A 72,089-nucleotide genomic window follows, 5' to 3' on the forward strand; every position below is an offset into this window, starting at 1 on the left:
GGAGATGGCCCAGGTGAACTGAAGGTTGGGGTGGAAGGTGTTGGTGAAGTGGATGAACTGTTCGAGCTCCTCTGGGGAGCAAGAGGCGGCGCCGATACAGTCATCAATGTAACGGAGGAAGAGGGGGGTTTGGGGCCTTTGTAGGTGCGGAAGAGGGACTGTTCCACGTAACCTACAAAGAGGCAGGCATAGCTGGGGCCCATGCGGGTGCCCATGGCCACCCCCTTAGTCTGTAGGAAGTGGGAGGAGTCAAAAGAGAAGTTGTTGAGTGTGAGGACGAGTTCAGCTAGGCGGATGAGAGTGTCGGTGGAGGGGGCCTGGTCGGGCCTGCGGGACAGGAAGAAGCGGAGGGCCTTGAGGCCATCTCCATGCGGAATGCAGGTGTACAGGGACTGGACGTCCATGGTGAATATGAGGTGTTGGGGGCCAGGGAATTGGAAGTCCTGGAGGAGGTGGAGGGCGTGGGTGGTGTCACGGACATAGGTGGGGAGCTGTTGGCTTTAATAAAAGCAGAGTGTGCTTGAGAAATTCAGTCAGCCTGGCAGCATCTTTGAAGAGAAACTACATTGTCCGGTGATTCTTCTTCACAACTCTTCTTTGAGACGTGTTTTTCCCTGTGATGTTCTTTAGATTATTCAGGTCCAAGTAAAAAAAGAGTAATTGAAACAAAAGAGAGCCAAAACTTCCTATAAAGAGAGTGGAGATGAAGTAAGATTTACTTAAACAAGAAGAGATACAAGGGGAACACCAGCATTGAGCATTTGGGCCAAATGGCCTGCTTCTGTGTAATTCGTTTCTGTATCCTGAGGGACAAAACCTCATACTTGCCCATCCCACTAAACACCAGGGAACACAATTAATCTGGCTCCTGGTCTACAGTCATAGAGTCATAGACATGTAGAGTATAGAATCAGACCCTTCGGTCCAACTCGTCCATGCCGACCAGATATCCAAAATTAATCTATGAACCTGCACACCAAGGTCTCCATGTTCAGCAGCACTCCCCAGGTCCTTCTCATTAAGTGTATGAGTCCTGCCCTGATTTGCCAAAACGCAGCACCTCACATTTATTTAAATTAAATCCCATCTGCCACTGCTCGGCCGATTGGTCCATCTAATCAAAATACCTTTGTGCTCTGAGGTAAACTTCTTCACTGTCTAATGCCCTTCAATTTAGGAGGCATTTGCAAACTTACTAACCAAATCTCCTATGTTCACATCCAAATCATTTATATAAATGACAAAAAGCAGTGGACCCAGCACCGAACTTTGCGGCACACTGCTGGTCACAGGCCTCCAGTCTGAAAAGCAACCATGCACCACCATTCTCTATCTTCTACCTTTGAGCCAGTTCTGTATCTAAATGGCTAGTTCTCCCTCTATCTTATGTGATTAAACTTTGCTAACCAGCCTACCATGAGCAACCTTGTCAAATGCCTTCCTGAAGTCCATATAGATCACATCCACCGCTCTGACCTCACCAATCCTCTTCATAACTTCTTCAAAAAGACTCTGTCAGGTTAGTGAGACACGATTTCCCATGCACAGTCATTTTGACTATCCGTAATCAATCCTTGCCTTTCTAAATACATGTAAATCCTGTTCTTCATGATTCCCTCCACAAACTTGCCTGCACCGATGTCAGGCTCACTGATCCATAGTTCCCTGGCTTTTCCTGACCACCTTTCTTAACTAGTGGCACCATGTTAGCAACCTCCAGTCTTCCAGCGCCTCACCTGTGGCCATCAATGATACCAATATCTCAGCAAGGGGCCCAGCATTCACTTCCCTGGCTTCCCACAGTATCTCCCCGATCTCCTGCGTTTCCACACGTAGGTGGCCTTGCTGATCTTTAAGGGGCCCTATTCTCTCCTTAGTTACCTTTTTTGTCCTGAATGTATTGGTAAAATCATTTTGGATTCTTCTTAATCCTATTTGCCAAAGCTGTCTAATGTCCCCTTTATGCCCTCCTGATATCCCCCTTATGTATGCTCCTACTGCCTTTATACTCCTCTAGGGATTCACCTGATCTCTGCTGTCTATACTTAACAAATGCTTCCTTCTTTTTCTTGACCAAAAGCTCAATTTCCCTAGCCATCGAGCATTCCCTACACCTACCAGCCTGGCCCTTCACCCGAACAGGGACACACTGTCTCTGGACCCTCATTATCTCAGTTTTAAAGGCTTCCCATTTTCCAGTCAGCCCTTTACCTGCAAACATCCGCCCCCCAATCAACTTTTGAAAACTTGTGCCTAATACCAACAAAATTGGCCTTCCTCCAATTTAGAACTGTCACTTTTAGATCTAGTCTATCCTTTTCCAATGCTATTTTAAGACAAATAGAATTATAGTCACTGGCCCCAAAGTGCTCCCTCACTGACACCACAGTCACCTGCCCTGCCTGTTTCCTAAGAATGGGTTAAGAATTGCTCCTTCTCTCACAGGTGCATCCAAATACTGAATCAGAAAACATTCTTGTACACACTTAAGAATTCCTCTCCATTGAAGCCCTTAACACTTTGATATCCAGCCCTAATCATTCCTATGCTCCTTTGACTGGTTACTCCTCAGCACCTTTCAAAGATCTGACCTCTACTATCTAGAGCCACCCAGCATAATCTTACCAGGCCGTTGGATAGTTCTTTCATTAGAGAGAAACAGAGAGAAAGAGAGGGAGAGAGAAAGAGAGAGAGAGAGACAGAGGACTGGTGGTGGTTGAACCTGAGCATCACCATGCTTCAGGTGAGGGGACAGATTGAGAAGGACAGTCATTCATGGTAACCTCAGACAATATGGGAACTGAACCCACACCGTCAGTATCACAATTGGGCTGACAGCTGGCTGATCTAACCAAGCCCCACTGCCATCTAGAAGGACAGCAGGTACATTGGCTCTGTAATGCTCAACTCTAGCAATGGCTCGACCGTTTTGTCAAAACGAAACTTGGCTTTTTGCCACTACACCTGGATTTTGTCACTTTCACAACTTATTGCTTGACTTCAGTTGCTTTTGTGCTATTGGAGGAATGGTTTGGGAGTGACAGGGTATTAGTCTTTGTGCTGAGCTATTTTCAAGCCTCTGTTTGTCTGCTTAGTGTTTGCCTTGCATCCACCTGGGGATAAGGACGTAAGAGCTAGGAGCAGAATTAGGCCATTCAACCCCTCAAGCCTGTTCCACTCTTCAATACAATCATTGCCAATCTCATCGCAGCCTCAACTCCACTTTCCTGCCCATTCCCCACAACCCTTTAATCCATTACTAATTAAAAATCTGCCTATCTTCTCAAATCTACTCAGTGTCCCAGCATCACTGCACTCTGGGGGAGTGAATCCCACAGATTCACAACCCTTTGAGAGATGTAATTCCTCCTCATCTGTTTTAAATCTGCCTCTCTCCCCCACTTAAAACTATAACACCTCTTTCTACATTGCCCAACATGCGAATATTTTAAAAACTAGGTATCTCACTTAAATCTCATCCTATCCTTCTAACCTTGAGTGAGTGTAGATCTAAATTGCTCAATGTCTCCTAATAACCTAAACCATTCTAAACTCATTTAAATGAAATAAACTCACAAACCCCTCAGAACTGTCTCCAATGCAATTACATCCTGGAGACAGGGCGAGTGATATGAAACATCCCTATGGTTTATGAAACAACTGACTTTTCTTGAATCAAGACATTGTCACTCATCACAATGTTAGGAATAACACAATGGTGGAAGTGAGCTGCATTTAAAATTCATTTAGGGTGCCCAGAGGGCAGTTTAAGAGTCAACCACATTGCTGTGGGTTTGGAGTCACATGTAGACCAAACCAGGTAAGGATGGCAGTTTCCTTCCCTAAAGGGCATTAGTGAACCAGATGGCTTTTTCCAACAATTGGCAATGGATTCATGGTCATCATTAATTCCAGATTTTTAGTGAATTCAAATGCCATCATTTGCTGTGGCAGGATCTGTGCCCAGGTCCCCAGAACATTACCCGAGCCTGTGGATTAACTGAGCAGTGATAATACTATAAGACCATTGTCTTCCCATGCCAATATCAATTGTAGTCATTGAAGTCAGCAGATCTAACTGTCAATAGTCAGGATAGTATCCACGGTGACAAGATAATCATTCGCTGTGGGAGTGAAGCTGACTACTCCCAGCTTCATCCATGGTCTGTCTGGGGTGTATTATGTAATCAGGAGCTCTCCAACTGGCTTAGATTCATGGTAATAAAATGTGAGGCTGGATGAACACAGCAGGCCAAGCAGCATCTCAGGAGCACAAAAGCTGACGTTTCGGGCCTAGACCCTTCATCAGAGAGGGGGATGGGGGGAGGGAACTGGAATAAATAGGGAGAGAGGGGGAGGCGGACCGAAGATGGAGAGTAAAGAAGATAGGTGGAGAGGATGGTATAGGTGGGGAGGTAGGGAGGGGATAGGTCAGTCCAGGGAAGACGGACAGGTCAAGGAGGTGGGATGAGGTTAGTAGGTAGGAAATATATGTGCGGCTTGGGGTGGGAGGAAGGGATGGGTGAGAGGAAGAACAGGTTAGGGAGGCAGAGACAGGTTGGACTGGTTTTGGGATGCAGTGGGTGGGGGGGAAGAGCTGGGCTGGTTGTGTGGTGCAGTGGGGGGAGGGGATGAACTGGGCTGGTTTAGGGATGCACCATCCCCACCACCCAAGACATTTTTCCATCCCCACCCCTGTCTGCTTTCCGGAGAGACCACTCTCTCTGTGACTCCCTTGTTCGCTCCACACTCCCCTCCAACCCCACCACACCCGGCACCTTCCCCTGCAACCGCAGGAAATGCTACACTTGCCCCCACACCTCCTCCCTCACCCTCATCCCAGGCCCCAAGATGACTTTCCATATTAAGCAGAGGTTCACCTGCACATCTGCCAATTTGGTATACTGCATCCACTGTACCCGGTGCGGTTTCCTCTACATTGGGGAAACCAAGCGGAGGCTTGGGGACCGCTTTGCAGAACACCTCCGCTCAGTTCGCAATAAACAACTGCACCTCCCAGTCGCAAACCATTTCCACTCCCCCTCCCATTCTCTTGATGATATGTCCATCATGGGCCTCCTGCACTGCCACAATGATGCCACCCGAAGGTTGCAGGAACAGCAACTCATATTCCGCCTGGGAACCCTGCAGCCATATGGTATCAATGTGGACTTCACCAGTTTCAAAATCTCCCCTTCCCCGACTGCATCCCTAAACCAGCCCAGTTCATCCCCTCCCCCCACTGCACCACACAACCAGCCCAGCTCTTCCCCCCCATCCACTGCATCCCAAAACCAGTCCAACCTGTCTCTGCCTCCCTAACCGGTTCTTCCTCTCACCCATCCCTTCCTCCCACCCCAAGCCGCACCCCCAGCTACCTACTAACCTCATCCCACCTCCTTGACCTGTCCGTCTTCCCTGGACTGACCTATCCCCTCCCTACCTCCCCACCCACACCCTCTCCACCTATCTTCTTTACTCTCCATCTTCGGTCCGCCTCCCCCTCTCTCCCTATTTATTCCAGAACCCTCACCCCATCCCCCTCTCTGATGAAGGGTCTAGGCCCGAAACGTCAGCTTTTGTGCTCCTGAGATGCTGCTTGGCCTGCTGTGTTCATCCAGCCTCACATTTTATTATCTTGGAATCTCCAGCATCTGCAGTTCCCATTATCTCTGGCTTAGATTCATGTCCATTACAAGCACAGCACTGCCTAATGTGGTCCTTGATTTCACTGCACATGCTTGGCCAGTACAACAGATTTCTTTCCTTCCTCAGATTTGACTCAGTTCCTTGGTGGCTGGAACGGATGCAGTATACTTACAGTGTTAGTCTAGTTCCACGCCTTGTCTCAACAGCAGTACACTGCATGGATCCTGCATCATCTACACTGCGGCATTTCAGCTCTGGTGTTGCTGTCAACAGTTGCTTGATTTTAGTGGCTGTTGTTTCTTTTTCTGTTACCTAATACCACTGTGCATCTTTGGCAGAAAGGTGGCGTTAATGAATATAGGACATAGAACATTACAGGGCAGTACAGGCCCTTCGGCCCTCAATGTTGCGCTGACCTGTGAAGCCAATCTGAAGCCTATCTAACCTACACTGTTCCATTATCATCCATATGTTTATTCAATGACCATTTAAATGCCCTTAAAGTTGGCGAGTCTACTACTGTTGGAGGCAGGGCATTCCACGTCCTTACTACTCTCCGAGTAAAGAACCTACTTCTGACTTCTGTCCTATATCTATCACCCCTCAATTTAAAGTTCGCACTGTGATGACAAATTGAGCAAGAATTCACCAAATCATTGACAAATCCAACAATCCATTGTACTTGGTCTTGTCATCCCTGCTGCATGCTCTCAGTAATCTGTCTCTTCTGTTCTTCAACATGATGTTTACAACAGTGTTAAGCGTGTGGAAATGAGTAACTGCTCAGGCTTGTTGGACAAATGCATTGCGATTTTACAATACTGCCACTGCACATGGGCAAACTGTCAGTTTTGCTTCATATCTGTTTCTATCTCAACCGAATTTGGGAGTGGAAAACCTGCAGGCATTTCCTCTTACCCAGTGTTTCAGCTGTCCTTATTTCCTTGTTTGATTTTGAGTCTGTTTTAGTTGCTAACAACAGATCTCACAGCTCGGAATATTCCTGCGTCAGTCCCTGTGCTTTCGTCACATCTGTCCCACACTCAATCTCAGCTTCTCTTCCAACACCATGTTTGAGCTCAGCGGTCTGGTCAGAATGGAAACTTTATTGATGTGCCTCTGAGCCAGCTGCCTTACATTTCAATTCAAGCATTGTTGGACCAATCTTTGGCACTGTTTATACTTCCTTCTTATTTATTGTAGAGATGTACAGCACAGAAACAGACCCTTCAGTCCAATTCATCCACACTGACCAGATATCATAAATTAATCTCGTCCCATTTGCCAGCATTTGGCTCATATCCCTTTAGACCCTTCCTAGTCATGTCCCCATCCAGATGTTTTGTTTAAATGTTGTCATTGTACCAGCCTCCACCACTTCGTCTGGCAGCTCATTCCATTCACGCACCACCCCCTGTGTGAAAAAGTTGCCGCTCAGGTCCCTTTTAAAGCTTTCCCCTCTCACCTTAAACCTGTGTCCTCTCGTTTTGGATTTCCCTGCTCTGAAAAAAAGATATTCACCGTCATGATCTTATAAACCTCTATAAGGTCACCCCTCAGCCTCTGATGCTTCAGGGAAAATAGCCCCAGCCTATTCAGCCTCTCCCTGTAGCTCAAACTCTCCAACCCTGGCAACATCCTTGTGGATATTTTCTGAAACCTTTCAAGTTTCACAACATCTTTACGATAGCAGGGAGACCAGAATTGCATACAACATTCCAAAAGTGGCCTAACCAATGTCCTGCCCAGCCACAATATGATCTCCCAACTCTATACTCAATGCCTTGACCAATAAAGGCAAGTGTACTGAACATTTTCTTCATTGCCCTGTCGACCTGTGACTCTGCTTGCAAGGAACTATTATAGAGACAGCAATGTATTGATGGTTAGGAGGAGCAGTCCCTAGACTTACATACTATGAAACCAGGTAAATAATGTTCTCAGAAGATTTCTTCATTCATTATGTTCACATTTCAAAGAATATCCCAAGTATTAGCTGAGTCAGATCAAAGGGGAGGAGATAGTTTAGCATATTATCATAGAGCATAGAACATAGAATATAAAACTTAGGACATAGAACATAGAACAGTACAGCTCAGTACAGGCCCTTCAGCCCACAATGTTTTGCCAAGCTGCTACCCTAATCCTAAGGTCTATCTAACCTCCACCCCTAGCTTACACTATCATCCTTATGCCTATCTCTTGGCCACTTAAATGCCCCTAATGAGGCCAACCCCACTACCCTCTCCGGCAATGTATTCCACACTCCAACGACTCTCTGAGTAAAGAACTACCTCTGACATCTCCCCTATATCTACCTCCTTTCACTTTAAAACAATGACCCTTCGTAATAGCTACCTCCCACCCTCGGAAAAAGTCTCTGGCTGTCCACTCTATCCAATACCTCTGATCATTTTGTACACCTCTATTAAGTCACCTCTCATCCTTCGTCATTCTAAAGAGAAAAGCCTTAGCTCTTTCAACCTTTCCTCGTAAGACCTTCCCTCCATTCCAAGAAGCATCCTGGTAAATCTCCTCTGCACTTTTTCCAACATTTCCACATCATTCCTATAATGAGGTGACCAGAACTGGACACAATACTCCAGGTGTGGCCGAACCAGGCTTTTGTACTGCTGGAGCATAACTTCACGGCTGTTGAACTCAGTCCCTCTACTAATGAAAGCTAACACACCATACGCCTTCTTAACAATTCTATCCACCTGGGTGGCAGCTTTCAAGGAACTGTGGACATGAACCCCCAAGATCCTCTGCTCCTCCACCCTGCCAAGAATCACTCTGTTAACCCCATATTCTGTTTTCAAATTTGTCCTTCCAAAATGAATCACCTCACACTTTTCAGGGTTAAACTCCATCTGCCACTTCTCAGCCCAGCTCTGCATTCTATCAATGTCACTTTGTAACCTAGAACAGCCCTCCGCACTGTCCACAACGCGACCCACCTTCGTATCGTCCACAAATTTACTAATCCACCCTTCCACTCCTACATACAAGTCATTTACAAAAATCACAAATGGAAGAGGACACAGAACAGATCCTTGTGGTACATCACTCGTAACTGAGCACCATGTTGAATATTTTCCATCCACTACCACCCTTTGTCTTCTAAGGGCCACCCAATTCTGAATCCAATCTACCACATTTCCCCCTATCCCATGCCTCCTTACCTTCTGCATAAGCCTACCATGGGGAACCTTCTCAAACGCCTTACTTAAATCCATGTATACCATGTCCACTGCTCTATCCATGTGTTTGATCACCTCTTCAAAGAATTCAATAAGGCTTGTGAGGCATGATCTACCCCATATCACTTGACCATTCATTCGGAGACTCAGTAATGTTATGAGGAAACTGAAAGAGCTGCGGAAGCTGCAAATCATAAACAAAAACAGAAATTGCTGGAAACACTCAGCAGATCTGGCAGCATCTGTGGAGAGAATTCTGTTCTGAAGAAACGTCCCTGGAGCCGAAATATTATCTCTGATTTCTCTCCACGGATGCTGGCATATCTGCTAAGTTTTTCCAGCAATTTCTGTTTCTGTTGTTGACATCTGTGGGGACCAATTTCAAATCTTGCCATGGCAGATGGTAGAATTTGAATTTAGTGAAAATCTTGAATTAAGAACCTAATGGTCTTCATGTGTTGTAAAAGCTCCTCTGGTTCACATAGGTCCTTTAAATCTATCATCCTTACCCGACCTGGCCTGTATGTGACTCCAGAACCTCAGCAATGTTGTTGTCTCTTAACTACCCTTTGGGAAATAAATGTTGGTCTAACAAGTGTTGCCCATGCAGAGCCTGCACAGTGTGGGAGCAGGAAGTTCAGACCATCAACCATCTGAAGAGCACCCCACCCAGACCCACACCCCTACCCTAACCCTGCATTTCCTATGGCTAACCCACCTAGCCTACAGATCCCTGGACACAATGGGGAATTTAACATGGCCACTCCTCCCTAAGCTGCACATTGTTGGAATGTGGGAGGAAGCTAGAGCACCCAACAGAAACCTAAACAGGCACAAGGAGAACATTCAAACTACATACAGAGAGTTGCCCGAGGGTGGGATTGAACCCTGGCACTGTGAGGCAGCAGTGCTAACCACTGAGCCACCAAGCTGCCCCAATGTGTGAATGCATCTTAAAAAGTGGATTACGTGCCCTGTGTTCATCAATGAAGCAGGTGGTTATGTGAAATGACAGGTTGCAATTGGCGAGATGGTTATCGATCACCAGATTTCAACCAGCAGAACAGATAAACATAGTAATGTCTCCTGCATTTCCGGCAACACATCCCTCACACCCAGTCCCTGCAATAACTGCCAAAAGAGAATCCCCCTCGTTCTCACACACCATCTCACCAACCTCCGGATCCAACGCATCACCCTCCGACACTTCCGCCATCTACAATCTGACCCCACCACCCAAGACATTTTTCCGTCCCCACCCTTGTCTGCTTTCCGGAGAGACCACTCTCTCCGTGACTCCCTTGTTCGCTCCACACTCCCCTCCAGCCCCACCACACCCGGCAGCTTCCCCTGCAACCGCAGGAAGTGCTACACTTGCCCCCACACCTCCTCCCTCACCCCATCCCAGGCCTCAAGAAGATTTTCCACATCAAGCAGATGTTCACCTGCACATCCGCCAATGTGGTATATTGTATCCATTGTACCCGGTGTGGCTTCCTCTACATTGGGGAAACCAAGCACTTTGCAGAATACCTCCGCTCGGTTCGCAATAAACAACTGCACCTCCCAGTCGCAAACCATTTCCACTCCCCCTCCCATTCTTTAGATGACATGTCCATCATGGGCCTCCTGCAGTGCCATAATGATGCCACCCGAAGGTTGCAGGAACAGCAACTCATATTCCGCTTGGGAACCCTGCAGCCCAATGGTATCCATGTGGATTTTACAAGCTTCAAAATCTCCCCTCACTCCACTGCATCCCAAAACCAGCCCAGTTCATGTCTGCCTTCCTAACCTGTTCTTCCTCTCACCTATCCCCTCCTCCCACCTCAAGCCGCACCTCTATTTCCGACCTACTAACCTCATCCTGCCCCCTTGACCTGTCCGTCCTCCCCGGACTGATGTTTCCCCTCCCTACCTTCTCACCTACACTCACCTCTACAGGCTCCATTCCCGCCCCTTTAACTTGTTTGTCTCCCCCCCACCTATCTTCTCCTCTATCCATCTTCAATCTGCCTCCCGCTCTCTCCCTATTTATTTCAGAACCCTCTCCCCATTCCCCTTTTCTGAAGAAGGGTCTAGGCCCGAAACGTCAGCTTTTGTGCTCCTAAGATCCTGCTTGGCCTGCTGCGTTCATCCAACCTCTCACTTTGTTATCTTAACATAGTAAGGGACTTTAATTTTCATAGAGTTCATACTTCGAGGTATTGCTATTCCTAATATGCCTTCCCCATTCCCCCAAGCCCTCCACCAAACACAAGCCACCCCTCACCCTAGAGTAATTCCAGGCAGACTCTACGATAACTGCAGTGTTCCTGTGAATTATAGTTGAATGGAAAACAAACTTTGTGCTCAAAGCCCTGGTCATACCGCACTTTGGGAGACTGTGAACTGTTCTGGGCATCACACCTCGGTTTGGTATAATGGCAAGAGCAACGTAGGTTATGGCAGAATGTTACCTACGCTTTGAAGATTAAGCTTAAAAGAAAATAATTCTGTGTTTCCTGGTTGTAGAAGATTAAGGGACAATTTGATAAAAGTTTTCAAGATATTAAGAGGAACAGATGACATGGATGAAAGGTTATCAGAAGTGTGTAGGAATGTAGAGTTGAGGTTTGAAATAACTGAACCGTGGCTGGTATCCCATCATCAAATCCCCACTTATCTACATGTGCATGGTAAATGGGCTCTGACCAAGTTAACAAACCCAATCAGGGATCTCCTGAGATGCTGCTTGGCCTGCTGTGTTCATCCAGCCTCACATTTTATTATCAGGGATCTCATAGTCAATGGGATCCACCAGACCCAGGTTCCAGTCACCACAAGGTTAAAATCAGATCATCTACAGTCTTATTGAATGGCAGAATAGACTTGACGGACCAATTGGCTTACTCTTGAAGCGAGAGAGAGAAGTATTTCTGCTGCCTGGGAGTGTAGGAAATAAGAACACAACTTACAAATTAATACAGATCTTCCAGGAGTGGAATTGGAAAGCACTTCTTCAGGCAAAGTATTGTTACATTGGGGAGCACTCTTCAGTTGGAACTGAATCAATTGTTAATTTAAAACCTGGAGTTGTCAATAGACAGGAAAAAAGACAGTCAGAGATCTGTTGTGATCTGAGTGAATAACAGGCTGGTCTGGAGGGGCTGAATGATCTCCTGCTATTTTGTTTCCATGTTTACGTCTTACTGGTTTCAGTCAAGACTGTTTTAACACTTGATTCCCAGAATGTTTCCTGATTGTTCAACTTCAGAGCTGTCTGTGACTTGACCTGATTGTGAAGCCGTAACGTTTATGAAGCTTGTCAAGGAACCCTCTACCAGTATTATTGCAAACAATGAAAAATGCTCACTTCAACCAAACAACAACCAGTTTTCATCCTTACCGGATAATATTGAGACATTTTGGGAGTTTTCTCTTTTTCTCAAGATATTACTTTGGTAAAAACATGTTACATTTTAATGTTGCTTCAGCTTTTCTGTCACCTTTCTCATAGCTTTAGCTTTAATAACTCTTTTCAAACAGTCCTTCATTGTTAGAGGGATGGAGTTTCTAAACAAGGAGGTTATACTGCAGCTATAGAGGGTGCTGTTGAGGCCATTCCAGGAGTAACATGCACAGTTTTGATCTCCTTACTTGAGAAAGGATGCACTGGTGCTGGAGGGGGAGCAGAGGAGGTTCACTAGGTTGATTCCCGAGTTTGAGAGAGTTGCTGTATGAGGAGAGATTGACTAGACCGGGACCATACTCATTGGAATTTCGAAGAATGAAGGAGGATCTTATAGAAACATATAACATGAGGAAGGGAATAGTTAAGATAGAGCAGGGAGGTTGTTTCCACTGATGGGAGCAGAGCCTCAAAATAAGGGGGAGCCGATTTAGGACTGCATTAAGGAGAAACGTCTTCACTCAAAGGGCTACGAGTGTGTGGAATTCCCTGCCCAGTGAAACAGTCCTCGTTGAATGCTTTTAAGGTAAACATGGATAGGCGTTGTAACAGCAAAGGAATTAAGGGTTATAGTGAGTGAGTGGGTAAGTGAAGCCGAGTTCATGGAAAGATCAGCTATAATCTAATTAAATGGTGGGGCAGGCTCGAGGGGCCAAATGGCCTACTCTTGCTCCTAGTTCTTCTGTTCTTTACATCTCCCCAAAGCCTGCCCACCATCACCTACAAGGCACAAGCCAGGAGTGTGATGGAATACTCCCCACTTGCCTGGATGGGTGCAGCCCCAACAACACTCAAGAAGCTCAACACCATCCAGGACAAAGCAGCCGATGACTGGAACAATGTTACTCTCGTGGCAGCATTCTGTGCCATTTATCACAGAAACCCATCAAGGTATCTTTGACGGCGCCTTCCAAACTTCTGTCCTCTCCCACCTCTGTCTGTTGCCCTTGCCCTTCTTAGATGGACGTGGTTGTGGGTTTTGGAGGGTGCTGTCTAAGGATCCTTGCTGAATTGTTGCAGCAGAAAGCCTGTCATCTTTGGAGTTTAGGAGATTGAGAAGGAACACCATTGAAGCATAGAAAATGCTGATGGAGTTGGACAGAATGGACACAGGGATGACATTTCCACTCACCCAGGGTCCAGAACTAAGGGGTCAGAAACGCAGTTTAGACGGTAGGCCATTTAGGACTGAGATGAGCAGAAATATCTTCACTCAAGAGTGGGTTTGGGGCTTGGGAACGCTCAGCTATTGAGGCCAAAACATTGAATATATTTAAGAAAGAAATGGATCAACATCCAGAGGCTAAAGGCATCAGGGATATAGGGAAATCTTAGGAATATGGTGTTGACATAGAACATAGAACATTACAGCACAGTACAGGCCCTTCGGCCCTTGATGTTGTGCCGACCTGTCATACCGATCTCAAGCCCATCTAACCTACACTATTCCATGTACGTCCATATGCTTATCCATATTCCATGTACGTCCATATGCTTGTCCATATTCCATGTACGTCCATATGCTTATCCATATTCCATGTACGTCCATATGCTTGTCCACCGGTCAACATATTAAACAGCAGAGCAGGCCCGATGGGCCGAATGGGCTACTCCTATTTTCTACATTCTCAAGGGCAATTAGGGATGGTTTATAAATGCCAACAATACTTACATCCAGTGAAAGGATAAAACAAAACCTGCCCAAAAAATATCCAAACAGCTGGGTACACAATTTGATTTGGTGTTGACTGTACCTCCTACATACTGAGAACATGCATTAACCCTAAATAGCACTTCAGGGCTGAAGCACCATTACAGCTGCTCAGCTGCATTGACAAGAGCAAACATCACCCCAACAAATGGCAGTGATTACAGCCTCAAGCTCAGTAAACATCTCATTGTTTTGGAGCATTGCATATTCCCCCTGAGCTTCCATCCTCCATGAACTTTTTTCCCAAGCTTCCACCTCCCGCATTCTAACTCACACCACACCTTTCTTCAGCCTTCACCCCCACTCCAACCCTTGCTCACGAGCCCACACCCACTTCAGGTCAAGCGAAGCTTTACATTCCTCCAATTCTGCTTACTTCAGTATCTCCCATGTATCCCCCCGTTACTGGTATTGTGGAACCCCTTGTAACAGGAGAGGCTCTCTCGATTATCGACCCTGACGGAATTGAGTCAGATCTCACCAAGTTATAGCCTGACTGGTTTATTTGAAATCACAAGCTTTCATAGCACTGCTCCTTCGTTAGGTGAAGTCCCTGATGGAATTGATATCTTATACTTGTTTTGATTTAGTTGGTCAATGTCCTCATTAATATTAGGCCAATATGTGTTCATACATAATCTCTTAGTTTTTATTCTGTGCCAATGTGACCTGTAAGTAAAACAAAGAGCAGCAGATGCACAAGGCCCGAAGCAAATAAAAACAGAAACTGCTGGAGAAACTTAGCAGGTCTGGCAGCATCTGCAGAGACAGAACGTAGAGTTAACAGTTCAAGCTCCAGTGAACCTGATTCAGAGCTCTGTTTGGCCAATAAGTATATGGTCTTTCATGTCAAGTACTGGGGCCACGCATTGTTTGACTGAAGATTTCATTCTTATAATTATTGAAATGACCAGAGTGACCAACGCTTACTCAGGCCATAGACCATAAGACCCTGAGAAACAGGAACAGGACTAGGCCATTCAGCCTCTCAAAACTGCTTCCCCATTCAATAGCCGTGATGTGGAGATGCTCGTTTTGGACGAGGTGGACATAATCAGAAGTCACTGACTTCACCTGATGAATAGACAGAGCTCCAAAAGGTTGCAATTTTAAATAAACCTGTCAGACTATAACCTGGCATCATGTGATTTCTGGTTATCCACATTCAATCAGATCATGGCTGATCCGACATTCCTCATGCCCGCTTTCCTGAACTTTCCCCATAGCCTTTGAACCCCTGACCAATCAAGAATCTATCTCTCAGCCTTAAGTATACCCAGGGACTCTGCCCCCGCAGCCCTCTGTGGTATGAGGTTCCCTAGACCCACAACCCTTTGAGAGAAGAAATTCCTCCTCACATCAGTCCGAAATTGGTGCCTAAGTATTCTGGTCCTAGACTCTCCCATGGGGGGAAACATGCTCTCAGCATTTACCCTGTCAAGCCCCTTAAGAATCCTATATGTTTCACTGAGGTCACCTCTCAGTCTTCTAAACCCCAGTGAGTAGAGACTCAACTTGTTTAGCTTGTTGAATGTATGCAGGTCACCCACTGATAATAAATAACAAAGTGTGGAGCTGGATGAACACAGCAGGCCAAGCAGCATCTCAGGAGCACAAAAGCTGACGTTCCAGGTCTAGACCCTTCATCAGAGAGGAAGGTCTAGGCCCGAAACATCAGCTTTTGTGCTCCTGAGATGCTGCTTGACTTGCTGTGTTCATCCAGCTCCACACCTTGTTATCTCGGATTCTCCAGCATCTGCAGTTCCCATTATCTCTCTCACCCACTGATAATAGCCTTTTTTTATTGAGCTGTTGCTGCTGGTCATCAATTGATGAAGCTGACCAGATCTGCCACACTCAGCTGTGAGGGAAATGGATGAGATTGATATCTTCCCATTCACCATGGGCTTACTAAGGCTTTCAGATTCCTGGGATGGCTGGAACGATGTATGAGATGGTTGGGATTACACTTACTGGAGTTTAGAAGAGCGAGCAACGTGATCTCATAGAAACCCATGACTTTCCAACAGGATCTGACAAGGTAAGCACGGGAAGGATGTTCCTGATCACAAGGGAGTCCAGAACCAAGGAGTCAGTCTAAGGATACAGGGTGGGCCATTTAGAACTGAGATGAGCAGAAATGTCTTTACGCAGAAAGTGGGGGATCCTGTGTAATTCTCTGCAACAGAAAGGCCAAAACACTGAATGTTTTCAAGAAGGAGTTAGATATAGTTCTTGGGGCTAAAGGGGTCAAAGGATAATGGGGGGAGGGCAGGATGAAGGTACTGAGGTCAATGATCAGTCATGATCACATTGAATGGAGGGATAGGCTTGAACAATCGAACAGCCTCCTCCTTTCTGCTATGTTTCTGTGTTTCAAATTGCCTACTGCTGGGTCAGTATTCTGAAACTCCCTTCCTGACTGCAACACAATAATCCCTGTCCCCCAGGGACTGCCACAATCAAAGGAAGCAGACCACCACCAAGTTCACAAGAGCAATTAAGGAAGGGTAATAAGTACTGACCCAGCCAGCATCCTGGGAATGAGTGAAAAATAATCTCCCACTGTGAATGGGTACTATATTTCATTAATAACACTTGTTAGGTGCTGTACCTTGGGAGGTTTGACAAAGTTACAGGTACTATACAAATGTACATTGCTCAGATCTATTCCTATTTGTAATGTGCACATGCCTAGGCTCCAGAAGTCACTTTCTCTTCATGGGTGAACTGCAGGGAGTGAGGCTAAAGCTTAAAAGTTCACCTTCAGCAACCATCTCCCTTGTAAGAAACCTCATTGAAGTAATTAAAAAGAAATCTGCAAAATCATGAGGGGTATAGACAGGGTGGATAACAAGAAGCTTTCTCCCAGATTGGGGGGCTCAATTACTAGGGGTCATGAGTTCAAAGTGAGAGGAGGAAAGTTTAGGGGAAATATGCGTGGAAAGTTCTTAATGGAGTCAAGTTAGGTAAAGGGGAAGTACAACGAGATCTAGGTGTTCTTGTACTTCAGTCAATGAAAGCAATCATGCAGATACAGCAGGCAGTGAAGAAAGCTAATGGTATGCTGGCCTTCATCACGAGAGGAATTGAGTGTAGGAGCAAAGAGGTCCTTCTGCAGCTGTACAGGGCCCTGGTGAGACCGCACCTGGAGTATTGTGTGCAGTTTTGGTCTCCCAATTTGAGGAAGGACATTTTTGCTATTGAGGGAGTGCAGCGTAGGTTCACGAGGTCAATTCCCGGAATGGCGGGACTATCATATGTTGAAAGATTGGAGTGACTGGGCTTGTATACTCTTGAGTTTAGAAGGAGGAGAGGGGATCTGATTGAGACGTATAAGATTATTAAGGGATTGGACACTGTGGAGGCAGGAAGCATGTTTCCGCTGATGAGTGAGCCCAGAACCAGAGGACACAGTTTAAAAATAAGGGGTAGGCCATTTAGAACAGAGTTGAGGGAAACTTCTTCACCCAGAGAGTGGTGGATATATGGAATGCTCTGCCCCAGAAGGCAGTGGAGGCCAAGTCTCTGGATACTTTCAAGAAAGAGATGGATAGAGCTCTTAAAGATAGTGAAATCGAGGGTTATGGGGATAAGGCAGAAACAGGATACTGATTGTGGATGAACAGCCATGATCATAGTGAATGGTGGTGCTGGCTCAAAGGGCCAAATGGCCTACTCCTGCACCTAATGTCTATTGTCTACGCAGAGGGTGGTGGGTGCCTGGAACGTGTTGCCAGCGGAGGTGGTAGACGCAGACACGATAGTGTCTTTTAAGATGTATCTGGACAGGTACATGGATGGGCAGGGAGCAAAGGGGTACAGACCCTTAGAAAATAGGTGACAGGTTTAGACAGAGGACCTCGATCGGTACAGATTTGGAGGGCTGAAGCGCCTGTTCCTGTGCTGTAATTTTCTTAGTTCTTTGTTCTTTGAAGCCAGTTCTGACAGCTGGGAGAACTCCAGGACATAAGAATGGCCTGCCTCTCTGCTTTGAGGGAAAGAAATTGCCCTGATGATGCCATGAGGTCAGTGCACACCATATTGGCATGCAGCAGGTCACATGCTGAACTCTGATTCTCCAGGCTCTTCCTATCTGCAGGATCTGACACATCTGTCGGTAATACAGTTCTAGAGAGGAGAGTGGAGGGCTAGCTGATGTAACCATCATCTGCTTTCGTCGCTGGATTAATAATGCATTCAGTGATTTCCCTCTGGGTATCCTTCTTGTCACTTGTTTTAAAGGACAGTAATTAAATAAGGCCATCGCCAGTGCTGGCTCATCCACATTGGGGCAAGATGTGTCCATAGAGCCAGGTGTGTCCTTGACATTGGTTTCGCTGTTATTTCCCATCACAGCACTATGCCAAGGTGTTTCCTTTTAGCTGATTCAACTGCTAATTAATTCACAGAATCACGGAATTGTTACAGCGCAGAAAGGGCTCATTTGACCCATCACATCAGTACTAGCTCTTCAAATGAAAACCATTCATCAGTACTGCCATTGTCCAGCTTTGGCCTTGTACAATGTTTCTTTTTAACTCATCCGCCAATGCTCTTCTTGAGTGTCCTCAATTGAAGCTGCCTCCACTTCCATTCCATGCCCTAGCCATTCGCTGTGTGAAAAAATGTTTTTCTCACATCTGCCCTTTATAAAAATCATTCTGCGTCCTCTGATTCTTGATCCTTTTTTGAACCTATCTATTCTATTCAGCTCCCTCATAAATTTGAAAACTTCTTTCAGATCTCTGAGGCATCCAATTTATCTTCACGACTGAAGATTCTCATCCCGGGAACCATTCTAGTAAATCTTTTTTGCACTTTGTCCAATGTGTTCACATCCTTCTTGTCATATGGCAACTACAAGTTCAGTTTCACTTCCTTACTCTTACATTCCAAAACTCCTCTTAATAAAACTGAGAACACTATAAACTTTATTGGCTGTGCTCCCTATCTATCCTGTCATCTTCAATGATCATGTACACACAGGTCCCTCTGCACCTGCACCCCCTTTAGAATTGCACCTTCTATTTAATATTCCATGTTCTTCCAACCAAAGTGTATCACCTCACACTTCTCTGCATTGAGCCTTATCTGCTACCTATCGTCCCACTCCACCAATTTATCAAGGCCCGTTTGAAATTTCATACTGTGCAGTTTACAATTATTCCAAATTTTGAGTCATCTGCAAACTTTGAAATTGTCCCATGCAGACCGAGATTCAGATTATTCATATTTGTCAGGAGAAGCAAGTGTTCCCATACCAACACCTGGAGAACATATTCCCCAAAAGAACTTACTCCAACCTAAAAATGACCAGGATGCCTACCCTGAAGAAGTTATCCTCCTTCCTCTGGCCAGATTCTCCTGCATCTGCAGTTCCTACTATCTCTGAAACAATTTTAACCCCACTGCGAAGTCTCTTCTAAGGATGCTTACCCTGAAGAAGTTATCCTCCTCCCTCCGGACCTCTCCACCTATCTTCTCCTCTATCCATCTTCTATCCGCCTCCCCCTCCCTCCCTATTTATTTCAGATCCCCCTTCCCCTCTCCCATTTCTGAAGAAGGGTCTAGGCCCAAAATTTCAGCTTTCCTGCTCCTCTGATGCTGCCTGGCCTGCTGTGTTCATATAGCTCCACACTTTGTTATCATTGACCATGACTGTCTGCTTCATACGACTCAGTCAATTTTATCCCCATATTGCTACTGTCTACTTTATTTCATGAGTGATAATTTTTTTCACAACTCTGTTGTGTGGTAATGTATCAAATACCTTCTGGATGCCAATTATACAACATCAACTGCATTACCATTATCGAGTCTGTCTGTTCCCTCTTCAAAATCTCCAGCAAGCTTGTTAAACATGATTTCCTCTCTATGAACTCCATGAAGTCTTTTCCTAATCAAACCACCGTTTTCCTCTCAGTACCAATTATATCTCAAATAATTGTTTTGCCTTCAACATGCCGGACTCTGCATCACCAGCACTAAGAGGCTGTCCAGCATGGAAGCAGACCCTTCGGCCCAACTCGTCCATACCAATCAGATATGCTAAATTCGTCAAGTCCCATTTGCCAGCATTTGGGCCATATCCCTCTAAACCCTTCTTATTCATATAGCCAAAGGTATGTAGCCGAAGATCCTCAGGCAGCATCTTCCAAACCCACAACCACTTCCATCCAGAAGGACAAGGGCAGCAGGTACATGGGAACACCACCCCCTGCAAGTTCCCCTCCGAGTCACTCACCATCTTGATTTGGAAACGTATCGCCGTTCCTTCGCTGTCACTGGGTCACAATCCTGGAATTCCCTCCCTCAAGGCATTGTGGGTGCTACGCCAGCTGAAGAAGGAAGCTCCCCACCATCTTTTGCAAGGCAGTTTGGCTTGTGCTGTAAATTTTGACCTATCCAGCCAAACATAGATCCCATGAAGACATTTTTAAATAACGTTGTTTCACATATTTTGGCCTGACCTGTTTGCTTTGAAAATAAATGTGGATTTATATCAGAAAAAAAAGAAAATTGCTGGAATAATTACTGTTACTTTTTAACTGGACGATTTTTCAAATGCCAGGTATTAGTTAATTCTTTCCATAAATCACTGATTGATGTCCCTGCCAACATCAGCAAGTAACTCATTTGCTTGGCCCATGTATTCAGTGCCAATAAAGGCTTCATAACTTGCAAGTTAGTATCATTGAGTCATATCAGATTCGGAGGAGGTCATACTAAGATAGACAATGGCAAGTTGTTACGTCTGGTAGCCTGAGAGACTGGAACATGGGGCATTATAGTTTTGGAATTTTCCACCCCATAGAATATACACCCATAAGGGTATCATAGAAACACAGGATATAGGAACAGGAATATACCGTTCAGCCTTTCATATCTGCTCCCTGGCTGACCAACCAACTCAGTCCCCTGTTCCCACTTTCAGCCCATTTGGTCACTTTATGCTTAAGAATGATTTTGCCTCCTTCTTGAAAACATTCATTGTTTTGGCCTCAGCCGCCTGCAGCATGCATCACAAAAAGTTTGCATCCAACTTCAGCAAGTAATGGGGAAAGCCAAAGGAATGTTATTTCAAAGGAATCATTGTGTTAAAAATAGGAAAGAATTGCTAAAGCTATGCAAGGTTTTAGTTAGATCATAACTAGAATACTATGAATTGTTTTGGCACTCTTTTCTAAGGAAAGATATACTGGCTTTGGAGATGGTCCAGAGAAGGTTCACTAGATTGATCCTGAGAATTTCCTCATGAGGAACAGGTTGTGTACAATTGGGTTTTACCTAATGAAGCTTAGAAGAATGAGAGGAGACATTACTGAAATATATAAGATTCTTAGAGGGCTTGACAGGCCAGCACAATGGGTAGAATGGCCTCTTTCTGTGGCGCATTAATTTTGCAAATTTGCCAACTCAGTGACAGGATGCATCCAGAAAGGTTTTTCCCCATGTGGGATAGTCTGGGACTAGAGGGCATAATCTCAGAGCAAGGAGTCGCCCACTGAGGGACCAGATGAGGGGAATTCTTATCTCAGAGAGTGGTGCATTTGAGAAAGTTTTTACCACAAAGGACTGTAGGTCATTAAGTATATCCAAGGCTGAGGTAGACAGATTTTTAATCAGTCAGGAGACCTGGGGGTCATGGGGAAAAAACAGGAGTTGACGATTATCAGATCAGATGTGATCTCATTGAATTCGATGGGCTGAACGATCTGTCTCTACTCTTACACCTTAAGGACGTAGAGACATGGTTTTATGTGCAAGTAGCTAATCCCAGTTCACTTGAACCAAATTGCATCCTAATCTTGTAAAATTAGCCTTTCCCTAGTTTAGAGCTTTAATTCTCGACCCATCCTTATTCTCATCCACAAATATTGTAACTCTAACTAAATTGTGGTGACTATCTCCAAAATTCTTCCCTATGTACCTGAGCTCATTTCCAGATATCTGTTCCCAAGCTGCTCTGTCCCTGATTGAGTGTCCTACATACTGGCTAAAAGCATTCTCCCTGATACAAAGTAAGAATGCTGTTTCCTTTCTAACTTGCACTCTAAAACTATCCCAGTTAATATTTTGGGTAGTTAAAATCCCAGACTATTACCGCCTTATTTTCCTTACATTTCTCCAAAGCTTGATTACATATTTGATGCCCTCTCTCCTCTTGACTGTTTGGCGGCTTTGGTGCTCAGCTAACAGTGTGCTTGCTCCATTTGTGTTTTTAAGTTTTGGCCCCAAATGGCACTCATTCCAAAATTTCATTCCTCCTTGTTGCTACAATTGATTCTTTATTCCGTATTGCACCCCTCTTTATCTACCTCCCCAACCCCCACCCTCCCATCTTGTCTGAATAGTCTATAACCAGAAATGTCGAGTTGCCGATGCTGCCCATCTCTCAGCAAGTCCTCAGTAATAGTTACAATATCATACCCCATTGTGCCTATCTGTGCCGTCAGCTCAATTATTTATTCCTCATACACCTTGCATTCCAGTATATTCCATTTAACCTTTCTAAACTCACTTCCTTCTCACTTAGCCTGTGTCTGCTTTGCCTATTGGACTCACTTTCTAGCATTTTACCTTTCAGCTTGTCTTCCCTCTGAACTATTTGGTAGTATCCCATCCCCGAGCCAAAACACTTTGAATCCACTCTCATCAATATTAGCGAACATTCCCATGAGAATGAGGTAACACAGTGTAGAGCTGGAGGACCACAGCAAGCCAGGCAGCATCTAAAGAAGGGTCCTGACCTGAAATGTCAGCTTTCCTGCTCCTCTGATGCTGCCTGGCCCACTGTGTTCCCCCAGCTCCACACCGTGTTATCTCTGACTCCAACATCGGCAGTTCTTGCTATCTCCCTTCTCATAGGTTGGTCCTGTTCGTGTTCACATCTCCCCAAAACAGTCCCAGTGCCTCAAGTATCTCAGGCCCTCCCTCCTGCATTGTCTCTCCATTCCATGTATTCATTCTTCAAAAGAAGCAAAGCTGAAGTGAGGGTGACCTTTTTCACTCACTGTGTAGTTCGGATCTGGATTGCACCAACTGAATAATGGGCAAAACAGGTCCAATTGAAGCGTTGGGTACACGAGTCAGGGTGTCATGTTGCAACTTTATAAGACTTTGATTAGGTCGCACTTAGAGTACTATGTTCAATTCTGGTCACCACATTATACGAAGGATGTGGAAGCTTTGGAGATGATGCAGAAGGGATTTGCCTGGAGGGGAAGGTCTGAGCTTTAAGGAGAGTCTAGAAAAACTCGGGTTGTTTTCTCTGGAGCGACAAAGGCTGAGGGGAGACTCAAAAGAAGTCTATGAAATTGTGAAATGTATAGTTGATAGTCAGAATCTTTTCCCCAAAGGTGGAATGTCTAATTGTATGGGCATGCAATTAAGGTGAATGGGAGGAATTTCAAAGCAGATGTGAGAGGTAAGTCTTTTACACAGAGAGTGGTAGGTGCTGAAACGCACCACCAGGGCTGGTGTTGGAGGCAAATATAAAAGGGACATTTAAGCGGCTGTTAGATAAGCAAATGAATGCAAGGAGTGGAGGTATGTAGGCCAAAGGCAGGAAGAAGGTATTAGTTTGATTTAGCAACATGTTCAGCAAAATACCATGGGCTGAAGGGCCCATTCCCGTGCTGTACTGTTCTATATTCTATTTGAGAGGACATTGGATTATCATTTGGATAGAAAGGGTGTGTCAGGGATACAGGGATATAAAGCAGGAGATAAACACTATGTATTTGAAGAGATGGTATGGGTAAGATAGGCTAAAAGACCTCTTTATTGCTCTGTAATGATCCTGTGATTTTCTCCATCCTTCTATTCCGACTTTCACTGCTGCATGGCACTGGGAGTAATCTAGAGATTTCCATCCATGAACACCTCCTTTTCAATTTCCGACCTAAATTCCCAAAAGGTTGTCATTCCCATTTCTTCCTGTCCCAACATGGACCATGACCTCTGGTTATTCATCCTCCCACTTCAGAATGGCCTGCCCTTATGTGTGCTGCACTGCACTGCGCCAGTTTCCAGAGTACGTATTGATATTAGAACAGAGAACATGTATGATACAGGAACAGGCCTTTTGGCCCACCAGGTCTGTGTACACCGTGATGCCATTCTAAACTAATCCCACCTGCCTGCACACGGCCTGTACCCCTCTATTCCCTGCTTGTCCATGTATCTGTTTAAATGACTATAAACATTGCTTTTGTAACTGCTTCCACTACCTCCACTGGCAAAGCGTTCCATGCGCTTACCACCCTCTGTGTAAAAAAACAACCTCGCAAACCTCTTTAAAGTCCCCTCTCTCACCTATTGCCCCTAGTATATGATGTTTCCACCCCATGAGAAAGACTCTGAATATCCACCCTATCTGTGCTTCTCATAATTTTATAGACCTTTATTTGGTCACCTCTCAGCCTCCAACACTCCAGTGAAAACAGTCCAGGTTTTTCCAATCTCTCCTTATTGCTAGTGCACTCTCATCAGATAATACGCTGGTAAACCTCTCTTGCAATCCTCTCCAAAGCCTCCTTGTCCTTCCATCTTGTGTAGGATCCTTGTGTAGGATGAAATTTTCATCCAGACCATTTTCAATCTCTGTCCAGAGTCTATGTTGTTCATTCCTTTTGGGGAAGTTCACTTGGAAGGAGGTCAAAGCTTCAACTTTTCTGAAGGCATCCAAAATTGACATTATTGCGCTGTTTAACTAGAGCCTGTAAACTAAAGTTGCAGTTACAATCTGAGTGGTGTTTTCATGTTTGCGTGTCACGGATGAGAGCCTGGAAACAACTTTGAGATTTTCCTGGGCTGGTCCTTCTTCACAGCTGGCTCGTGTCTCAAAATCATAGACCCTGACTCGCTGGATAAGGCAAGCCGCTCGTACAAGATTTGGACATTTATTGGTTGTGATTGATGGCTGAGATTGTATTCCTAGAATGAAGCATTTGTTTTCCTGCTATGCTTGCTTCAAATCTCAGTTTAATCTCTAGCCACAACGCCATAGAACCACATGGAATGTTGGATACTGTTTTCGGAGCTTTACAAGTATAAGTTGGTTGGGGCATGGTCAGTATCCCTCTTGCTGTGAGGAGCCAAAGGGTCGTGCTGTTTGATATCATAAAACCAAAAAGAAAACTGTTTTTAATAATGTTTTTTGCTTTGTTTCTGGAACTTTAAAAAAAAAGCAACAACAATTACAACATTTGAAAAGTATCTGGATGGGTAAGTGAATAGGAAGCATTTAGAGAGATATGGGCTAAATGCTGGCAAATGGGATGAGATTAATCTAGGATATGTGGTCTGCACGGACAAGTTGGACCAAAGGGTCTATTTCTGTGCTGTATATCTCTATGGCTTTATGTCCTAGCAACATGCCGGCACTGAAATTCATGTATCAATCATGCGACAGGCAAAGCTTGACTTGCATTGCCTGCAGAATGGGCCCTTGTATGCACTGGGAGCTACCCACTAGAAGATGCAGGGCCCTGTTCTTCCCAGGCTGAAAGTATGAGCACAGATGCCATGTCAGTCCAACTCAAAAAAAAAGACACAGTCTGTGGTTCTTTTCTCACAGTGATGCCTTGATCAGTCAAAGGTAACCCGCTTGTTGAAAATGTAAACAATGATTGGCAGTTAACTGTCAATCATCATCTAACTGATATACTCTACATGGAAATGCCTCAAGCAATAAAAGTCCACTTGGTAACCAATTGGCCCTTCCTCCTCAAGTACTATAAACACCCATTACTGTAATATTATTGTGAATCGTCCTGACGATTGCAAAACAAAAAAAAAACTTCAGCAAAGTGAGTTGAATCTTGCTTTCCCTGGCTAGGTGCCGGTTTCATTGAGTTTTCTGGAAGATTTTTCACCACAAGGCCTGGTAAGATTTTTCGTTGCACCTTATCTCAGGAACTGCCCACCTTGCCCCATCTTACCACTCACTGTTTCCACCACCCACTGGAAACTGCACAAAGGCCTGTACCCACTGGCCATTGTGCCAACTTTAAGTGGCTGTTGTGTTCCCAGGCAAAACACTGGCATTCCATACCTGCCCTGCTGGGTCACAGACATAGCATCAAGACTTCGCAGACAGGGAAGATGGCACCATGATTCTCTGGCTGGCATCCTGAAGTGCTGCTTGAGGGGGTGGTACAGAGAAAAGGCGCCTTCTTCCTGGAGAACTGGCAGACGAGGCCGTATCGCCAGACCCCGACATGCTGGTCTGAGGACAGCACCCGGCCTGTGTTGTCCCTATGGTCTGGAGGAATGGCCAGCAGACCTATCAATGACCTTCTGGGCTCTGCCAGCGTAAGTGCTCCATCCTTCTCTCTGTTTCCTCACACTCACTCCCCCCCTCAACTACTGCTCCCACCTCCCCACCAAGATGCACCGAGTTGCTCCCAATGTTGAAATGGGCCTTGTTGTCCCTTCGCCTCAATTTCTGTCACAGAGCTCATCATAGTCCACATCATTCAGGGTACCTGTCAATGTTTGATTTGATTTGATTTATTGCTGTTACATGTACCTATGTACAGTGAAAAGTTGTTTTGCATGTGGTGCTAACATACAAGGGCATACAAATCATAGGGTGATTCAACAGAGCGAGGCATTCAAAGGCTGCACATGAGGTGTGCAAAACAAGATCAACATTAAAGATAACACAGTGTGGAGCTGGATGAACACAGCAGGCCAGGCAGCATCAGAGGAGCGGGAAAGCTGACGTTTCGTGTCTGGGCCCTTCTTCAGAAAACATCAGACTTAAAATGGGAGAGGCCCATTCATCAGTCTATTAACAGCAGGGAAGAAGCTGTTCTTGAACGTGTTGGTACTTGTGTTTAAGCTTTTGTATCTTCTTCCTGACAGAAGAGGTTGGAAGAGAGTATAATTGGGGTGGGAGTGGTCTTTGATGATGTTGGCTGACTCTCTGTGACAAGAAGTGTAGATGGTGTCCATGGATGGAAGGTTGACTTGTACGAAGCTATGGGCTGTGTTCACAACTCTGTAATTTCTTGTGGTCCTAGCAGAGCAATTGCCGTCCCAAGCCCTGATGCACCCAGATAGAGGTGACCTTTTTCAGATAAATACTTGAAGGCAGATAATTCTATTAAGATATTGGGAGTGAGCTTAATTGGATAGATCCTGAGAGGCAGATAAAAAGGGCCAGTCTGTCCTATACGATTCCACCACTATGATTTTCTCTGGCTGAGCATGTGAATCTTGTTTTTCAGAAAAAGTGGCTAACAAAATGCTTTTCAAATCCCAGATGTGAGGAGAAACTGTGAGCTTTTGTAACATCTTACCGCGAGATGAAGACCTTTTTTGACCACAATCACGTTTCAGAGACTCCTCCTGAGGGAGTAAAGTGCGTTCCCAGCAAAATAAAAGGGGTTTGAAAAGGAAGCTCAATCACCTTTCGTTGCCACAGAACTTCATTAACCTCTTTGCTGACAACTGAAGCACAGTGGCTGCTGTGACGTCACAAACGCAGCTGCCAATTTATGCACAGCAAGCTGCCACAAAGGGTGTTAAACCAATAAACCAGTTGCTTTGTTAAATGAGAGAACAAGGTGTGGAGCTGGATGAACACAGCAGGCCAAGCAGCATCAGAGGAGCAGGAAAGCTGACGTTTCGGGCCTAGACCCTTCATCAAAAATGGGGCCGTTTCAGACTGAAATATTGTCTAGAAAACTGAGGAAACCAGACCCACTCTTGCTCAGATCTTTTCCTCACATCCCCTTTAACCTCATACCCCTCATCATAAATCTCTGTCCGTGGCCATTGAGCCCTCCAGTAAGGAGGAATGGTCCTTCCTGTGGACCCTGTTTATGCCCCCAATGATTTCGTACATCTCAATCATGCCCCTCTCAGTGTCCAATCTCTCTTCATCACTGAAACTCTCCAGCCCAGGCAACATTCTGGTAAATCTCCTCTGCGCCCTCTCCAGTGCTATCACATCCCTCCTATAATGTGGATTCCAGAACTGCACATATTACTCTCTCTGTGGCCGAACCAATGTTTTATACTGTTTCAACATCACCTCCCCGTTCCATAACGCTATGCCTTAGCTAATAAACGCAAATACCATTCGCTTTCTTAATTGCTTTATCCACCTACTACCTTAAGGGACAAGTGGATATGTACACCAAGGTCCCTCTGATCTTCGCTGCTTCCGATATTCCTACTGTCCATCTGTATCCCCATGCCTTGTTTGTCCTGCCCAAGTGCATCACCTCACATTTATCTGGACTGAATTCCATTTGCAACTGAGCAGCCCGTCTATCCTGCCCATCTCTATCTTCCTGTCATCTAAAGCTACCCGATATTTACCATTCCATCAATTTTCGAATTATCAATGAACTTACTGATCAAACTCCTACATACATTCAAGTCTAAATAATTTGTATAAACCACAAAGAGCAAGGGCCCCAACCCTGATCCCTGTGGAGCCCCACTGGGCATGAGCTTCCAATCACAAAAACATCTCTTAACCATCACACTCTGCTTCTTGTCGCTCCGCTAATTCTGGGCCCAATCAGACAAACGTCCTTTGATCCTGGGTAATGCCATTGGCCTCCCAGGCAGGACCTTATCGATAGCCTTGCTGGCACCTAATTAGACTACATACCTGGTCACCTTTTGGAAAAAAATCATTCGTAGAGCCGTAGAGACGTACAGTACTTCCATGTTGACCAGATATCCGAAATAAATCTCGTCCCATTGGCCAGCATTGGGCCCACCGCTCTCTCAGCCCTTCCTATTCATGTCCCCATCCAGATGCCTTTTTAATGATGGAATTGTATCAGCCTTCACCACTTCCTCTGGCAGCTCATTCCACACACACACCACTCTCTCTGTGAAAAGGTAGACGTTTATGTCCCTTTTAAACCTTTCCCCTCTCACCTTAAACCTATGCTCTCTAGCTCTGGGGAAAAGGCCTTAGCTACTCACCCTGTCCCTGCCCCTTTATAAACCTCTATAAGGTCACCCCTCAGCCTCTAATGATCCAGAGATGAAAGGCCCAGCCTATTCAACCTCTTCCTACAGCTCAAACCCTCCAATCCCAACAATGTTCTTGAAAAAGTTTTTTTTGAACCCTTTCAAGTTTCACAACATCCTTTCTATAACAAGTTGGTCAGACATGATTTTCCCTTTAACAAAGCCTTGTTGGCTCTCCTTGATTAATCTTAGCCTCAGCACCTTCCTAACCATCAGAAAAGATTGAATAGACTGGCACAGTCTTGAAAACCAAAGGTTGAAGACAACCAAAATTTTCAATAGTCATTCAAAGGATGCAGGCATCACTGGCCAGGCCAGCATTTATTGCCCATCCCTAGTTGCCCATGAAGGTGGTGGCAAGCTGCTGTATGTAGAACCACAATGCCCTTAGGGAGGGATTTTGACAGAACAACACTGAAGGAACGGTGACATATTTCCAAGTCAGGATGGTGAGTGGCTTGGAGGGGAGCTTCCAAGGGATGGTGTTCTCATGTATCTGCTGCCCTCGTCCTTCTAGCTGGGAGTGCTGGTGGGTTTTGGAAAATGCTGTTGAAGACTTTGGTTAATTTTTACAGAGCGTCCTGTAGACAAGTAAATGATGCAGGGAATGAATGTCGTCATGTAGAGATGTAAGCTCGAAGGAGTGAGAACCAACATCAAATCCTCCTCAAAGTCCCGGGAGCAATGTTTATCCTTTATGTTTAGATTAGATTCCCTACAGTGTGGAAACAGGCCCTTCGGCCCAACAAGTCCACACTGCCCCTTGGAGCATCCACCCAGACCCATCCTCCTATAACCCACAGACCCCTGAACACTAAGGGCAATTTAGCACGGCCGATCCACCTAGCCTGCACATCTTTGGACTGCGGGAGGAAACCGGAGCACCCAGAGGAAACCCACACAGACACAGGGAAAATGTGCAAACTCCACACAGACAGTTACTCGAGGCTGGAATTGAACCCAGGTCCCTGGTGCTATGAGGCTGCAGTGCTAACCACTGAGCCACCGTGCCGCCAGGCACCTTACCTTCCAAAGCTATCTCATGTCCCCTTTTTGCCCTTCTGTTTTCCCTCTTAAATATATTCTTAAACTCCTTATATTCCTCAAGGGATTTGTTTGATCCCTGCTGTCAATGCCTAGCATATTGCCTCCTTCTTTTTCTTGACCAGAGCCTTAATCTCTCTAGTCTTCCAGGGTTCCCTGCCAGCCTTACCCTTCACGTGAACAGGAATATACTGACCCTGAGCTCTTTGATTTAAGTGGGTCTATGCTTTAGTTGTGGAACTCACTTAACCATGCTTTGAAATCCATTAAACTGGCCTGCGTTCAGACTGACACTTGCAAACAACTCTTACACTAAAAGTGCATGTTGCCTCTTCATCAACACTGGTCAATTGTGCTCTTGCATTCTGAATTAAGTGAGTCTGGTTTACGGCCCTGACTATATTTTCCTTTATCCTTGTTGCGACAATTATGCAGGAAATGTAATTGTGAAAATGATTAATGTTTAATACGTGTTTTGTGCCTAGCCAGGAAGAATACAATTAACGCAAACATCTCTCATTTGTCCTCTATGCCTCCGTAATCCACAGAAGCTCCTGAGGTCCAGGCTGAGCCCGTATTGTTTACGTTTGCTCCTTGATATTTACTCCCACATTCATAAATTATAAAGAGTGAAAATCACATCTCAAGGACAGGTTTTAATACTTGGCAGACAAAGAATTCACAAGTTATTTGTTTCAAACAGCTGCTACAGATTTTTGTAATGATTAATAAAAGATAAAACATTTGAGGCAGATGGTTGCATTGTGGTGATGCTGCTGGATTAGTGCTCCAGTACACACAGGATAAGGGTTCAAATGTCCACCACAGCAGCTTGTGAAACATAGAGCAATAAAGCACAGGAACAGGCCTTTCAGCCCACCATGTCTGTACTAACCATGATGCCATTCTAAACTATTCCCCTCCACCTACTAATCCATATCCCTCTATTCCCTACCTGGTCATGTGCCTGTCCAAATGCCTCTTAAACTTTGCTATTGATCTGCCTCGACCATGTCCCCCGAACGAAATGTAAAAAATTTGCCTCACACATCTTCCTTAAACTTTCCCCCGCCTCCTTAAACCTATGTCCCCTATGATATTTCCACCCCGCGATAAAGACTTTCATAATTTTATATACTTCTGTCAGGTCACCCCACAGCCCCTAAGGCTCTACTGAAAACAAGATAACAAGGTGTAGAGCTGGAGGAGCACAGCAGGCCAGGCAGCATCAGAGGAGCAGGAAAGCTGACGTTTCGGGCCTAGACCCTGATGCTACTTGGCCTGCTGTGTTCCTCCAGCTGTACAGCTTGTTATCTCAGATCCCCCGGCATTGGCAGCTCCTACTGCCTCTAGCGAAAACAATCTAAGTTTGTCTTCCAGGTAGCGTCCATGAGCGACTGACAATGCTCACCTGAGAAAGTTTCACTTCCACATCCAAATCTATAACAATAATCCTTTTCCCAAACAAAAAAAAACCAACCTCTTAAACTCAGATTAGTCAGTCATTACAGGATGCCAATAGGTTTTAGACCCTAATCTCCACCTTGTCCAAATTATTTAATCATGTTAAATTTCAGTAGAGTGAATATAAAAAACAAAATGATTTGATTTCAAAAAGAGAGATAATGCCTTCAGGCCATCCTCATAGCATTTGAGCGCAGAATCTTTTTTTTTCAATTTAAATGAGATGGAGATTGAGTGAGAAAAGTCATTCCAGCCTTGGCAAACTGGGCACGTGGAATCCCAGACAATAAAACCCTTCACCCGCGCACGGGAAAATTACATCCTCAGTTACATCCATTTCGCCCACCAGATTTCTGCCAGGTCTCTGCAGGAATATCCCAGCTGGCTTTTCTTCCACACCCACATCAAATTGAAAACCTTAGCACTAGTCCTCTGTGTCCTTCTACCTTTCTTTCCATCTTTGAAATCATCCTTAAATCCTACACCCTGGGCCCAGCTTTCAGTCCCTTCTCCTACTATGGTAGTAGATTCTCCAACTTTAGGTACATTGAAGTCGTCATTGGATAAGCACATGGACGTACATGGAATAGTGTAGGTTAGATGGGCTTGAGATTGGTATGACAGGTCGGCACAACATCGAGGGCCGAAGGGCCTATACTGTGCTGTAATGTTTTATGTTCTATGTTCTATACTATCTCCTTTGGTGGCTCAGTGTCAGATTTCATTCGATAACAAGCCTTTGAGGCATTTTACTACGTAGAAGGTGCTCTACAAAGATGAGTTGTTGTTGTAGTACAGTTTGCTGATGGTGGTGAGGTTGTAACGTCATCAGTCCAGGCTTCCAGAGCCATCAGTCTATCACCCTGGAGTTGTGGGTGCAGACCCCACCTCCACAGATGGTGAAATTTGAATTCAGTGAAGAAAAGCAGCTGGAATTAAGACTGATTCGAATGGTAACCATTGTCCATTGTTGAGAAACGCTTCTTGTTCATGAATATCCCTTTAAGAAAGGAAACTTGCCATCCTTACTTAGTCCTATATGTGGCTCCACACGTACAGCAATCGGATTGACCCTTAGTTACCCTCTGAAATGACTCTTACAAGGGCAATTAGAAATGGGCAATAAATGCTGCCCTCATTAGCAATACCGAGGTCCCATGGTGATAAGGGAAGGGTAAGGAAGTGGGGTTGAGCGTTATCAAATCAGCCACGATCTCACTGAATTTTTTTTTCATTCATTCGTAGAAGGTGGACATTGCTGGATGGGTCAACATTCATTGCCCATCCCTGATGACCAAGGGAGCAGTTGAGAATCATTGCAGTGGGCCTGGAGTCATACATAGGCCAGACCAGGTAAGGATAGCAAATTTCCTTCCTTAAAGAACATGGCCGAGCCAGGACAGTGGAACACAGTCAATGGGCTAAAGGTCTACATCTGCCCCTATGTCTTATGGCCTGACAACAAAAATGAAATTGCAAGTATCATTGACAAGTTGTGACTAAGTCAAAGTTGTAAAGATGCAGAAAGGAAAGGATTTGATTTATTCTCAGGCTACTGGGTTGTAAGCAGTTAAAACCCTTCAAAACATGGTACATAATGAGGGCATCTCCATTCTTTATTTAATCCCGCATGGAGTCAGTTTATCAGACACTTCCTCACATCTCGAGGGTAGTCACTATCTATCTGATTGTCCAAGAGAAATTCGATCACCTTTAAAGTTGTTGTATTCTGAACAGGGCTGATGATGGTATTGAACATGTTAATGGCATTCTGTGTTTCTGCTAAGCTAGGCGTCAATCACTAGCTGAGAGCACGCAAGAAAAGAGACTGGATCAGGAGGAATGATGGATTAATTAAATTGTCCTTACAGACCTCCCAATGATTCTCTCAGCTGAAGTGTGGTTGGCATTCTGATGTTGGGGACATCACTGCATTACATGTTTGCTGCCAAAGACCAGACACATTCGTTCCTAGGTGATTGCAAGAGAAAGCCATACTTTCCTAAACCAGACATTTTCCCCAGTTGCTGTCCTGGTGCTTAAGGGGAGTCATGAAAAGGTTTCCTTCTGCTGCCAAGTTCTCTGAAATGAGCAGAGTCGCTGAATATTTTATTATCACTCATTTGATCTGCAAATGAAGCTGGTTGACTTCAGTCTGGTGATGTGCGTTTGACATCACTGAAAGTCTGAACCGTCTGTGCTGTGTAGCTGTCTTTCAACATTACTGCTGTAACAGCACACAGTTCAATTTCAGAAAGCCAACTGATGACTGATAACACCGAAGCCAATCTTCAGAGTTTTGCATTTATTGTCGGGGAGCGCCATTGCAAGAATCTGCCTCCCCAATTCAGCTCATCCATCTTTTAGCCGGAGTCTCCCTCCACTGTTTTTAAGATGTGGAGGTGCCAGTGTTGGACTGGGGTGGACAACGCCAGAAGTCACACGATGCCAGGTTATAGCCCAAAAGGTTTATTTGAAATCACAAGCTTTTGGAGCGCTGAAAGCATCTGATTTCAAATAAACCAGTTTGACTATAACCAGGTGTTGTGTGACTTCTGACACTGTTTTTAAATGGGAGGGCTGTGATAGCCTCCCCCAGAAGCAGTAACGCTGTTGGAAAGGTGACGGTATTATCATCAGACTATCAATACAGAGACACAGATAATGTTTTGGGGACCTGGGCTCGAATCCCAACACAGCAGATGGTGGAATTTGAATTCAATAAAAACCTGGAATTAAGAATCTAATGATGACCATCAATCTATTGTCGATTGCCAGGAACATTCCCATCTGGCTCCTTAATGTGGGAAGGAAACCTACTGTCCTTCCCTTATGTGGTCTACATGTAACTCCAGACCCACAGCCTTCTGGGCAGTTAGGGCTGGGAAATAAAACTCTGGCCCAAACAACAGCCCATAAATGAATAAAAAGAATCAACAAATCAAGCAAGGTCAATGTAAACATTTCCTTTAACAAAAATCAAAGTGCCAAAAGGAATATGTCAAAATATCTTATCACAGAAACCCTACATTTCAGCCCTTTGAGTCCTCCCAACCCTGTGAAGAGCATCCCACCCAGACACCTATCCCTGTGACCCTGCATTTCTCATGGCCAATCCAGCTAGCCTGCACATCTTTGGAATGTGGGAGGAACCTGGAGCATCCAGAGAAAACCCACTCAGGCTCAGGGAGAATGCGCAAACTCCACACAGACAATTGCCTGACAGTAGGATCAAAACTTGATCTTTGGTGCTGTGAGCTACTGTGTCACTTATTTGTGATAACAAACTGTGGAGCTGGATGAACACAGCAGGCAAGCAGCATCTCAGGAGCACAAAAGCTGACGTTTTGGGCCTAGGCTCTGATGAAGGGTCTGGGCCTGAAATGTCAGCTTTTGTGCTCCTGAGATGCTGCTTGGCCTGCTGTGTTCATCCAGCTTCACACTTTGTTATCTTGGATCTCCAGCATCTGCAGTTCCCAGTATCTCGTGTCACTTATTTGTATTTGGAATCACAATTCACCCCAACCCCTGCAGTGTCTGTCTATCATGGGAAGCTAAAGGTCTCTCTCTCTCTCTCACTCTCTCTCTTTGTGCATAGCTCTTCTGATTTTTTTGGAATGAAAGGTATATATCATGGAAAGCTTAACATGTGAGGAACGTTTGAGGACTCTGGGACTATACTTATTGGAGTTTAGAAGGATGAGGGGGGATCTAACTGAAACTTACAGATTACTGAATGGCCTGGACAGAGTGGATGTCGGGAAGATGCCCCCATTGAAAGGAGAGACTAGGACCTGAGGGCACAGCCTTGGAGGAAAGGGAAGACCTTTTAGAATGGAGATAAGGAGAAATTTCTTCAGCCAGAGAGTGGTGAATCTATAGAATTCACTGCCACAGAAGACTGTGGAGGCCAGGTCATTGAATATATTTTAGATAGGTTCTTGATAATCCAGGGGATCAAGAGTTATGGAGAGAAAGTGGGAGAATGGGGCTGAGAAACTTATCAGCCATGATTGAATGGCGGAGCAGACTCAATGAGCTGAATGGCCTAATTTCTGCTCCTGTGACTAATCTGGGTGCTGGCTATTTTGGTGAAGAGATTTCTTTTTAAATGTAGATCAGACAATCCTTTTGGAACAGTGACCTAATCACTGTGTGTCAGCGTGACGGTGCTGAAGTTTTGAGGTTATTTGGTCCTGATTTCTTTCAAGAGGGAGATTGAACGAGAGCTGAAGACCACATGAGTGAACGGCTAGGGAGGCTTTGGTCTCTTTTCAGTGCGGCCAGTACGTGTGTGACATCTGACAGGCCCAGATTTCCGGGTTTTAGTTTTTCAGCAGCATCAGAATCTGCTGGGATCTCAGCAGAGTTGGAAGCTCCAGCAAATTTCTCCTGGCTGATACTCATGCTGAATTTTCTCTTGATGTTTTTTACTTCCTGGACTGGAGAATTTCATGTGAGAATCTGTGTCTGAATTTTCCCCTTTTTGCCAAGGGATATGTGTATGGGATGTTATTATGTTGGAACAGTTAATTAGTAATGGTTACTGTATCTATTAATCTGCTTTGTTTTCCAATAGAATTATGTTATTCTAAAGTCCTCTTGGTTTGGTTGTATTTTAAATGCAGCATTTAAATAAATTGTGTTTTGCTCAACATCGCGTAGTTTGACCAGTCGCATTGCATCTGGAATAGGCTCTTCACGTTGGCTTCTAAAATAAGAAAGAGTTAGGTTCTAGGCTACATTCTTAAAATATTTTGAGGGGGTTCTGGTCTTGTCCATAACATCAGAGGGCAGGGATACACCAGCAAATTGAATTTATTTAAATTGGGACAGTTTACGACAGCTGGAATAAAATGAGAGGGCCATTAGCTTGCGTGTGATTCAGAACATTTAGACTTTAGTTTGGGAACTTGAGATTGAGTGTTTTCAGGGCATTGACAGGGAAATCTGATGGGGTCAGAATAGTCTGTCGGGAGGATTTGTATTCAGAGCAATTAACAGTGTAAGTCCTCAGTAGCAGCATCTAATTTGCTCAACTTGCAGATGAGGAACACTTTGTTGGAAATCCATGGGTGATTAGAAGCTGAGAAAGTCTAAGTCCTCAATGTTGTGAATATTCATGTCAGGAGGCTTACACAATACACATGGCAGAAACTAAAGAGAAATAATCAAGTCAAATTTAAAGGTTGATGGAGAGGTGCAATTTCCTGGAGTTGAAATGCTGTGAAGAGATGACGTTGGGGAATATATTGACACTTGGATTTGCTGAATGTTTCTAGCTGTGTTCTATATCAAGATAGTTGGCTTTCTTTTAATTCTGTCTTGTTAATAAACTTTAGTTTTGTCACTAAAGGAACTGTATAGTCTTCTTGTCTTTATTTCAATGAGTGACCACCAGGTTATGTAAAATAGCCAAAAGCATACAATCTATCAAGCTAAGTTTCATTTTGGGATCCTATTTGTCCAGGAGGGCTACAAAGCGTCATGAAAATTCATTGGTCAACAAGATTAAGGAAAATCCCAAGGCTTTTTACACATATGTAAAAAGCAAGAGGGTAGCCAGGGAGAGAGTTGGCCTCTTCAAGGACAGGAAAGGGAATTGTGTGGAGCCAGAGGAAATGGATGAAGTATTAAATGAGTACTTTGTGTCAGCATTCACCATAGAGAAGGGCTTGGTGGATGATGAGTCTGGGGAAGATAGTTTGTGTCATGCTGAGATCAAAAGGGAAGAAGGTATTAGGGGCCTTGAAAATCATTAAGGTAGATAAGTCCCCAGGGCCTGATGCGATATACCCCAGAATATTGAGAGAGGCAAGGAAGGAAATTACTGGAGACTTGAAGGAAATCTTTGTATCCTCACTGGCTACAGGGGAGGGCCCAGAGGATTGGCGAATAGCCAATGTTGTTCCTTTGTTTAAGAAGGGTAGCAGGGATAATCCAGCTAATTACAGGCTGGAGAGCCTTACGTCAGTGGCAGGGAATTTATTGGAGAGGATTCTTTGAGACGGGATTTACTCCCACTTGGAAATAAGTGGGTGCATTAGTGAGAGGCAACATGGTTTTGTGCAGGAAAGGTCGTGTCTCACTAACTTGGTTGAGTTTTTTGAGGAAATAATGGAGATGATCGATGAGGACGTTGTCTACATGGACTTCAGTAAGGCCTTTGACATGGTCCCTCATGGCAGACTGATACAGGAGGTAAAATTACACAGGGTCAGAGGTGAGCTTGCAAGATGGATAAAAAAACTGGCTCAGTCATAGAAGACAGAGGGTAGCAGTGGAAGGGTGCATTTCTAAATGGAGAGCTATGATTAGTGGCATTCCTCAGGGATCAGTGTTGGGACCTTTACTGTTTGTAATACATATCAATGGTTTGTAGGAGAATGTAACTGAGCTGGTTAGTAAGTTTGCCGAAGACGCAAAGGTTGGTGGAACTGCAGATAGCGATGAGGACCATCAGAGGATAGAACTGGATATAAATGTAGTTTAATCCAAAAAAATGTGAGGTAATGCATTTTGGAAGGTCTAATCCAAATGGAAAATATACAGTAAATGGCAGAACCCTTAAGAGTACTGATAGGCAGAGGGATCTGGGTGTACAGGTACACAGGTCACTGAAATTAGCAACTCAAGTGGAGAAGGTAGTCAACAAGACACATGGCACGCTCACCTTCTTTGGCCGGGGAATTGAGTTTAAAAATTGGCAGGTAATGTTGCAGCTTTGTAGAATCTTATTTCGGCCGCATTTGGAATATTGTGTTCAATTCTGGTTGCCACACTACCAGAAGGATGTGGTGGCTTTAGAGAGGGTACAGAAAAGATTTACCAAGCTGTTACCTTGTGTGGAGGGCACTAGCTGTGAGGAGAGGTTGGTGAAATTAGGATTTTTCTCACTCGATTGACGGAGGTTGAGGGGGGACCTGATAGAGGTCTACAAGATTATGTCGGACATGGACAGAGTGGACAGTCAGAAGCTTTTTCCCGGGGGGAAGAGTCAGTTATGAGGGGGCATAGGTTTAAGGTGCGAGGGGCATGGTTTAAAGGAGATGTACGAGGTAAGATTCTTATACAAAGGGTGATAGGTGCCTGGAACTCGTTGCCGGGCGGGGGTAGTGAGAGCAGATACTATAGTGACTTTTGAAGGACATCTTGACAAATACATGAATAGGATGGGAATAGAGGGATGCAGTCCCCATAAGGATAGGTGCAGGCTTCGAGGGTCGAAGTGCCGGTTCCTGTGCTGTAGTTTTCTTTGTTCTTTGTTTGTACTGCCATCAGATGGGATGGAAACTGCAACTGAAACACATTAATCATTTTTAATCTAAGAATTACATGTAAAGAAATATCAATTTACGGAATGCCAAAATTGTTACAGCACAGAGGAGGCCATTCAGCCCATCATGTCTATAACAGTTCGTTAAATGAGTCTCATTACCTTGTGCCAATGTCCTGCCTTTTCACCTTTTCCACGTTATTATTTAATTCATCCAATGCCCTCCACAAGGCCTCAACTGAGTCTGCTTCTACCACATTCCCAGGCAGGGCTTTCCACACCCTAACTGCTTACTGGGTGAGAAAGGTTCTCCTCACTTCATCCTTCTTCCTTTTGCAGAATTCTTTGAATCCACGCTTTTTGTTCTTGTTCCTTTATGAGTGAGAAGAACTTCTCACAACCTACTCTATCCATAATTTTGGAAATCTCTATCTGTTTTCTCTCAGCTTTCTTCAATCCCGGGAGAACTGTCCCAAACTTCTTCAGTCTACCCTCACCACTTAAGTTCCTCATCCCTGAATGTTTCTTGGAAATTGCTTCTGCACTTCCTCTAATGCACTCAAATCCTTTTCTATGAGTGGTTCCCAAAAGTGTGCACAATATTCCAGCTGAGTTCTAGCAAGTACCTTATACAAATTGAGATTCACCGCCTTGCTCTTGTAGTCTAGGCTTCTATTCATGAAGCTAAGAATTCTGTAGGCTTTATCAACTGCTCTCTCCACCTATCTTGCCATCATCAGTGATCTGTGCGCATATGCATTAGCTCCCTCTGCTCCTGCACCTCCTTTTACAATTGCATCCTCTTTTTTCGCTTGTCTTTCAACATTCTTCTGACTTTACACAATTCTTCAACTTCACCAACACCTACCCCTGTACCCTCAAATTCACCCAGGCCATTTCTGGCACGTCCCTCCACTTCCTGGACCTCCCCGTCTCCATCTCCAAAAGCAAACTCACCACCAACATTGATTTCAAACCCACAGACTCACACAATTACCTCGACTCCACCTCCTTTCACCCACTGGCCTGCAAAAACTTCTATCCAATACCACAATTGCTCTATCTCCACTTCATCTGCTCCCAGGATGAGCTGTTCTACTCTAGGACATCCCAGATATCCTCCTACTTTAGAGACTGTAGCTTCCCCTCCTCTGTTATTAAGGATGCCCACAATTGCATCTCCCCCAATTCCCATGTTTCTGCCCTCAAACCCTCCCTCCCTAACAACAATAAGGATAGAGTCCCCTTAGTCCTCACATACCACCCCACCAACCTCCAAATCCAATGCACCATCCTCTGACATTTTCGCTGCCTAAAATCAGACCCCACCGCCAAAACGATATTCCCCTAGGCACCCCTGCCTGCTTTCTGCAAGGACCATTCACTCCGCGACTTCCTCATTAGCTCCACACTTCCCGCTAACCCCTCCACCACACCCGGTACCTCTCCCTGCAACCGCAGGAGGTACAACGCATGCCCCTACACCTCCCCCCCCTCACCTCTGCCCGAGACCCCAAACAATCCTTCCACACTTGGCAGAGATTACCTGCACCTCATCCAACCTCATGTACTGTATCTGTTGCTCCTGGTGTGGTCTGTCTATATTGGGGAGACCAAATGCAGACTCGGGGATTGGTTCGCAGAGCATCTGCGCTCTGCATGCACCAACCAGCTGACCTATTGGTTGCTACCCATGTTAATTCCCTTTTCACTCCCCTGTCCAGATGAAGAGTTTCCACTCAAAGCATTGACTTTCCTGCTCCTTGGATGCTGTCTGACCTGCTGTGCTTTTCCAGCTCCACATTTATTGACTCTATCTCCCAGCATCTGCAGTCCTTACTGCCTCCAAATCATCTACTACCTATCTGCCCAGTCCACCAACTAGTCAATGTTCTTTTGGAATTCCACACTGTGCTTTTTGTGGGTTTGCACATTTCATCATCTGCAAATATTGAGATTGTCTTCTACACGCCAAAACCCAGATCATTACTGCGCATCAAGTGATGTGATGGCCCGGTGATATTATTGTTGGATTGTTAGTCCAGAGACCCAGGTAATGTTTTGAGGACCTGTGTTCAAAACCCACCATGGCAGATAGTGGAATTTGAATTCAATAAAGAAGATCTGGGATGAAAAGCCTGATGATGGCCGTGAATCCGTGGGTCGGAAAATCCCGCCTGATTTGTTAATGTCCTTCAGGGAAGGAAACTGCCATCCTTATGTGGTCTGACCTACATGTGACTGCAGACCCACACACAATGTGTTTGACCCTTAACAATTAAGGGTGGCAATGAACGTTGGCCATCGGTGATCTCATCTTGTGGATGAATCCAAAAAAAAGGCAATAATCCCAATACCTACCCATGGGAAGCCCTGTCACCAGCCTTGGCCCAGCCCAACAAGTATCCAGGGGCCATTATTCACTCAACCAATTTTGTATCCACGTCGCTATTGACCCAATTGGTATCAAAGTGGTGTTTCTTTCCTTCCTTTAACCCAAGCGGTTTCTCAATGAGAAAAGCAAAATACTGCGGATGCTGGGAATTGGAAATAAAGCCATTGAAAGAAGTTGGAAGAACTCAGCAGGTCGGGGCATGAACGGGGAGGCGAGCACAGCTGATGTTTCAGGCAGATGACCATCCATCAGAATCAAAGAGAAACAGAAATGTCAGTAACGACTTTAAGTTATAAAAAAGGACGGTCTGTTTGGGGCTCGGAGAAACTCGACAAAACTTTTCATGATGTAACAGCCAGTTGAAGAACAAAGATGGTGCAAACGAGGCATGAAAAGTCACATTAGAAAATAACATTTGAGTGTAACGTAAAGAGTGGCCCAGAAAAAGTATGAAAAAGAGAAAATACATTGAATAAGGTGAAAGGAATGTCATGACCAAAATTTGTTGAACTTAATGCTGGGTGCAGAAGGCGAGGGACTATCATTAGAATCTCCACAGTCTAGAAAGAAGCCATTTGATCCATCGAGTTTGTACCAGCCCTCTAAAAAGCATCTCACCAAGATCCAGTCCCCAAACTCACCATGGTAACCCACCTAACCTGCTCTTGGACTTCAGGAGGAAACTGGTGCGCCCAGAGGAAATCAGCACAGGTACGGGAAGAATGTGTGAGCTCCTCACTGGCCGGTCACCCCAGGGTAGAATCAAATCCAGGTCCTGCTGTGGTGAAGCAGCAGTCTTAACCAGTGCGCCGCTCAAGCCAGGTCAAACACTACGGGGCGAATTGAGTTTCACTGGAGTGATGCGGCAGTCTGAGGCCAGAGAGCCCAGACTGGCAGCAAAGCAGAACATGAAAATGAGCTGGGTTTTATTTTTATTTATCTGTGGGCGGTAGGTGTCAGTGACTAGGCCAGGCTTCACTGCCTGCCCCTAGTTTCCCTTGTGAAGGTGTTAGTGAGCTGCCTTTCTGAATTGCTGTTGTTGGACCCAACATGCTATTAGGGAGGAAGAGCTGAGACATCGTGTTGTGGCTCTGCAATATGTTGGTGAGGCCACTCTCGGAGTGCTGCATACTGTTGTGACCACCCTGTAGGATTGATAGTTTTATATTCGGAAGGGTGCAGAAAAGGTTTATCAGGGCATTACCACGTTGGGGCTGGATTGGAGTCATAAGGAAAGATTGGATAGGCTGGGACAATTTTCCCTGAAGCTTAGGAGTTGAGGGGTGACCTTAGAAAATTGTGAAGGGCACAGGTAAGGAGAGTAGCAAAGGTCTTTTCCTTACAAGGAATTCAAAACTAGAGGTTTAAGGCGAGAGGGGAAAGATTTTAAAAGAGACTTGCAGGGCAACTTTTTCACACAGAGGGTGGTTCATATGTAGAATGAGCTCCCAGAGGAATTGGTACAGGAGGGTAAAATTACAACAATTAAAAGAGATTTTGTAATGCTTATGAATTGGAAAGGTTTAGAATGATATGGGCCGAAGCAGGCAAATGGGACTAGTTTAGTTCGGGAAAACTGGTCAACATTGATGCTCTGGACCAAAGGGGATGTCTCTGAACTGTATGATTCTATGATTCTATGATGGTATAACTCTACTTTAACTCAGTGACAGTGAAGGAAAGGCAATATATTTCCAAGGTAATAGGAACTGCAGATGGTAGAGAATCTGAGATAAAAAGGTATAGAGCTGGATGAACACAGCAGGCCAAGCAGCATCAGAGGAGCAGGAAAGCTGATGTTTCAGGCCCAAAACATCAACTTTCCTGCTCCTCTGATGCTGCTTGGCCTGCTGTGATAATCGAGCTCGACACCTTGTCATCACAATATATTTCCACCCATCCACACGTGCAATATAATTCTGCATTTCCTATGGTTAATCCACTCGACCTGTATGCCTTGGGCAATTTGCCATGGCCAATCTACCTAACCATCACATTGTTGGATTGTGAAAGGAAAACAGATCATCCAAACAAAACCCACACAGACACAGGGAGAATGGGCAAACTCCACACAGACTGTCACCTGAGGGTGAAATCAAACCTGGGACCCTGGTGAGGTGAGGTGAGGCTGCAGTGCTAACCACTGAGCCGCTGTGCCCACCTGTTATGGTGCCGAGAATTTGAGATATGGAGAAGGAGGCCATTCTGCCCAAATGGACCATGCTGGTAGTTATACTGCACATGGGCCGCACCTCCATCACCTCATCTCATTATTTCAGCGTCTCCTTTTCTTTATTTCTCCCCGCTGTGTTTATACAATTTCCCCTCAAATGCATCAACATGATCTTGGTGGATGAAATAACGTACAGTTTTTTTTAAAGCCCTCTGTGTAATTAAAGTATTCTTCATGTCACCTCTGATTCTTTAGCTATTCACCTTAACTTGGTCATTTCCGATAGGGACGGTTTCCCTTGGTATGCTTAGTCCTAATCAGACGTCGATCAACTCTCCTTTCAGACTTCAGACCTGATTCCCCCGCACAGTTTGCAATGGCAGTGCTGGTAATCCAACAGAGGACCAATGGCGTAGGGCTGCGTTTAGACTTTTGTTGATTAGTGAGGTCAGTGCTTTCATTTGTCTGTTGGAATAAGCCTGAATGACAATGACATGAGTGTTCAGCAAACTGGTAATTGCAATCACGTGCATTGTCTACCACATTGATTAAGTCTTGCTGTCATTTGTATGCTTAGCATTTCGCTATTGTGTCCTCTTCACAACCCAACTACGATCACCTCCATCCATCAGGATAACTGAGCACCAATTTAAACATGTTTCAATGAATTTTTACATATCGTTGTTCCTGAAACTGCTGTTAACATCAATGTGGCCCATGAGTAGATCAACCTTTGAGATCCTTGTAATGAGAAGATTGTATTTGTTCCTACTGCAACTCAGGGGGACTTCTCACCATAGTGTAGCTGTACACGTCACACATCTACCATAGAATTGGGTCTGCCTGAACAGCCTCAGGGGGCTGAATGGCCCCCTCCTTTTCCCGTCTTCCGGCTGTCTCTTTATTCTTAAATATTGTATGGCACACTACCCATGACACTTGGATATCTGAGAAGTCCTGCTTGGAATTTACGTTCCTAATCGTGATCTTACACCAGCACAGCAAGCCAAATTTGATCAATTTCCCCCAGTCTATCTTTAATTGAGTTTTTGACATGTTTTCACAAAGTGGGCTGAATCATAAGGAGATGCAATGCGGCACCTTTAACTCAGATGATAATGTGAAACAGCAAAAGCAAACACTGCACCTATCCTCCTCCCCACAGAACTCCAAAGGGTTTTGCTTCGGAAAAATCAACTTGAAAACAGGAATATTTGACAAATGGTGTTGGTTCACTTTTTTAACGTATGCATTGAGAGTTGCACCATTATGTCTCAATGAATAGTTTTACTGATTTTTACCTTCTGACCATTCGTCTTGGATAAGGTTTCATTTTCAGATGAGGAAAGACTCAAGAAACCACCTTGACTGGCAACTTGAAATAATTAAAGGGTTTGATTAGGGCAGAAGATTTTGAGAGTGGGTGGCTCAGAACCACCGACCAACACCACACATCCCCCCACCCACTGTCCAAATGGCCATGTCTCAACCAACGGCTGCATGAGCCATAAGCTTGTGACCCCGACGTGCAGGAGCCAGCCGCAGATGTCCCTGTCACTGCCAAGCTGGAACTGGAACTCTTACAGGAAGACAGATCTTTAGTGGGTTAAACAGTGCTGGAGAGTGGGCAGGAAAGTGGAGTTGGCCTAGCCAAAAGGGGACCATGGCCGGTTCGGGGTCCTTCCCCTTCGACACAGTCAACCCTGGGGTTTTGGTATGCTAAAGCTCAGGAGTCAATGCTACGTTGTGTAAATTGGGGAATTGAGAGTTCAGGATTGGATGATGTCTACTGGGCTACAACATGGACAATACCTGTGATGGGATCAACTCAGACCTACGACTGGGAGACGACAGGACATTGGAGAGCTTCCACACACAAAGGAGGGGTCGGGCGGGTGCGCGGTTTCTGGAACTTTCTTCCACAAATAGCAGTGGGTGCTAAATCTGTTGTTGACTTTTCATCAGTTAAACAAAAGTAATAAGGAATATGGGCTAAAGACAGGTAAATGGATTTACACCATTGATCTCATTGAATAGCAGAACAGGCTCAAGGGGCTGAATGGCCTACTATTGTTCATATATTCCTATGATATGGGTTCCTGTTAGTGTGGGTGAAGGGGCAGCCTGACTTTAGTGCGGGGGCAGGGAAGGACTGCTCCTTCATGTAATATGATCATGGCTGTTCAATTCTCAGCCTTGACTCCATTTTGCTGCCCACTCCCCATGACCCTTTAACCCATCTAAAATCTATCTTTCGGTAAGTTCCCACTTGGCAGAGATGGGGACAGCTATGGTTGGGTCCTGTGCATGGAGCTCAACAGCTCAGGGCTCATGCAGCAGGTTCTGCCCCATCTACATGGCTTCGTTACTGTCTTTCCAGCTTGGTAACATTTAATTTTTGATTTGGTTGCCCTGGGCATCCTCCTGCCATCGTCTCTCTATCTCGGAGCCAGGAGCTGTTGGTCAATGCCCAGCACTGCAGTAGGTGTGGGACAAGGAGAGTGTTGCCATCTCCAGCTCAGAGACAGTGGATGCAGTGGGAGAAAAGGGGCACATTGCCAGGATGTGGCAGACAATGTAGGATGGCAGAGGGTGGAAGAGCAAAGATGGTGAAGCCTACAGGGAAGGAAAGATGTCTCAGTTTCATGGGAGGAAGCTGATGATGGAGAGATTTTGAAACTGGTAAAGTCCACTTTGAGTCCTCCTTGGGGACCTACAACCCAATGGTCTAAATTTGGACTTTAGCAGTTTCAAAATCTCCCCCCCCCCCAAACCGGCCTCATCCCATGTCGAACCTGCCCCCTCATCCCCGCCTCCTTGACCTTACACAACCTGTCCATCTTCTCTCCCACCTATCCACCCCTCCCACCTCACTGACCAATCCCCACCACTCCCTATCTGCACTCACCTATCACCACCCCACCTACCGTCCCCAGCCCTACCCCTCCTCTCTATTCATCTCTGAGCTCCCTTCCCCCTCCCCCATTTCTGAAGAAGGGTCCAGACCTGAAACATCAGCTTTCCTGCTCCTCTGGTGCTGCCTGGCCCACTGTGTTCATCCCGCTCCACGCTGTGTTATCTCCAGAATACCATGTTGGATTTACTAGTGACCATCTTGCATACACTTCCTGTGGTCGTGGGCCAGTGTGCAAACAGCATTACCTTTCCTACATCAAGGCTGTCACAATTATAATGATGTCACTTAGTTTACCCTGTTCTTTTGCTGGTGAAAAGAGCCCTGACCCGTTCAATGTTTGTTTTATTCCTTCCCTGCAGTAAAATTGCAATGAACTGTTTTATTAGGGGCCCGGCCTACGCTTAATGAAATTTGCTGAAGTCAACGATGATGCGGAGTGACTGTCCAAATGCCAAATTCATCCTTGTAGTTTAAACGAAATGTTAATAATCAAAGTGGATAGATGAAACGGCAGACAGTGAGGGAGTCCTTACAGAAAGATTGTTGACTGTTTTGCATGCTGTTACACCTCTTTGATGTTTTAGTGGTAAATCTTCAGGGTTGGACTCGTTGGTTAAGTTACAAGCAGTCTGTCAGGGTTAGGCTGCTTTCTTCTCTCTCTTACAAATAAAGATTTCCCTCACCTCTGAAAACAAATGCATTAAAAACTGAAGCCGGAAGCTTCGGAGGATGCTGTTGGACTTCAGCTCGTGCAAGTACTGAAGAGACTGGCGGTGATCTGCTTTCAATGAAGAATCAGAGAATCACAGCATCATACAGCACAGAAGAAGACCTTCAGCCCATCGAGCCTGCACTGCCAAGAATCAACTATTACCTGCCCTAGCCCCACTTTCCTGCATTAGGCCCACAGCCTTTATTTGTGACACGGATTACACTTACTGAAGTGTGCAGGAGTCAAAGGTCAAGGTTTAACGTAGCTGCTCAAAATGCTCACACTACCCACTGTGCTCGTGGTTGAGGGGTAGTGGCAATCGAGACAGCCAGACTAATGTTCTGGGGGCACAGGTTCGAATCTCACCATGCAGAGGGTGATATTTGAATTCAAGAAACAAAAATCTAGAATTATAAAAGCTTGTCAAATGGTGTCCAAGCATTAATGGCTGTAAAAACCCACCTGGTTCACTGAGGAAGGAAATCTGCCAACCTTACCTGAGCTGGCCTCCATGTGACTTTGGACCCACAGTGATGCAGTTGATGTTTAACTGCCTGCAAAGGGTGACAACCCTGGAGAGAAATAATTGCAAACACAACCAACTCATCTGGTACAGTTCAAAATGGATCTCTAGTACTTTCATTTCTAAGTATCAATGGGTCTTTCCCCCCTCTGAGTAGACTTGGACAACAAATGCTGGCCTTGCCAGTGATGCCCACATCTCATGAAAGACTGAAGACGTATCTCTGGTTGGCGATGGAAATAATGAGGCTGGAAATGCAGATCAAATTGGAACATCCCTTTGTGTGCACTATAATAGACAGTACAGTTGAGAGTGCAGGAGCCCAAGCCTGGAAGCTGTGAGTGGAACAGAATAGCGTGATATGACATGACACATGCCTGAGTGATTGGACACAATGTTGGCCATTAAACATTGCTCCAGAAAAGGGTCTTTGCAATGCTTTGAAACAAAACATAAGTTTTTATTTTGTCCTTGTGTTCAACTGAATGAAAAACCTTTGTCCAACACTGCAGTCAATCAGGGTCAATGGTCACTAACAGCACAGCGTCCCTGGATTGGCAGATGAAAGGATTTATATTCTAAAAGCATGTCACTCAAAAGCAACCCTTTTTTATTCAAAAACAGTACCAGCTATTACGTTTTTATTTTAGTCGTACAACATTTAGCTCTGGGCAAAATTCATTATCTAAATACACGTCTATCATGCAAAACCAAAATCAGTTTGGATTTTTAGGAGCTGACTAGTCAGCCTGTTATTTCTGGATAATGATTAATTTCTCAGGAGATGTTCCGTAGAAATGTTGACAACTTCCTGCAGGCTGTTTTAGAGGTTGCTGGGCTACAGATGACACCCTGCAGAAGTAATATCGTAAATCATAAACACTAAAGGCAGCTCTGTGCATGTTGTGGGCCATGTCCAGACCATCACTGAGGTTGAGCAGGCTCAGAGAATTTCTCAAATTGCTATTTGACCATCTCGGTTTCTTTTCTCTCCAACCACGCATTAAAGTCGGCATTAGGGATGAGGGTGGAGAGAATGTGGAATGGAAAGTCCTCACAATAGCAGCAGCATTAAAGAAGCCACATCAAAGGACTCAGTAAATACATCAAATGTGAACTGTGCACTCACTCGTAAAGAGCCCATTTAATTTCACTTCAATTACATTCCTTTGCATGAAGTTACTGATAGCTAATTGGAGCCTGTTACATACTCCCTGTAAACAGTGCCACATTCTAAATAAAACTGTTTAACTTTACATTGACCCCATAAAAAACCTCATCAATAAATGTCATAAAATGAACCAAGTAATCCAGAAAGAAAATAACCCTCCGTCCCCCAGCAATGGATGGTCAAGGCAACAGCGTGGAGTGTCCCGAGAAATATTTTGCTCCTAAATTTTAGCCCCTGAGTCAGGAACTCAAGGGTTCAAGAGCCAGTCTAGATCCTTGAGTGCTTAATCAAGCCCAGTGTCTACTGAAGGAGTCTTGTACTCTTAAAGGTGCCATCTTTTAGACAACTCCTTCTTGGTCTTCTCAGCTGAATATAAAAGATCTTGCAAGTCATATTTGAAAAATGTGGCAGAGAGGAGGTTTCCCTGTTCTCTTGGCTGATATCTATCTGTCAATCCACATCTCCAATGGCAGGTCACCATGCTGTAGCTTTCAGGATCTTCCTGCCTGCAGATTGGCTGCAGTGTTTGCTACATTGCAACAGGAACTACATTTCGAGTTCCTGTCATTGGTTGGAAAGTATTAAGGAAGGATTGTGAAATGTGCTCTAGAAATGCAAGCCTTTCCACTTCTGGGGTGGGACACAGAGTGGAGATACCTTAGTAAGAATGAATGTGGATTTGAAGAAGATTTAGAAGAAATCTAACAGGCTGGTGTCAGCAATAATTAAAAGGCCTGGAGAAACTCAGCTAGTCTGGGAACAACCGCAGACAGAGTGGCTCAAATCTGAGTCCTCTACAGAACAAAATCAAGCTCAAACCATTAACCCTGTCCCTCACTGCACTTCCCATTTTGATTTCAGATTTTCGGCATTGGCAGTATTTTGCTTTCATTTGAGAATGAGTTACATTGAGGCTAAGTTTGTTCTTCCACACACAAAGGAGATTAAGAGGGGATTTAATAAAGATGATTAAAATACTGACAGGGCACAAAGGAAATATCCTTCCAATGGCAGAGCAGTCAGTAATCAGAGGATTTAAGATACTTGGCAGAACAAGAAGTGGCAAGGTGAAGAGAATTCCTATGATGTGACCGGTTTTTTGGTCTGCCTGAAAGGACGTCGGCAGTTGGTTGAATTGTAACACACAAAGGGAATTGCTTTAATACTTGCAGTTCTTCTGTTTTCAGTTTTACTTGGAGGGCATCACAATCCCAGTTGACTGCTCCTTCTCCATTCCCTCCTTCCTCCTCCAAATCCAAAGTGTTTATCGTGGATCTTAGAATCCCTACAGTGTGGAAACAGGCCCTTCAGCACAACAAGTCCACACTGACCTTCAGACCACCCACTCAAAGCCATCCCCCTATAACCCATATGTCTCTTGTTGCTATAAAACAAATTTGGTTTTAGGTCTTCCTCTTCCAATTCTTCTATGCCGGCCCATTATCATCTCTCATCTCACTCCACGTCTTCTCTCATTCTGTAGGAGATGATGGTGCCATTTCAATCCCTTGCTGGCTGCTTTCTTTGATGCTGAGTACATTCACCAATCCCCTGATATGGGGTGGTCTTAATCATGGGCTTCCTCATCAATTCACACATCCTTCTCAGTCTCTGTCTCTCATTAGTAGCCAGTCCAGTCCCTCTCACTTCACAAGGAGCAGATTTCTGCATTATTTAAGAAGAAAAATCTCATAACCCTCCTGTAAATTCTTCCTTTCAGTTTTAGTGATATTTGTTATGGATACATAGAAACTAGGAGCTGGATTAGGCCATTCAGTCCTTTCAGTTTTAGTGATATTTGTTATGGATACATAGAAACTAGGAGCTGGATTAGGCCATTCAGTCCTTGAAACTGTCTCAGCTATTCAGTCAGATCATGGACTATCATTCTCTCATTGCTCTAATCTTCACATACCCCTGATGGCTCTCAAATCTAAAGCATTATCCGTCTCCTTCTTAAATTCAGTCAGATCATGGACTATCATTCTCTCATTGCTCTAATCTTCACATACCCCTGATGGCTCTCAAATCTAAAGCATTATCCGTCTCCTTCTTAAATGTATTCCATGGCATAACCTGTAAAGCTTTAGGAAGGGCACAAAGGGTGGTGGACTACAAAGAAATGTGAACCCAGCCCAGACCATCACACAGGCCAACTTTCCATCCATTGACACCATCTACACTTCCCCCAGCCTCGGGAAGGCAGCCAACATAATCAAAGACCCCTCCCACCTCAGTTATACGCTCTCCAACCTCTTCCATTTGGCAGAAGATACTGAAGCTTAAACACATGCACCAACAGATTCAAGAACAGCTTCTTCCCCGCTGTTATCTGATTACTGAATGACCTCTGAAATTTCAAATTTAACATTGACCTCACTGTTTTATGCACCTTCTCTGTAATATTGTATTCCTCACTCTGTTCTATTACTCTTATACACTTTGTATAATATGATCTGCCTGTACTGCACACTGAACAAAACTTTTCACTGTACCTGAGTACATGTGACAGTAATAAATCAAATCAAAGGACATTTGGAACTCTTTTCCACAAACAACTTTGGATGCTAAAACAGTTGTTCACTTTAAATCTCAGAGAAATGCATTTTTTTATTAAACAGACGTGTTAAGGGACATGAGCCAAAGTTAGGAGTATGGAGGTAGGCCACAGATCAGCCATGATCTTATTCCATGGCAGAACAGGCTCAGGGGGCTGAATGGCCCACTTCTCTTCCTCTGTTCTCATGTTCCACAGGTTCACTATCCTTTGAGTGAAGATGTTTTTCTTCACCTCAATCACATTAAATGGTGTACTCCATATCCTGAGACTGTGTACCCTGGTTCTAGACTCCCCCACGCAGGGGGAACATTCTCCCTGCATCTCTTCTGTCCAACCCTGTTAGAATTTTATGCAACAAATCTCCCTCTACTTCTCTGCACTTATTCCATTTGCTTCACCCAGAGTTAAACCCCCGCTCATCCCCGTTTCCGTATCCCATCTTTTGCCACCATTGACTCCAGTTACTTGAAACAATTCATTTTCTCAAAGTTTTGTCTGATAAAGTTTGCATACTCAGTCTGATCCTCTTCTCTAGACTCAAACCAACTGCCCACAAATTGGGTCAATGGTCTCTTTTGCTCCATAGCCTAGTCTTCCAGGGTTTTTCTCTAGTTCTCCAGACATCTGTTCACATTCTCATTGTCCCCTCTCACTGAGCTCACTACCTCCTACAAACATCATTGATGATGGCACTTCCCTCGAGCTTGCCTGTAACAATTAGGAAAATGATGGGAGTCAGTGGTGACTCTTTGTACAATCTAACTTTGATTTTGAAACTCACACTCTCCTCCTGACCCTCCCTGTACGTGGCCTTTGTTGTGGATCAGACCAAATCCCCTTCTAATATATCAAAGAGATAGCCCATCCCCCAATGTTTTCTTATTTAAAGGCAAGTGTAAGGTGCTGCGATCCAGATGTAATTCAATTGGCTACACTACTCAGCTTTAAGCAAAACGCACATTATTCTTATCCTACAGTTAAAATATAAACCAAAGAAAATAAATTGGTCTAAGCTTAACTCTGTTGGAAAACTTAACAGAATAACAGATTATTTAACTACTAAACGGCAACATTTTCAATACAGTCACATCCCACATACACACCCTTGGCAAAGGCAAATTCAGTAAAATAGATTGCCTCATGTGTGATGTTTCTTCAGTCCAGGGGAAAAGAACCTCTGATTGAGAGAGAGCGAGAGAGAGAGAGAGAGAGAGAGAAAGAAAGAGATAGAGAGAGGGAGGGAGAGAGAGAGAGAAAGAGAGACAGAGAGAGCTTCCACACTATCTTCAAAACCCCAACAACTACTGAAAGCTAAACTAAAGCCCTGGTTCAGTGGGATCCCGCCTATACTCATTCAGGCCACTTTTATTGTTCTAAATTTTAAAATAAAACCCAGGGCCTCACAAGCAGTTTACTTTATTGTCTTGGAACTCACTGCCAATGGTCCCAGACATCTCTTCAAAATTAAAAACAAGGACAAAATGCATCTCTTAACACCATAATATGGTCACACTTTTAATAACAGGCTTATTTTGCAGAAATCCCACAAATTCTAGCACAACTCTGGATTTCTTCCATTGGCATTCACTTCTTGACTTCGCACCACAACTTGCCTCAAAACTAAAGGGCATCATATCACTTCTGGATGTGCATCGATGTTCATGGATTTTCACAATTCATTTTCAATCTCTGGTCCATGACTTTGGGAGAAGTACATGAGATTAGAAATATTTATAGCAATGATAATAGAGTAGAAAAACAGAACAACTTGGAAAGGCCTTTTACAAAGGGAAGAATCAAGAAGAGAAATTACATTTACATGGCATTGAACAGGATATATCAAAGCATCTCAACTGCTAATGTAGAATATTTGGAGTGCAGTCACTGCTATATATAGGGAATGCAGAGCCATCTGAAGCACAGCAAGATCCTACAATATTTTTTATTCATTTGTGGGATCTGGGTGTCTCTGGCTGGCCCAGCATTTACTGCCTGTCCCTAGTTGCCCCTAGAGAAGGTGGGGGTGAGCTGCCTTCTTGAACCGCTGCAGCCCATGTGCTGTAGGTTGACCCACAATGCCTTGAGGGAGAGAATTCCAGGATTGTCACTCACTGACACTGAAGGAACGGCGATATATTTCCAAGTCAGGATGGCAAGTGGCTCGGAGAGAAACTTGCAGGGGGTGGTGTTCATATGTCCTTCTAGATGGAAGTGGTCATGGGTTTGGAAGGGGCTGTCTGAGGATCTTTGGTGAATTTCTGCAGTGCATCTTGTAGATGGTACACGCTGCTGCTACTGAGTGTCGGTGGTAGACGGAGTGGGTGCTTGTGGATGTGGTGCCAATCAAGCGGCTGCTTTGTCCTGGATGATGTTGAGCTTCTTGTGTGTTGTTGGGGCTGCGCCCATCCAGGCAAGTGGGGAGTATTCCATCACATTCCTGACTTGTGCCTTGTAGGTGGTGGACAGGCTTTGGGGAGTCATGCTGGCTATGGTCACACTTTTAATAATAGATTTATGAGCCATGCAACTAACTACTCAGCCCCCACATTCTGCCCAAAACCATGAACATTCTTCCCCTTTTAGACAATAAGCTGATCTGTCTTGAACACTTCAACGGAACCAGCCCTAACCACCTTCTCAGGCAACACATTCCAAATCCTAACCAATCATTGTCTGGAAAGGTTTTTCTCCATGTCGCCTTCCTTCCTTACCCTCTAACTTTGTGTCCTCCAGTATTCTATCAGTGGCAACAATTTCTCCCTACCTACTCTCTCTGCACCCTTCTTTACACTCTTAAGAATTTATTCTTGTGCTAAAACATGATGGACCTCGCCAGTTTTTTTACTGAAATCTTACCTTGTATTCGCTGACATCTACAATAGAGGGGAATCGATCTATTACTTTATCTGAAGGACATTGCTCTGACAGTTCTGTCCTGGGAACATCATAGAGTCATAATTGCAGTGTCATACAGCATGGAAACAGATCCTTCAGTCTAACTAGTCCATGCCAAACATAATCCCAAAAGAAACTTATCCCATCTGCCTGCTCCTGGCCCATATCCCTCCAAACCTTTCCTATTCGAATGTCTTTTAATTGTTGCACATCCACCTCTTCCTCAGGAAGCTCATTCCATACATGAACAACATCTGGGATTTTGTGTTCAATTCTATCAAATGGAAAGAATATAAACATTTCCCCGTGACAGTTTACAGTGCCAGTGTCCCTGAATCCTTCTGGGGATCGTCACAAAATATAACCAGAGCAACAGAGAGTTACATCGAGAGAGTGTTTCCGAACCAATAAAGCAGAGGGTGAGATAAATGAAATTGGGGCATGGGTTCAAATCAGACTATGGCAGTTGGCATAATTTACATTAAACTGCACAGCTCTGAGGTTTAAAGAGTCTGTGTGCCCCATCGCAAAACATTAGCACGCAGGCACAAATAATTAGGAAAGCAAATAGATTATTGTGTGGGCAGTTAAATATCAAAGTAAGGAGGGGAAACTTCAGTGATATAGGACATTGGTGAGACTACATCTGCATTCTGTGTATAGTACTGGTCTCCTGATTTAAGGAAGGATGTTAATCTACTGAAAGCAGCACATAGAAGATTCACTAAGCTCATACCTGGTGGATTGTCTTATTAGGAAAGGGTGGACGGGCTGGTCTTGCATCCTTGGAGTTTAGCAGGGTTAAAAAGGGACTTGCAAGGTTGAAGGGTTAGGACTGGGTGGATGTGGAGAGGATGGAAGAGCTTATAAATAAGAGATCAGCCACTTAAGACACAGAGAGTGGTGAGTGTTTGAAACTCTCTGCCTGAAAAGGGGGCGTGCAGTTTCACAACAAACAACTGCACCTCCCAGTTGCAAACCATTTTAACTCCCCCTCCCATTCTTCAGATGACATGTCCATCCTCAGTCTCCTGCAGTGCCGTAATGATGCCACCTGAAGGTTGCAGGAACAGCAACTCCTATTCCGCTTGGGAACCCTGCAGCCCAATGGTATCAATTCTATCAAATGGAAAGAATATAAACATCTCCCCGTGACAGTTAACAGTGCCAGTGTCACAAGCTTCAAAATCTCCCTTCCTACCGCTGCATCCCAAAACCAGCCCACCTCAACCCCGCCTCCGTAACCTGTTCTTCCTCTCACCCATCCCCTCCTCCCACACCAAGCCACACATCCATTTCCTACCTACTAACCTTGACCTGTCCGTCCTCCCCAGACTGACCTATCCCCTCCCCACCTCCCCACCTATACTCTCCTCTCCACCTATCTTCTCCTCTATCCACGCTCAGTCCACCTTCCCCTCTCTCCCTATTTATTCCAGAACCCTCTCCCCATCCCCCTCTCTGATGAAGGATCTAGGCCCGAAACGTCAGCTTTTGTGCTCCTGGGATGCTGCTTGGCCTGCTGCGTTCATCCAGCTTCACACTTTGTTATCTCGGATTCTCCAGCATCTGCAGCTCCCATTATCTCTCCTGTGTGTTATTGCTGAACTGCCTGCAAAAGAAACAGTCACTGGGTACGGTGACCCGAAATGCGATAGGGTTTAGACATCATTGCTGATGGTGGTACTTAACTGCCCATGTTGAGGCAGTGTATCAGATTTTTATTTGTGCGTAAAATCAATTCTTCACTAAGCTGAAATTAAGATTTAATGCCTGCGAAAGTGCACATCAGCTCGTGGGTAAATCTTTCTTTGCGTTTCAACATCAAAATGTGCCAATAACAAATCTGAAGTGGGATAATTAGCATATTATGATAATGGTAACTTGTTTAAATAAGAAATCTTATTTCATAATTAGTGGTTCGACGTGCAAAGCTAAAAATTATTATGCATTTTGTGAGTATAAACTCATTATTAGTGTGAACGTTTCATCAACACAGTTAACATTATTCATTGCAGAACAGTAATTTGTTAGAAGTTGCAAACACACACTTTTCACTCAACTATTGGGCATCTCTAATGTTTTGAAATATTAAAACAACAGGGGACAGTTTTCACTTTGGAGACATTTTGTTTTATTTATTCGTAGAATATTGGTGATGCTAGCTAGGCCACCATTTATGGCCCATCCTCATTGGCCCTGGTGAGCTGTCTTCCTGAGCGACTGCAGTCCACATCCTATATCCACAGGAAGGTCCCACAAAAAAAACATTGTGATAATGACCAGAGTTCTAAGCAACCCGTCCTAATAATACACATCCCTGATACTTTGACTCTGTTTCCCTCCACAGGAGATGCCAGGCGTGAGGAGTACTTCTAACACTTCCTTTTTATTTCAGGTCGCCAACATCTGATTTACTTTCATTCTTTTGGGTGGTCAGATAATTTGTGTTTCCCCGTGAATTTAGTTGAAGGATGTGCAGACTAAGATGACAGAGAGAACTCCCCTGTCCTTCTGCAAGATCAGGGAAAAAGGTTTCAGGGTTAGAAATCATAGAATCGAATCCTTACGGTGTGGGAAGAGGCCATTCAGCCCATATCGAGCCTCCGAAGAGGATCCTATCCAGGCCCATACCCATCCCAGTATTTCCAATTACCCATTCACCTAATCTGCACATTCCTTGACACTACGGGGCAGTTTAGCATGGCCAATCCACCTCTTTGAGCTGTGGGAGGAAACTCATGCAGACACGGGGAGAATGTGCAAACTCCACACAGACAGTCACCCTTGGCGGGAATCGAACCTGGGTCCCTGGTGCTGTGAGGCAACATTGCTAACCACTGAGCCACCGTGCTGCCCCAAATGAGGGTAATGAATTGCCCAAGAGATCTGGAATGTTAATAAAATTGCAAGAGATTCTCTTCGAGTTAATATAGCCATTGAATGCCATAGCCCCAATGGGTTGGTTGTTCAAAACACACGCTCATTGCAGATTAATAAAAAGTAAGTCTGTGCACGGCAGGCAAAATTGAATAGCTACTCAAATTAGAATTTCCATGGAGGTGCAGAGAGCATGAACAGGGTCTCCTTGGAGACATAATTCAGTATTTGTTGCTTTTTTATGCAACTGGCAGCGTAATCCATACATTATAGTTTAGAAACTTGTAAAACCTGAACAGATTTATCATAAAACTCCTACAGAAACTTAAAAATGTATGCCTTCAAATCTCATCACTCGAATGTTGGAATTGATCTCAACAATAGAGAGCAGGCAGGAGTAAATCTTCCTCTGGCACTGGTTCACAATTCGAATATTTATGGCGTAATATTGCAGGCTCATTAGCTAAGAGTTTTGATGATGGAATTACTGAGTCACCACTCTCTTTCATCGCACAAAAAGGACTCAGTCTCTCCAGTGAGTATTCTTTTTGTGTCTAAAGCTATTGACATGCTACTTCAATCAATGGGTCTGAGATTTCCACTCATGTTGATTAACCCCTGACCAATGTTTGGCTTTCCACCAGACCATCTGTTTACAATAAGGCAATTAGTGCTGTTCCTGGCCAATGAAGTGCCCACATCCCATGTACAAATAAAGCACTTTGGTTTGTGAGATCCTGCTGTGCACAGGTTGTCTGCTAAATTTCCCATGCTGCACCAGCCGCAGCTCTTGAAGTGGATTATGTTTGGCTGGAAAGCATTCCAGGACTTCCTGAGGTCATGAAAGATGTTATGAAAATGCAAGTTCTCTCTCAGGACAGCACGAGACAAGGATGACAGTTGTTCAGCTTTCAAAACAGAAAGAGGATTCAGAAATCTGAAGTCCGAATTGCTGATTGTCTTAAGGTTAACATGCAGCATCAGTTGGCAAATGTAATGTTAATATTTGTTTCGAGGGGACTGGTACGCAAAAACAGGGATGTGCTGCTGAGGCCACACAAGGTTTTGGTCAGACTGTATTTAGTATATTTGAACACAGAAACATAGAAATATAATGAGCAGTTGTGGGCACCATATCTAAGGAGAAAGTGCTGTCCTTGGTGGGAGTCCAGAGGAGGTCTACAATAATGATCCATATGTGGTTGAGGGCTCTGGATCTGTACTCAACAGAGTTTAGAAGGATAGTAGGGAGCTGATTGAAACTGACAGAGTATTGAGAGGCCTGGATATAGTGGATGTAGGGAAGATGTTTCCTCTAGTAGGAGAGACTAGGACCTGAAGGTACAGCCTCAGAGTGAAAGGCTGACCTTTTGAAACTGAGATGGGGAGGAATTTTTTCGGCCAGAAGGTGATGAATCTGTGGAACTCATTGCAGCAAAGCGCTATGGAGGGTAAGTCATTGAGTGCATTTAAAACAGAGACAGAAGTTCTTGATTAGTTGGGGGATTAAGGATAACAGTGAGAAGGCAGAAGAATGGGGTTGAGAAACATGTCAGCCATGATTAAATGATTGAGCAGTCTCAATGGGCTGAATGGTCTAATTCCACTTCAATATCTTATCACCCATGATCTACCCCTAGTAATGCAATACATTGAATCTCCCAAATAAGGCATCACTGACCCATGCAAGTTCTGAAGATGTGTCACTGGGCTTGAAATATTAACTGCTGCCCTCTATATTAGAGTCATAGCAAGGAAACAAACTATCCCATCAGACGAACTTTCCATGCAGACCACACATCCAAAATTAATCTCAACCCATTTGCCAGCATTTGACGCACATCTGTCTAAATCCTTCCTATTCATATACCCATCCAGATGCCTTTTAAATGTTATAACTGTACCAGCCTCCACCACTTTCTCTGGCATCTCATTCTATGTGAAAATGTTGCCCCTTAGATCCCTTGTAAATCTTTTTCCTCTCACCTTAAACCTATGTCCTCTAATTTTGGACTCCCCCTTCCTGGGAAAAAGACCATGGCTATTCACCCTATCCATGCCCCTTTTGATTTTATAATCCTCCATAAAGTCAGCCTTCAGCATCCGACGTTCCAGGGAAAACAGCCCCAGACTATTCAGCCTCTCCCTATAGTTTGAAACCTTGAACCCTGGAAAACGCTCCAACCAACTCTGAACACTTTCAAATTTCACATCCTTCCTACAGCAGAGAGACCAGAATTGTATGCAGTATTCCAAAAGTGGCTGAACCAACATCCTATACAGATGCAACATGACCTCCCAACTCCTATATTTAATGCACTGATCAATAAAGGAAAGTGTATCAAACACCTTCTTCACTATCCTATCTACCTGTGACTCCACTTTCAAGGAACTATGAACCTGCATTACAAGGTCTCTTCGTTCAGCAACACTCCCCAGGACCTTACCACTAGGTATATAAGTTCTGCCCTGATTGCATTTTCAAAATGCAACACCGCACATTTATCTAAATTAAACTCTATCTGCCACTCCTTGGCCCATTGGCCCATCTGATCGACGTCCTGATGTACTTCCAGATAATTTCCTTCATGGCCCACTACCCCTCCAAGATAACAAAGTGTGAAGCTGGATGAACACTGCAGGCCAAGCAGCATCTTGTGCTCCTGAGATGCTGCTTGGCCTGCTGTCGTTCATCCAGCTCCACACTTTGTTATCTTGGATTCTCCAGCATCTGCAGTTCCCATTATCTCTGACCACTACTCCAGCAATTTTGGTGTCACCTGCAAACTTACGAGCCATACCTCCTATGTTCACATCCAAATCATTTATATAAATTATGAAAAGCTGTGGACTCAGCGCCAATCCTTGATGCCAGATCTGCTGAGTTTCTCCAGCATTTTCTGTTGCCGTTTCATATCTTCAGCGTCCGCAGTTCTTTGTTTTATTGTGTATCCATAAGGGCTTCTTTCAGTTGCTTTTCACAATAAGCAGTGAACAAGCATTCCCTCCTCCCCATCTTTTAAATATTTCTGATATCTTCACCACAGTTTGGGAAGTTTGGAATTATTGCTGATGCTGTGTGATAGCTGATTCAGCATGACTTCTGGCTTCACTGGGGACGAAGTTGGCGAGATGTGAAATAAAAAAGCCCATTGTCCGGCGCCATCCTTCAACAGAGCCTCCACACATCTGCAAGGACAACAGCGTGATTGTCAATAAATGCCCTGTGACATTCAGTCTTCTTCCAGTTGGCTGCAACAAGCATAAATATCGATGGAGACAAAAGAATACCAATGCATTCTGGTCTGAGATAAAGAGTATCATTGAGCTCTCAGTTTCCAAACCCCTTCTCAGTTTGGTTATAATGGCATGTTCCACTTTGCTGTTTAAAGTGTAGAGGAGATGAGGGGCTGGGGGGGAAGGATGTCAGTTTAAATCTTAATTAGGCAAGCACACAAATTGTCCTAATTATTAACTGCTGTTCGAGGTACTGTAATATATCAAAGAATTAGGATTTTTTTCCCTGTATGCAAATATGCAATATGTTCCATTGAATGCAAATAAGGCAATGAACACTCCTGTGCTGTCTTTGCTCATCTGAAAAACCAACTGTCAAATTTACTGAATGAGTAAGTCACCAAATGTGGTAAAACAGGGGCGATCAAAATCCCTTTCCTTTCTTTATTCATTCACAGACTGAGGGCATCGCTGGTCAGGCAGCATTTATTGCCCATCCCTAAATGCCCAGAGGGCAGTTAAGTGTCAACCCTATTGCTGTGGGTCTGGAGTCACACATAATCCAGACCAGGTCAGGGTGGCAGTTTTCTTCCCTAAAGGACATTAGTGAGCCAGACGGGTTTTTCCTGACAATCGACAATAGATTCATGGTCATCGTTAGACTCTTAATTCCAGATATTTTTACCGAATTCAGATTCCGCCATCTGCCGTGGCAGGATTCGAAACTGGGTCCCCAGATCCTTATCTGGGTCTCTGGATTAACAGTCCAGCAATAATACCACTGGGCCAGCCCCTCCTAGGAATACCACATGGGTTTTGATTCCTGTGAAATATACATAGGCATCAAATCACCAAGGCAGCTCCAAACAGAGGCGAGCAGTTACTTCCTGCATGTTTGATAACTCAGAGGTGAAAGTAATGAGCAATGTGCCTGGAGATATACTGAATTGCCTTTATACAAGTTGCACTGTCCTATTGCAAAGAAAGTGAACATTATTGGTGTCATTAACCATAATCACCCTCAATTATAAAGCTGTGAGTAGCATGCATTTGGCCAATAAATGTAAGCATTGTTTACTAATTTTCACTGTAATTTATAAGCATTGGACCAGGATGAAGCTCGAGCCTCTTATAGATTTTTAACAAGTTGAGGTGGTATACAGAACAGGATTTCTGAGGTCCTCAGGAAGCCGTGCAGTTCTGGAAGCAGATGAGGAATTTATTCCTAAGTACGCAATTTGCATTCAAGCCCACGTCTGTGCTGAGAGCAGACTCTTGGAGTGGTGTCCCTCTGCTGAGAGACAGATCACCACATCAAGCATTCAAAACAGATCCACGCGGATCTATAAGCAAGCAGGCAAAAAAGCAAGAGGAACGCCACTAACTCTCAGAGAACCGGGGACTGGAGGAGCTGGCTACACACACTGGAACAACAAGGGGTCCCATTGTTGTGATAGTGGGAACTGCAGATGCTGGAGAATCCGAGATAACAAAGTGTGAAGCTGGATGAACGCAGCAGGCCCAGCAGCATCTCGGGAGCACAAAAGCTGACATTTCGGGCCTAGACCCTTCATCAGAGACGGGAATGGGGAGAGGGAACTGGGATAAACAGGGAGAGAGGGGGAGGCGGACCGAAGATGGAGAGAAAAGAAGATAGGTGGAGAGGAGAGTATAGGTGAGGAGGTAGGGAGGGGATAGGTCAGCCCAGGGAATGTTGTGTTGTGTTTACAGAATTACCTGTTGATAGGATATCACACACTTCCATGTGGGCTGTGCTGTCCAAAATGGGCTTTAGGAGGGAATTTTTACTGGATCGGACTACTATACTCCAATGTTGTTAATTTAGTCTGAATCAATGGGCGAGAATCTGATCCTGATTAGATCTGGTGTCAAACAGGGTTTGCCCACCGTGCTCTACCTTGTTTGTGAGTTGTATAGAGCCCTTTGCTGAGTCCGACAGGGAGGAGTGACTATTCCAGACAGAGGAGGCTTGCGGGTCAAAGCCTCCCCGTACATGAATGTATCGCCATTTTGAGACCATAAAGCATAGGAGCAGAAATGAGGCCAGACAGCCCATCGAGTTGTCAGATTACCTGAAGGTGGTGGCAATATGGTTCAGAGAATCCAGGACATGTGCAAAATGTTAGGACGAGTGCAATGTCAAGGTGAGGCAAAAACTGGGTTCTTGGGAGAACCACTCCCTCTCCATGTTATCAGGTGTGAGGCACTCTCTCTGCTGTTATATATGGCACAGATCTGGTCCATTCCCTGAAACTGCAGCATTGCAGTCACCTGAACCACCTTCCAAAACACCTAGAGGTCTAAAATGGACAAGAACATATCCATCATTCTTATGGCCACCGTTGTGTGCAGCTGCACCAAGCTATGTGTAGACCCTCAGTACACAAGCGCCGAGTGTCACTACTTACTGAGGTTCTACCTGTCCCTGGTTTTGTGAAGGGTGAGACTGGCCTTCTTGCCGTGGAAAGATCCAAGTATTTGGACCACCCCATATCACCTCTCCTTCATGGAGATATTTGCAAAGAGAAACACCTTTGACCACAGATCCATCTGGAAATTGTAGCGTCCTCATGTTGTGTGGTTCCCTGAGCAGACTGTCAAAGTCTTTTGGCAGAATGCCTCATCATCAGAATTTCCCAACAAGTCACGCCGTGTCGTGGTGGCTCAGTGGTTAGCACTGTTGCCTCACAACGCCAGGGATCTGGGTTCGATTCTACCCTCGGGCAACTGTCTGTGTGGAGTTTGCACGTTCTCCCCATGTCTCTGCGGGTTTCCTCCAGGTGCTCCAGTTTCCTCCCACAGTCCAAGGATGTGCAGGCTCCGTGGATTGGCCATTCTAGTGTTCAGGGGTGTACAGGCTAGGTGGGTTCGCCATGGGAAATGCAAAGCTATGGGGATGAATAGGCAGTTATGTTTGGAGAGATGCTCTTCAGGTGGTCAGTGTGGACTTGATGGGCTGAATGGCCTGCTTCCACACTGTAGGGATTCCATTTTAAGTTCCAAGACATTGGTAAGAACCTTAAGATTCTTCATGTACATCACAGGGACAGGTAAGACTGGTCACTCTCGGACAGGAGGGAGTGGTCACTCTCGTACATGTTGGACTGGTCACTCCATGACAATTGGAAGTGGCCACTCTAGGACAGGAGGGAGTGGTTACTGTGACACAAGAGGGAGTGGCCACTCTTGGACAAGAGGGAGTGGTCACTCTGGAGCAGGTTGTAGTGGCTACTATGGGACAGGAGGGAGTGGTCACTCTTGGACAGGAGAGAGCTGCCTGCTTTGAGATGGGTTGGAGTGGTCACTCTCAGACAGGATGGAATGGTCACTCTCAGACAGGTTCAGTGGTCACTCTGGGACAGGAGGGAGTTGTCACATTCTTGACAGATTGGAAGGGTCACTCAGACAGGAGGGAATTGTCACTCAGAGAGGTTGGAGTGGTCACTGTGGGGCAGGTGGGAGTGGTCACTCTCAGACGGGAGGGAATGGTCACTCTGGGACAGATTGGGGTGGTCACTTTGGGACAGGTGGGAGTGGTCACTATTGGGCAGGATGGAGTAGTCTCCCTGGGACAGTTTGGAGTAGTCAGTCTCACACAGGTTGGAGTGGTCACGCTGGGACAGGAAGAATGGTCGCTCTTGTACAGGGGGAGCAGTCCCTCTTGGGAAGGTTGGAATGGTCACTCTGAGACAGGAGGGAGCGGTCAACCTGGGACATGACACAGTGGTCACTCTCGGACAGGAGGGAGTGGCAATCTCAGACAGGTTGGGGTGCTCACTGTGGGACAGGAACAAGTGGTCACAGTTTGGACAGGTTGGAGTGGTCACTGTCAGACAGGACAGAGTGGTCACTCTGAGACAGGTTGGAATGGTCACTCTGAGACAGGAGGGTGAGGTCACTCTTGGACAGGTTGAAGTGGTGCTGCGTCAGAGTTTGGTGAACAGACACTGAGGGGCTCCATCTGGGAATCTGGATGGAAAATGTAACTGAATGGAGCAGCAGACAAGGATGTGGAGGCAGGAAAAGGAGGCTGTAGTATTTACTGGTTGGATAACCATGCTGCAGGAATGCTTCACTGTGTGCCATTATGACCAGAAATTGCAGGAGCAGAAATAGGCCATTCAGCCCATTGAGTCTGCTCCACCATTCAATGTGATCTTGGCTGATTCGATAATCCCCAACTCCACTTTCTTGCCTTTTCCCCATAATCCTCGATTCCCCTCACTGATTAAAAATCTGTCTCTCTCAGCCTTAAAAGTAATGACCCAGCCTCAACAGCCCCTCTGCGGTAAAGAATTCCACAGATTCACTCCCCTCTGAGAGAAGAAATTCCTCCTCATCCCTATCTTAAATAGGTGACCCCCTCATTCTGAAATTAATCCCTTTGGACTTTCCCACAAGGGAAACAACCTTTCTCCATCAAGCCCCCTAAACATCTTGTATATTTCAATTAAGTCCCCTCTAATTCCTCTAAACTCCAATGAGCACAAGCCCAACCTACTGAACCCCTCCTCATAAGACAGTTCCCCCCAATACCCGGGATCAGTGGCGTGAACCTTCTCTGGATTGTCTCCAAAGCATTTGCCTGGTGTGGAGGTTGGACAGGGGTGGACAGGGTCAGAAGTCACAGGAAACCAGGCTTTAGTGCAATCAGTTTATTTGAAAACACAAACTTTCTGAGCACTCCTCCTTCGCCAAATGACTTCACTTGCAATTTCAAATAAACCTGTTGGGTCATAACCCTTGTGTCATGTGACTTCTGAATATATCTTTCCTTGGGTAAGGGGCCCAAACTGTTCACAGTATTCCAGCTAAGTTCTGACTACTGGCTTCAGTAAATTCTCCCGACATTTATATTCCATTCCCTTTGAAATAAAGGGCAACATTCCATTTGGCTTCACAATCAATGCTTCTCAATTTTAAGCTCACAGACATGCCTTGACCTCAACCCCTTTTAGAGATGCAACAGTGTTCATTTGGTTCCGAAAGCACAGTTAGTTCCGAAACAAGCTGCTATTGACCCAACAATCAAAGGGCATCCCAGTAGAAGACTTCCAGGATTAATGGCTGAACTGAGAAAGGAGACTGACCCTGCAGAAACCACGATGTTGATGTCTGAAATCTGTTCCATCAGAAGAAGAAAATTTCTGTTGAGATTGCCTGGGTTAAATGTAAAAAATAATCATGTCATACCAACAGCAGAAGGGAGGTCATAAATATTGCAGCAGCAGCTGAAACGTTTCAGAGAAACCAGAAGCAGGAGTAGGCCGTTCAGCCCTTTAATACTATCCCACCATTCAATACTATCACAGCTAATCCTTTATCTCGCTGCCATATTCCCACTTTCACTCATACTCTTCCTGCCTTCAAAATTGAAAAATGTGTCAATCTCTTTCTTGAACATACTCAGTGATTTGCCTTCCCGGCCTCCTGTGGTAGAGAATTCCACAGGCTCACTTCCCTCTGAGTGAAGAAATATTTCTTCATCTTGCTGATAAATGGTCTACCCCATACCCTGAGCCTGCTTCCCCTGGATCTAGACTCCCCCACCCAGGGGAAACATCTTCCCTGCATCTAATCTGCCCAGCCCTGTTGGAATGTTATATGCTTCAATGAGATCCCCCTCTCATTCTCATAAATTTGAGTAAAATACAGGTAAGGTCGAACAATTTCTCTTCATAGGACAGCCCTGTCATCCCTGAGATCAGTCTAGTGAGTGTCTGCAACACTCCCTCTTTGGTATGTGTATCCCTTCTTAGGTAAGGAGACCAAAGCTTGACACTAAACATCAGGTGTGGTCTCACCAAGGCCGTCCAGAAGGACAAGGGCAGCAGATGTATGAGAACACCACCCCCTGCAAGTTCCCCCTCCAAGTCACTCACCATCCTGGAAATATGTCGCCGTTCTTTTGGTCAAAATCCTGGAATTTCCTCCCTCAGGGCATTGTGGGTCATACCAGAGCAGGAGGACTGCAGCGGTTCAAGAAGGCAGCTCATCCCCACCTTCTCAAGGGGGCAACTAAGGATGGGGAATAAATGCTGAGCCCAGACAGCGACGCCCACTTCCCACAAACAAACAAAATTATGTGTACGCCTCGCAGAAAAGCAGAATTATTATAACACAGAAAGAGGCCATTCTGTCCATTGTGACTACATTGGCTTATCCCCTTCACTCATCATCCCAGAAGCCTCAGATAAGCCAGCAGCAAAGTTCAAGTCCAGCCAAATCTTGAGAATAAGAATGAGCCATGGAAGATGACCGAACTCATTGGCCGACCGTCACTCAAAGATGTCCAGAGAGGACAACACTCTGATGCCAGGCACAGAGGTGGAGCTGAGTGGACCCTCATCCTTCAGTAAATTGTTTGGACATCTGAAAAGTATCTACTTCACCCATCAACCAACACGAAGAGTGATGGATGGCAGATAACATCATTAATAATGGCAGAGACAGGTGGTAATAAGATGCATACCCAGGACTTATTTCAACAGATTACAGTTCATAGCAGGATCCCAAACAGCATTGATGAACAGAGTGATCTTGGGGTTCAAGGCCAAAGCTCCCCGAAACTGGCCTCACAAATAGATAGGGCTGTAATGAAGGCATATGGTGTGCTTGCCTTTATTGGTCGGGGAATTTAGCACATGACTTAGGGTGTCATATTACAGCTTTATAAGACTTTGGTTAGGCCATACTTAGAGCATTGTGTTCAGGTCTGGTCGCCACATTGTGGGAACGATGGGGAGGCTTTGAAGAGGGTGCTTCCGATGGAAGAATGTGTCTTCTCCAACTCTTTATAGTCATTTTACAGCATAATCGTCACCTCCTGTGCGATGGTGGATCGGAGCTTCTGAGCCCAAGGGCTCATCCACTCTGTCCACTTTTCTTTTAGTTTATTTCCTTTTTCTAACTCTCTCCTCTCATTTTTGTTCTCTTCTATTTTGTTTTACTTAGCTCTGGGTGAAGAGCTCGGTGATGCAATAGGTAGCAGTGAGTAGGCCCGGCAGCATGAATTAGAGTGGGCCCAACAGTGTGGATTCAAGTAGGGCCAGCAGTGTGGATTCGAGAAGGCTATTAGTGTGGTTTAGAGGAGGCCAGACAGTGTGAATTCGATTAGGCCCTACAACGTGGATTAGAGTAGGCCCAGCAGAGTGGATTAGAGTAGGCCCGGTGGCATGGATTTGAGTGGGCCTGTCAGTGAGGATTCAGGTAGGCCCAGCAGCGTGGTTTTGAGTAGGCCCAGCGGCGTGGATTAGAGTAGGCCCCGGCGGCATGGATTAGAGTAGGCCCCGGCGGCGTGGATTAGAGTAGGCCCGGCAGCACAGACTCATGGTGGTGTCGGAGTCGAAATAAGAATCCCAGCGGCTTCTGCTTAGACAAGGAAGTCCTAGCACTGGCTCCTGGTTAAGGCAGTTGAGGGGAGTTTTGGTTCCCAGGCGTTTTTGCATCTAGTGCAGCTTCATGGAGTTGGCAGCGGTGGTGGATTAGGGCCCTGTATGAGATCTGGTGGCATCAGCAGTGTCTGCCTCAGCCTGGTTGGGCCCGTTGCGGACTCATGGTGGAGTGGAGTTGCGTTTGGACCAGCGCAGTATCCAGCTGCATTGACAAAGTCCAATGACGGCTCATATTAGTGAGGGTTTCGGCGGCGGTGAGACGGTGACTTCCATTCTAGTGCCAGAAGTAAAAGAGACTTGGGCCTAGCCTCCACGCCTCTGGCCCTCGCCAGAGCACTCAACAAGAAGGACTGTAATGTTGGACACTTTCTTTATTTCTTCATTTTTCTGTGTTTATAGTCAATGTTTTGCTGTTTTGTGTTTTAAGATGGTACCAATGAGTGACAATGCTGTCCAGCACTTTTAACTGTATTTTGTGATTATAAATAAATCATGTCAAGTGATGATTAATGGGCCTAAGAATTAATGTAACCTGTAAAAGATTGTCTCATAAACTGCATCTTGTTATTGAAAACAAGAGCATCTTCTGCTGATAACAAGGTGTGGAGCTGGATGAACACAGCAGGCCAAGCAGCATCTCAGGAGCAGGAACGCTGACGTTTCGGGCCTCGACCCTTCATCAGAGAGCTTCATCTTCTGCTGAGTCTTCTTCCATGGCCAATCCTTCCGCACACACTATGAAATGACAGCTTTAGACTCCCATTTAGGGAGGACATTTGGTAACATCCGAACTCATCAACCACAAGCTGCCAGTGTTTGGCACTGAGGCAGGGTCCTCATTATAACATGGTATCAGCCGTGGGCTCTGCACTGATACCACAAGCACAGAGGGCGCTGAGTGAACAGGGCTTGGTGCAAATCTGGAAAGGGATAGCAGAGTCTGGCCTGAGCTGACACATGCAGAGGCTGGGGAATGGGAGAGCAACCACTGAAATGGTGAAGTCCAGAGCTAATGGGAACAGATGAGGGTTTCAGCTACTGATGGGCTTGGGGTAGAGCCGGACAGTTTTACAGAGGTGAAAGGAGTATATTACGTTTGGTCAATAATGCCAATGGATGGATCTTACAAAGAACAAAGAACAATACTGCACAGCATCAGTTCCTTGAGCCCTCCAAGTGTGCACTGACACGTTTCGCCCTTCCATACCAAAACTGTCTTCACTTACAGGATCTATACCCCTCTATTCCCTTCCTAGTCAGTATTTGTCCAGCTGCTTCTCGAACGCTGCTATTGTGTCTGCGTCCACCACCCCTTCTGGCAGCGTGTTCCAGCCTCTCATCACGCTTTGTGTGAAAAATGTACCTCGCACACCTCTTTTAAACTTCCACACCACCCTCCACTACCCCACCACCACCCCCACGCCCCTCGCACCTTGAACCAGTGTCCCTTAGTAATTGGCCCCTCTACCCTGGGAAAAAGCCTCACACTTTCCACTCTATCCATGCTATTCACAATATTATAAACTTCTACCAGGTCGCTCCTCAACCTCCTGCGTTGCAGTGAAAACAAACCCAGTCTATCCAGCCTTTCTTCACAAAGAAAAGCCCCCATAGCAGGCAACATCCTGGTAAACCTTTTCTGTACCGTCTCCAAAACATCCACATCCTTTTGGTAATGTGGTGGCCAGAATTGTACACAATATTCCAAGTGTGGCCCAACTAAAGTCCTGTAAAGCTGCAGCAAATCTTGCCTATCCTTACACTCAATGCCCCTTCCAATGAAGACTTATCTACCTGTGCTATGGACCAGCACGCCCAGATCCCTCTGCACATCAATATTCCTAAGGGTTCTGTCGTTCGATGTATAATTTACACCTGCAGTTTCCAAAATGCATCACCTCACATTTGCCTGGATTAAACCCAATCTTGCCATTTTTCTGCCCATTCCTCCAACTGATCTATATCCTGCTGTATCTTCTGACAATCCTTTTCATTATCTGCAACTCCATCAATCTTTGTATCATCTGCAAATTGACTAATTAGACCAGTTACACGTTCCTCCAAATCATTCATGTAGACCATGAGCAGCAGAGGCCCCAGCACTGATCCCCATGGAGCATCACTAGTCACAGCCCACCATTCCAAAAAGCATTCTTCCACCACTACCCTCTGTCTCCTATAACTAAACCAGTTCTGTATCCATCTGGCCAGCTCACTCCTGATACCATATGACCTACCTTTTGTGCCAGCCTGATATTGTCAAAGGCTTTACTGAAGTCCATGTAGACAGCATCAACTGCTTTCCCCTCATCAATCATCTTCATCACTTCCCCAGAAAACTACATTAAGTTAGTAAGGCACAACCTCTCCCATACAAAACTATGTTGCCCGTCATGAACCAATCCATTTGCTTCTCAATGCACACAGATCTTGTGCCTGAGAATCTTTTCCAATAATTTCCCGATGTGAGGCTCACAGGCCGGTAATTTTCTGCATTATCTCTGTTACCCATCTTCAACTTTGGGACAACATTGACCATTCTCCAGTCCGCCGAGACCTCACCTGTGGCTAAAGAGGATACAAAGATGTTTGCCAATGCCCCAACAATTTGTTCCCTTTCCTCCCTCAATGTCCTGGGATAGAGCCTATCAGGACCTGGAGACTTATCAAACTTAATATTTTTTAAGATGCTCAACACCTCTTCTGTTTTAATAGCAAGTTGGCTTTGAAATTTGACACTCCCTTCCCTGAAATCGTCCCCCACCAATTCCTTCTTTTTTGTAAATACTGAAAGAAAGTATTCATTTGGGGCCTTGTACTTCATGTATCATTGAAAGCACTTACAGGCAAATACCTATAATAGGTTCCCTAACCATCCACTGATGCTTCTCAATTAGCCAGACTGCCATGTGCTCTCTTTGCCTAAGTGAATAGATATATAGAAATCAGAGATAATTGGGAAATGTTGGCTTTCAGTGCCTGCCGGGTTTATGGAAATTATAGTCATCATTCTCAATCCAGCCCCCATCCCTGTCCCCTTCCAGGAAGATCCAGAAAATATCCCACAGCAAAGCGCTCCCGCTTCAGTCAGGACCATGAACCCCTCTATGTTACAACTACAACAGCCAGAGGTTCTCTACATTAGAAATTAGAAATTACCCCTAGTACCGGCTTTAAATTACCCCCCTCCACTTACTATAAATTACCCCCAGTACCAGCTATAAATTAACCCCCTCCACTTACTATAAATTACCCCCAGTACCGGCTATAAATTAACCCCCTCCACTTACTATAAATTACCCCCAGTACCGGCTATAAATTAACCCCCTCCACTTACTATAAATTACCCCCAGTACCGGCCATAAATTCACTCAATGCTAGTAGTAAATTATCCCCAGTATGTACTATAAATTACCCCAACTACTTGTTATAAATTGTTTCCAGTATTTGTTATAAATTACCCCACGTGCCATATAAAAATGCCCCCCGTTATTACTGGCAGTCACCCTCAGCACTTGCTGTAAATTAATCGCCCCACTTACTATAAATTACCCCCAATACTTTCTGTAAATTACCCCCAGTACTTGCAATAAATTACCCACAGTACTTGCTATAAATTACCCCCAGAACATACTATAAATTACTTCTAGTACCTGCGATAAATTACCATCCAGTACTTTCTATAAATTATCTCCCCAAATACTTGCTATAAATCACCCCAGCACTTACTATAAATTACCCCAGTACTTACTATAAATTACCCCAGTACTTACGATAAATTACCCCAGTACTTATGATAAATTTCCTCCAGTACGTCGTATAAATTACCTCAGTACTTACTATTCCAGTGTTACCCCACGTACCATCTAAAAATCCCCCCCATTATTACTATCAGTCACCCTCAGCACTTGCTGTAAATTACTCCCAGTACTTACTATGAATTACCCCAGTACTTGCGATAAATTACTTCCAGTACCTGTTATAAATTACCCCCCCCAAATACTTGTTATAATTTACCCAGTACTTACTATAAATTAACCCCAGTATTTACTATAAATTACCCCACTACTTGCTATAAATTACCCCACTACTTGCTCTAAATTACCCCACTACTTGCTATAAATTACCCCCAGAACATACTATAAATTACTTCTAGTACCTGCGATAAATTACCATCCAGTACTTTCTATAAATTATCTCCCCAAATACTTGCTATAAATCACCCCAGCACTTACTATAAATTACCCCAGTACTTACTATAAATTACCCCAGTACTTACGATAAATTACCCCAGTACTTACGATAAATTTCCTCCAGTACGTCGTATAAATTACCTCAGTACTTACTATTCCAGTGTTACCCCACGTACCATCTAAAAATCCCCCCCATTATTACTATCAGTCA

Source organism: Stegostoma tigrinum, chromosome 5 (genome assembly GCF_030684315.1).
Source record: "Stegostoma tigrinum isolate sSteTig4 chromosome 5, sSteTig4.hap1, whole genome shotgun sequence".
NCBI lineage: Eukaryota > Metazoa > Chordata > Chondrichthyes > Orectolobiformes > Stegostomatidae > Stegostoma > Stegostoma tigrinum.